The following is a 55883-nucleotide window of genomic DNA, read 5'->3' as shown; positions in this document are numbered from 1 at the left end:
CCCATCCCAACCGAGCTGTGCCCCAGCAACGCCCAGAGCAGAGTGATGCCATCACCAAGCTACCACCAGCATCTGTCACCTCCCCTGTCTTGCAGCCTGGCATGCATCAACTCGAGCCCCAGGCATCAATCAGGGCCGTTGTGAGCACACTGCACTGAGCCACCAGCTGTGCAGCACTGTGACACAGAGTCACACTGCTGGCAGGGCACTTGGCAGCACTGGGGACAGCACTGCATCCTGGTCCCTGCTGGGACCTGCCAAGCAGCTGGAAGGAAGTGGGCAGCTCCAGGAGGGAAGGGGCAGCCCCAACCCAAGCAAAGGTCACGGGGGCTTTAATGGCTCCCTCTGTGCAGCCCCCGATCAGCTTTATTGAGCTATTTTCGATGGAGTCGTCTAATTAGTTTTCTATGAAAACTAAGAACTTGGCCTTTGCCCTTTACTCCTGCAGGCGAGAATGTGACTCAGAGGACGTTGTCACGGCAGATCGATGGCCAGTTACACTTGAAAGGCAGCACAGAGGGGGTGAGAGGGTGGACACCCTGCTCTGCACAGGGGGAGCACATGGCTGGGGCCAACTGCACCTGCAGTGCCTGAGCCCCGGTCACCACTACTGGTGCTAGCAATGCCAGCACATCCAGGATGCTGTAAAACACGGGGTTACCAAGGCAGCTGGGTTCACAGCCAGCCTCACTTAGAGTGGGGAAAGTTTTAGGGCTGACTCCAGGCACACAAGGTAAGATGGAGCCATCTGCACCACACCGGGATGGGATCCCAGCTGACCCACCCCCTCTACTAGCAGGCAGAGGGTGGCCCTGCCACCAAGCCCCCCAGGACGTGCCAGGCACCCCTGCTCTCCTCCTGCAGGTCCCCGTGCTGTGAGCAGCACGAGGTGGGAGGCCCTATGGCCCCACTGCGTGCCGGGCAGACGGCAAACAGAGGGTGGAATTTGCACGGCTACAAGTTAAATACAGCGCACACACAGGGTTGGTCAGAGCCCCTGGCACGGCTGCCTTCGCGGGATCCGCTTAACGGGGAAATAAAAGGGCCTGAGAACCCACGCAGCAGTGTGAACAGATGCCCTATAAAAACCAAATACGTGGTAATCAAGGGGACCAAAAGGTACATTTAAAAACAAAAACCCACCCTGGAAACAAAGGAGCCAGGCTTTGTGGCTTTCCTGGGAGGGCTGCGGAATTAATGGGGAAGAGCACATGTGTTTGATAATCTTTATATGGCAAAAGACCCATCTTTCAAATATGTCACAAATTCATATTAATCACCTTCCTATTGCCTTCTGTGGCGCAGCTATTCCAGTCGCCTTGGGCAAAATTGGGAACTGTCTGGTTAAAAAAAATGTTTTACATTATAATTTACAAGAGCCTACAAGTCTAGTTTCTTTTAATGGAAAGAGCGATTAAACAACAAAAAAAAGAGTGGAATATATATACACCCTGGTATATATACACTATATATATATATATTAAAATATATATATATATATATATAAAAGACAGATATTGTAACTCCATCTGGAAAGAGAGAATGTTTGATCTTAACAATGTAACTTCTAGCTTTCAAACAGGCTCAGAAAACAAGAAGTCAGCAGGAGTTCAGATAAAGGAAGCTTAAAAGTCAAATAATTCTGACTCTGAACCCGAGACTTCTTAGACTCAAGGTCTTTTCCTTTACCCATTAATGGGCTGACTTGTGAGCTCGGGAACAAAGTGCTGCAATGTGAGGATTTCTGAGAGTCACTCATTACAGATCACTGAGTGGAGTCTGAGTTGCGGAAATCAAAGGATCCAATCTGGAGTAACTGGCTGAACTTCTGCTTGGAACTAATTTGTTCCGAGTTCGGCTCACCTTTCACCTCCCGAAGGCCCCGAGCACAGTCCCTACTGGGGTCAGCACCAGGGGGATCCCAGCTCGGCTTTAATGGTCAGCGCCGGCACCGCAGCCCCTGGGAGGGGGGATGGCAGCCGTGGAAGGGATGAGGTGGCCATGGCCAGGCAGCACCGTGCAGGGCTTCCTGCTGGCCCCAGCCACTGGGACACCGCTCCTAAGGGGACAAAGTGCCAACAGCACTGCCGCGAGGGAGGGATGGGGCAGCTACTGACAGCCTGGATCTCAGGACTCTGGTGTGCCCTCACCCAGCCCTGCCAACACCTGAAAAGGAATTGAGGCTTGTAGAGCATGATAGGGGAGATGGGGCTTGCTGTCCTGTTCCTTTGCCACTCACTGCCTCCAACATCTGGAGCAAGATACTTCTCTCTGGGGAACCAAAGCTGGCTTCAGGGGAGCAGCTGGCTCAGAACTGAACTAATCCATGCTTAATCCAACACATGGAGTGCCGTGGATGCGCAGCACAAAGGGATTCTCTAACTTGGAGGAATCTATAAGCAGGGAGATTATGCGACTCTCCCCGAGGCAGCTCAGTGGCAAAGCACAGGCTGGACCTCAGCGCCAGGTTGGCATAGCCAGCTTAAACCCCTGCAGCAGCCCTGGCAAAGGGCAGGGCATCACCAACAAACACCCAGGGCCAGGGCTGCAGGAGGGAGGCAGCATCATGCTGCTGAGCAGGCAGGCTGGGAATGCCCTGACACAACACCTGCTCAACAAACAGCTGTCTGCTTGCACTACTGGCATTGCTAACCCAGCACTGTAGCGGGACACACCAGCACGCATCCTGCCAGCATCCTGCCAACTCACAGCAGGTTGTGGGCCATGGGCTGCTGGTCCCCTATACTGCCTGAGCACCCAGAACTGCAGGGAAGGTAGAGGGAAGCATGGTGCCTGAACCTGTCTGTGACACCCCAAACATACCTAAGCCAAGCAGAGGGTGGCACAGTGGTCCCGTTCCCCTCCTCATCCAGATACCCCTCCAGCTGGGAGGTAATTTTTTCCCCCCTCTAAAGGTAGCATAAAATGGTCACAGTGTGAATGTGCTTGACCTTTTGTCTTGGACTAATCTAATTGTGTCGTCTTTGTGTAATCAGCCGGTAAAGGTCAGTGCTGTATTTAACATGGAGGCCCTTTAGGTACTGAATTTGCCTTGCAGTGAATTAACTTGATTATATTTCTTTCAAATATGTCAGAGACGAGGTCAGTTTAACCCTCTCTGTGCTGCCCGGGCCCACCTCTTTGTTTCCATCTCCAAGAGGTGGGGCTGAGGAAGAATGTGGTCAGAAACACGCTTGGGCTCCCTCTCCTGCAGCCACGGCTGCTGCCACCACCACCTTCCCATCAAGCGGTCTCGAGGGAAGGCAGTGTGATGTGAACCAGCGCCGAGCATTCACCAACTGGGATATTCTGGACCGCATCGAAGGGTGAGACTGAATGCAGTGAAAGAAAGATGCAAAAGACTTCTTTGCAAACATGAACCTGTCTCGGTGGAACACTTCCTTATGACTCCATGTTGTCACAACTGAACAGGACATTACTCAAGTCCAGATTAATGCGTCACCTCTGCTGTTGACAGATAAGGTGTTCTGAATATCCTGAAATAATACATTATACATTTTAGAAAATAAAGGTCTGTGACGCTAGCAGGGGCAGTATATCTGAGGCGTCAGGGATGCCACTGCGTGGAGACAGGCAGCTTTTTATCAGACAGTTCAGCTCAGCTGTTCCAGGGGAGCGCACAGAGGGGAAAGCAGTCTTGCCTGACCTCTAAGCACACCACTGCCTCTGGGCTGAGAGCGAGGGGCCGGGCAACTTGCCCTCATGGAGTTAGGAGGAGAGGGCTGCTGATTTACAACCTGCAGATGGACATGCACTGGGTGCTGTTGCAGGGCTCGTGGCAAAGCTTCAGTGGCTTCTAGAACTCCGAGGTCTGGCTTTTCTTCCTCAGCACTGGAAGCAGAGTATAGAAACACTGCTCAGCTCTTCAAATAGCTCTCTCCTTCCCAAGTCTTCTGCCCCAGGCAGGACACCACTCGACTCCAGGGACTTGGGCAGGTCATGGCTCATCGTATCAAGACCGCTTTTCCCGCTTGCTTCCCTCTGCTCAGCAGCCCTTATGTGGCTTGGAGGAAAATGCCTCAGGCCTGCAGCTGTACTGGCATCACTGCCGCTGCCCTGGTGCAAGCTCTCGTCAGGCAAAGCTTCACTGCTTTGGTCCACGATGGCACCCACATCAAGCCATCTGCCTGCATGCAGGATGAAGAAAGACCTGCTGACCCCACCTATAGCACCAAGAACACTGTCCAGCACAGGAGACAAGCCCAGAGAGCACTGGGACTTGGGGGAAAAGGCGTGCTGTGCTCTCTTGGACGCGCACGCCTGGAGGGAGAGCAGGGCAGCATCCCCAGTGCTCGTCACGGCATCTGCGTCGGAGACCTGAGTGCTCCCTGTTCTGCCCCCACAACCTTCCTTCTCACCGAGTTGGGGGTCAGTGGTGCTCCTACTACGTCAATGATCTGGTCCTTGGCATCCCCCTTGCCCTCCTCGATGCCGAGCCCTGTCTGGCCATCTGGATGGGTGCCTTCCACACTGAGGGGGCCGATACTACCAGCTTTGGCCAGGGCCTCATAGCGATGCCGTAACATCTGCAGCTCGTATTCACAGTTGGCAAAGGCTTGCTTCAGCTCATACAGTAGTACCAGGTCGCTCCGCAGCTCGTTGAACATCTGCACAATCTCCTCAGTGGGCATAGGGTTGAGATCTAGGGAGAAAAAGGAGCCCTATTAAACATCCAGAGCTGCAATCCTATGTCTGAAGATCCCTACAGAGGTCCCGTTCCAATGGCAGACCTCCACTGCCCTACACCATTCTGCTGCAGCCAGTCACACACATGGCTCATCACATCAAGATCTCTAGGAACAGCTACATGTTCTGGAAAAGGATGAAGCTCTGCTTTTTGCCCTGTTATTTGCCCTGTTGCAGCATGAGGCCTGCTGTCTGGCCACATGACCCCACCCTGCTAGCACTGTGCTCACCCACACAAAGCCCAGGTGCTTTTCTGTACTCCAATGCACAACATGGCTAGAGCTCCAGAAAGCCCTTGAAATGCATATACTTTGTAAAGCGGGAGTGGGAGGGCAGAAACCCCCTCCTTGCCCTCATGGAAAGTGAGCTCTAAGAGGCACTCAGATCCAGAGCCCCAAGGCTCAGCTGGCACTCTCAGCTCTCAGCCTCAATTCTACCATTCTACTAAATGCTTATATACTGCAATTAATCTCCTTCCATCTATCTCTCCTTTATTGTCATTCAGAAAATATACCTATTTTTTCCCTGGACTGCTCCTAAAAGGGAAGGAGAAAAAAAAAAAAAACAAAACCCAGTGACTCTTCAGTTTTAAAGCAGAAAAGTGAAATCAGCCAGGTTGAGCTGCTTTTATCAGCTGCAGGAGGCTTTCAAAACTGCACACAGTCTCTGAGGCAACATATCAAGCCAAGGACCCATTGGCCCAAAAAAACTAACAGAAGTTCAAAGAAGTCAGGGCTGGGAGCAGGCTCAGTAAGCTTTTGTAAATCACTGATAAGGATTTTTATTTTTCATTCCCCCAGACACAGCAGGGGGGAAAAGGAAAAAGGAGCCATCAGGTATCCAACCAAAGGGCACCGCGTGCTGGGACCTGTAGGACCTGTAGGCCCTGTACCTGCAGCATGGAGGGCAGCAGCTGCACTGCTTCCCCTCCAGCTACGTGCAGGCACTGTACATGGGAAGTGAACCCTTCTTTCTGCTGCTAAGACACTAGAGTTCAAGAGTGAGAGCTGTGTGTTTACTCGCCTTTCAGCAGAGATGCTCCAGATTTTCACACAGCACGCCACCTATAAAGGGGGGATGAAAAGTCCCAGACGCATTTTGGACTTGCCACCATGAGCAGTAAATTAAGAGGAAACGAAGCTTGAAAGCGAGACAGGGCAGCCCTGAACAATGTGTGTGCCATGGTCACTAACGCACTCAGAAGTACCTCTCCCGGCAAGGCTGAGATTTGCCTTCCTAATACTGTGCTGCCTCTCTTGATAGTTAAAAAGACCCAAACAAGAGAGAAACAAAGGGTCTTTTAAAACATTTTTCTACTGGGAGGAAAAAAAAAAAAAAAAGCCCTGTGCATCTTGTTCTGGCTTTTACCCTCTTTCTCTTTTTTTTTTAAACACATAAAATATTTTAAAAACCATTCACATACTGTTATTCAAGAAACTGGCTGTATTACTAGGGGAAAAAATAGCCCATCTCAAGAACAAGGGCTAGCTCTGTGTGTCTCTTTCTCTCTCGCGTGCCCCCTTTACTCACCTACTCCGAGTTCCATCAGCATCTGCTCCAGGGCTTTAATCTTCTTCTGTCCCACCGAGCTTGGCAGTTTCATCTGGAACACAAAGGTAACAGAGCCACACAGCTCAGAGATAGCCCTCACTCACAGCCGTCTAGTTCAAAAGGCAAGAGAGCTTTTCTTTTTATAGTGCAGGGGGAACAAAAAAAGAAAGGGAAAGAAAGGAAAATCAAGTGGTAAGAGAAGGAGACAGGGGCTGAAAGTTTTCAGACTAGGTCCGAGGGCAGGTATTGAAAAGCCCGGTCGCGAAGGCTTTTATTTTCTCTCTCGTGTGTGTGCAAGACACGCTGTTTTACAGTTTCCATGTGTCACTGAATTAACAACAAAAGTTCTTCTTGGCTTCAAACCCTCTCCCGCGGTGCCCAGCCCATCAAAGGGCTCATTTACACAGTGGCTAATGTGCAACGCTGCCCTACTTTATTCGCTTTAGCCGGCCTGATTAGACTCATGCGCTAACAGACTCACTTCTCCTTTTACCTGCTGAGCCCCAGACCTGTGGGATTCATTTACAGAGCGGGCTTTATAACAAAAGGGAGAGACAGAGAGAGCACAGTTACTTGACTGGCGGAAGTGTGAACACACATTTACATCGGAGCTAAGGGGCTAGGTGAGAGAGGCAGCATCAGATGTGAGCTATGAAAGGGAATCGGAGCTGGCCAGGAGAGGAAGAATGCATACACTTAGCAGGGTCCTTCCTCTGCATTCATTTGGGCTCTAGCAGGAGTGCGAGCTGCTCAGACCAAGCGTTTATTAGATGACAAGCTGCACAAACGCAGCTGGCACAATATGGCAGGGACAACAGGGCTCCAAGCCCTGTGGATGCATCTGCTAACGAATGAAAGAACATTCTTTCCTCGACGATGCTAAAAGACAGACCAGGAGAAAGGCAATTCACAGTGCCAAACACCTTATGGGCCATCCAGCTATGGCTGGGTACGTCCTACTGCACCTCACAGCCCCAGCTTTTCCACCCCATCCCTACAGCCAAGGATTAGAGGGCACCTCTGTCCCATTTTTATTCCCTGGGAGTCCTGGGCTCAGTGTCTGGGCCAGCCTGGAGCACCATGCAATGATCCTGAGAGCAAGAGACTTTGGTCCAGTGAACTGTTCTGCCCCATAGGGAACCACCCAAAACTTTTAAGACAAGCAGTGCAGCTCTGCTTGTGCTATCCCTGACTTCTAGGGCGCAAGCCACTAACAGAAAGCCCAGCATCACAAGACCGTTGAAGAGATCCAGACATACAGTACCTGCATGATTTTCAGAGCCCTGAGAGTGTCTTCACTCTTGCCCCCAACACCTACATCGTGGTCTTCCTAGCTAGAGACAGGATGCCCTTTGGTCAAGCACCAGTGACAAAAGCACTCTGGACTTCAAGTCAACTGCAGCAACACAGGACAAGAAATCAGAAAAGTTCACGCCTGGCTAGGCAGACAGACAGCAAGTCTTGGTTTGCTGGTTCGGGGAAGAGCACAAGCTTTTCCCTGAGGAGGCTTTCACTAGCTCAAGGAACTATTAGCAACACAAACGACTGCTCTGGCAAAACCTTCAAGTGTAAGTACTGTGTGACCTGTTCCTGCCCAATGGAGTCTGGTCAACAAACACCAAGCCAAGGCCTTTACTGATGCTCCCAAAGATCAGAGGATGGGAAGGCACAGACAGCACAAGTCAATTTCACTACAAATAATGGAATGCCAGAGATGCTGAAGAGGAATGGGGCTGTTTGTTTAGTTTAAAAATATATCAATTAAACTTCCCTTCAATTCAGGCAGGAGGATCTGTCCTGTGAAGAGGAAGGCTTCATTGGTTTCTCAAAGCAAGAGTATATTTTAATTTTACCATCATTAAGAAAATGTTATGATTTATGTGGCTGCTGTCAGACTAATATCTTTAGAATTTAGCTGGCTAAGCCAATTCATCTCTAAGACTGATGAAGGCTGATTGCTCTCTATGCAAAATGTATTAAAACTAAATGAGCAGTCTATTACTCAAATGCTGCTGATAATCTGTTAGCCAGGGTCCGTTAGCTGGGCTGCCTTGTTGCAGGAGAGAAGTCTTCATGTCCTGTATGGCTCAGAGGCCCAAGCTTACTTCAGCAAGCCTTCTTTGTTCTGATGCCTTCAGCAGCTGCCCAGAGACATGCTGGCATGCTGGGAGTGCTGCATCAGCTGTCCTCGTTTCTGAGGAATGAGGCAGCCCACAGGGACCGCAGGTCACAGCACAGCTCCCTGGCTACTGATGAGCACGCTGGGATAGGTGGTGTCTGAAGGCCTCTCTCTGCATTACCAAAAAGCAACATTCAGGGCAACCTCAGTGCTTACCCCACAGCTCCCAGGATGCTCTTGGCATTGTTGTGGACTGAGCCCTCTGCAGGGGCTAAGGGAAATTATGTTCCTCAGAGAACTCCAGCAAGCAACCACAGCTTCTGAGGTGAATGGCATTTGCCCTTTTCTTTCCTTCCTTATACTAGACTATTACTGTTATTTATTATCTTTAAAGTCCCCGTATAATAATAATACCTGGGAAACAGATTGCTCTAGTCAGAAAACTGATTAGCTGGGATTTTTGAGGTTACTATATTTTGGATGCTCTACTCCTTTGACAGCTTCTCCCTACAGCCCTGTTCACAACTCCAGCCCGCGCTTATAATTACAACAACGTCGCTTTTGATTTAAGGACTGCAATCCTCTGTCCTTGCTATAAACAACCCGCACTAAACACATGAACCACATGTATCAGGAGAAAAATAAATAAAGAGTCACAGAAAATTGCGTGAACCAACAGCACGGGGCCCCAGAGCCTCCCTGCACAGAGGCAAGCCTTGCTGCTCCAGGGAAACTGTGCAGAGCTTCCTAACGATACAGGATTTTCTATGCCTTTATTTAATGCTTGAGACATCCCGCCAACAAAACCTTGCTAATTCACACTAATGACCAGGAGACCTACTGCAAATTAATTGCAAATCGGCAAAACTCATTAAATGAACAAACATGATAAGAAATAACTGAAGATACAACCTCCCCAAACGGACTCGCTTCATTTGTTTCTGTGTGCCACTCAATTTTCATGATTTATGATAATACTTTTAAGCACAGTCATAAATGTATTTGAGTTTATTTTGGAAGAGTAATGAAGGCTGTGTAATTGCAGAGCCTGCAACACAACGCCCTGTTGTGTCCTGCAGCATCACCAGCTGGCAGGTAGCAGTGAGCATGGGATCTGTGCTGGGAATGGGACAGGCCTGCAGGACAGGAATAGATTCAGCTACATACCACTTGTGATTATATTTCTACGACCATCTTAAATGTCCTGCTCTTGTAAATGCTCCAATTTTGGCACTCCCAAAAATCCTGCACTGACGATCAAATTTCTTGTTTGGTCTCTCACCAAAACCCAAGAGTTTTAAATGATTGATCAGTGGTTCTTTGGACATCTCACATGACATTTTGCCCTCCCTGGTGCTGCACTCCATTTTAATTCAAGACAGTCTTTTCCTCGAAGTCATCTTTCCCCAGCCCCCAACAAAACATCCTAAAACTGTTAATCCCAACAACTCCACACTTCTGACCTGTGTATCTGCAGCTATAAAACTGTGGTTTTACGCACCAGGTCCGCTGTTCAGCATTATAATACAGCTCACTGACATTGAAAACCACCTTCTTTGTGGATTTCAGCAGCATTTCAAGAAAACTTTCTCATTAGGCACTTTCTTCGTGGATGTCTTTAGAGTACTGAGTTGTTTAGTGGGTTTCCAGGAAGACAGAGCGCTGAAGTTTCAGATGAATAATGCTGTCTGCATTTTCTGGCTGAAGATGGGGAAAGAAGGTCAACCTTTTCCCTGCTGCATGGCTCTACTCTGCAGGAACACAGAGCCTCCACTTTTGCACGGTTTTAAGACTCAAGGAAGGAAAGAACCATATTACGTATTTTAGCTTTAGAGCTCTGCAATTTAAAAGACCCCAACAGAGAAATTCAATTTCAAGTATGAATGTGCACATTTCTGGAAATTTAAAGTGCTTAACTGCTCAGAACTAAGGCGGTACAATGAGAAGTGGATGGGTAATTACAATGGATATATGCAAAAGTTGGAAAAGTTTGAAATTACACAGATATTCTCTGCCTCAATGAATGTACACACCTTCCTCTGTCCCAGCTTACAGCCACAGACCACATGTCTTACAACAGTGCCTGCTGATCTGCCAGACTGAGATTTAGGAAAGATAACAATTAAAAAAAAAAAACATAGTGCCATGCCATTCCTATGATGCAATCTAACATTAAACACAATGATTCCTTTCAGAAGGTACATGACCATCAACTCACTCCATCAATGAGGCTTAATGCTAAATAAAACAATACTTTAGGAAAACATGTCCACATTAACTTTTGTAAGTGTTATTCCAGGCTTTGTTTTTAGACAGAAGTCAGACATACCTCACAAATTCCCAAATCAATTGTGCAGAAGTACAAACTCCATACTTCAGTCCTCCTAGTAGATGAAACTGGCTTTACATGCTGGAGGACTACACTCCTCTTATTTTAGAAACCCCATTACTGCACCAGAGTGCTCTCTTTGCACCTGAGAGTACAGGAAGGCTCTGGTCCAGATGCACTTGCACAGCACAGAGCTAGATGAAAGCGGTGATGGATGCATTTTTCTTCCAGCAATTTAACATTAATTGCCCTGCAGGTTAGTCAAAAATGTCAGCATTGGAAGCATGTTGGATTCACCTTCACCAGTTCATTCAAGATAGTTCTATAGCTCTCTTTAAAAATAAACACTCCCACATTTTCATCCTATTTGAGTCTTTACAGACATGCATTTAATTAGGAAACGCACCAGCACTCACTTAGCCCTAATTAAAGGGCATGTAATGCAACACGTCCACGGTGATGCCACAACATGAGTTTGATCCAGCCTGCACCATTTGTTCATAACATTTATTCACAGAAATGAGCACGCCATCCTCCTCTCGTGCCTCTGGCAGGCTCCCCATGGACATTGCTCTCTCCCACTTTCTTGCAGAGTGCAAAATTTACAACTTCACTACTGAAAAACTACAGAAGCAACAAGCACAATTCAGCTAACTGATGCATGGGAAGTTCAGATCTGGAAACATATACTTTCCCACCTAATAAGAACGTGCTGACCACCACCAGACTATCCTAGCGAGATGCCTCAGACTGCAATCAATACAAAACAAATAAATTATTAATTGCTCCAAGTAATTAAATTTATCAAATCCAAATAAACTGATATTTTATGGAACTGCTTCCAAAGCTAAGCCTCTGAAGGGACAGTATTGATCACAGGACAGACAGATGTTTCACATGGTCACAGCCGATGAGGTCTGGGTTTGCATTAATGACAGGCAAGGAACAGAGCCAACAGCCCCTGCTACAGAGTAAACAGGCACTGTGCTTGGCCATTTAATTGTGAGTCAGACCAAATAGGGAGGATAAACACACACACAACCCCATCTTCCCTTCAAGTATCATTCATCTCAGTGCTGCAGTAAGCACTCAGTTCATACTCCAAGGAAAAAAAAAAAGGATGGAAAAGAAATCACACGCACATTCCCCCTACAACCACAGTAAATTCTTACTCATTAATCAGTGCTAAAAACAAAATGCTCAGCTGGCTAGTAAATATTTAAAAGCTGTTGAGTGTGAATATTTGAATCAATGGGTACTAAAGCTGTACTTGAAATTTGCCTTCTTCTACTTTTATTAATTGGTTAGAGGGGCAATTTGTCTACAAGATGCTGGTTAGCAGAAGGGGCCTCCCTGCTGGTTGAAAGCCCTTCCTGAGAAGATGGCCAGCTCTGAATGACCAAGCTGCAGTCTTTCCTGTGGGCTGAGATCTCCACAAACTCCTTTTCACCCTCAAGTTCTGTTTTGTTACCACGAGACATCACTCAATAGATTTTCTTACAGTTCCTTTGTTTCCAAAGCCATGACAATAGAGCAAGGACACAGATCAATATTAGAAACAAACAGGAATAGGGACAGATGTCCATCCTTTTGCATCCATCACCTTCCTTCATAAAAGCACCATTGTTGCCATTCAACAGCACGAGCTAACCATAACTTAAAATTTGCAGGCAAAGCTGAGAAAGAAAATGAGCAATTCAAGGTAAAACACCAAAGAGAAGTTAAGCATGCCAAAGTATGCCCTGATCAAAATGCAGCCTAAGGTTAAACTTAAAGCTGAATATGACATGGCACAGAAACAGTGGTGAATTCAAAACAAACCCAGCTCTGCCCTGTAGAAGCAATGCATGGCACAGATCACAGACGTGTGGTTACTGTTGGTTTGGCTGCATCCTGGAAAAGAATCAAGATTAACAGCTCTCATTTTCCTTCCCTTCAGGCAGGCCCTCTGCAAAGCCTTCCTTGTGGCTCCCTGCCTTCCCTTCAGTCTCTTCCTCTCCATTCCCCATACAAATTCCCTACTCATCTCTCATTTCCTCTGGCTCTTTGGCTACCTGCCCTCCCAGCTGAGCAGAGCTGGTATAACAGGAAGCTTTCTAGAAGTAACACTTAGAATTAATAATACATTCCTGGTGTTATTTTCATAACAGCTTTACTAACACCAAAAGCAAAGGTGTAAAATTCCTTTTCAAGGAACTCATGAAAGGCTTTACTCCCTTCCCAAACATCTGCTACCACCTCCTGTTCTCAGTGGCACCAAGGCAATACACTGACTTGAATTAAGATGAAGCTTTTCATAATGCCCAGCTTCCCACTGCCATTAGAGAAACTCACAATCTGTGCTGTCAGGAGGCAGAGGGGAAATCCCATGCAGAGCAAGGGCACAGGGGCTGTGGCCTTCTTTGCCCGTGGCCACAGCCCTATGGAGAACAATAGGAGACTGAAGCCATTGTGATAGAAGGCAGCTTGTCAAACTCACTGGAGAAGATTACACTTCAGCGTCTGCTGAAGGAGAAACTTTCAGTTATGAAGAATAATGGCTGTAAGTGACCATTAATCCTAGAAAAAAAAAAAAAAGTCTTCAAATTCAGCCTGTGCATAAGATATTTGTAAGGTTTAACAACAGGGGGAATTTTAAAAGCCTGAGCTGCCATCATTAAAACTACTAGGATCAAATTAAGTTGAATACAGACCGCTACCTTCTTCTTCAAGGACACATTTCTATATATTAATTTTAACTCAAGTTATCAGACTAATTGTAAATCTTCAGGAAATAAAAGAATCTCTCTAATCAAAGAGTAAGTGCTATTAAGCCTTGGGATGGTGTGATGCATTTCTCACACGTGACAGAGGTTGAGCCCCCATTCTTAGTGCAAAATCTGGCTGCACCTAATCACAAAGGTGTAAAGCATGATGGCAAAGTACAAAATAGAGAGGACAACAGAAGCAGTTACGTGAGGAACACTTTAAGTCTTCAGGCAAAAGAACTGCAGGATATCACAAGCCTTCAGGAATCATTTTCCAGTGTGCTCAGAGCAAAACACCTCACACTGAATGTTGCCAGAGTACAGGTTTCCAGCACAGAACACCACTTCCCCCACTAGCCCTAGCCAGCTCCCACTCTTACCAATCCAACACACCAGTGTGGAGAGGGTTTTTCATGAAAATCCCACAAGTGAAGTATTTGGATTAGCATGGATTGTCAGCTCTACTTTATACCACTCAGCACTTCAGCACCTCTCACCAGTTCACAAGGCCTGTACTGATCTTATGTAATCAGCTCCCCTCATCATCCATATGTGAAGGAAGTCAACCTATTAGGAGGAAGAATTAAATAAAGAACCCAGGCAACTGACTAAAGACTACAAATGAATTCATTTTGCTGGCTGGAAGGGAAGATTCATGTTTCCAAGCAGCAAAGTGCTATTTTTCCATCTAAACCAGTGATTTGCAATCTTTTAAAATTTGCAAACGATTGGTACTTATCATACCAGCATTTACCTCAAAAATTTTAAGCAGAGCATACGAAGCTGCTTTAGGTCATCTCAGGAGATTGGATACTGTAGGCTGAAAGTTGCTGAAGCAGACTGCCATGCCTTAGCTTATCGCTGCATTTTCTAAGCATTAAAGAGAACAGGAAGAAGCCTGTGGCACCTATTTTCACAAAGGATGGGATCTGAATTGTGCTGTTTGGCATACAAAAAGGCTGCTGGCTTTGCCAGATGGTTCTATCACTGACAGGTTATTGCTCAGCTTCCCTTTAAGGGGAAAAAAAATAAGAAAGATCAACCATCACTTACTAGTTTTCAAAATCAAAATCAATCCCCATAAATTACTCTATTTATCTTAGTGCTGGAGAACACATCTGCCATGCTTCCATAAATCTCAGCACATGCACTGCAGTATTGCCCATCACTTGCTGTTTTTTTTTGTTGGTGTTTTTGTTTGGTTTGGTTTGGGTTTTTTGGCAGAGGTTTGGTTTTATTTTGGGTTTTTTTCTTGTTTCTCAAGGCTGCAGCCTCTTTTCACACAGGTAAGGTGGTGGCACTTTGCACTAAAGGGCTCCCCTCCCCAACACTGGCTTTGCACAGGCATGCCACCTTTAACGTGCACATACAGCAGCAAGTTAAAGCAGCATCATCCCCAACATATTTTTATTAACAGTCCCAGGGTATTCCCAACAAGATCTGAAACTATTCTGACACGAAAGCAGCATCCCATAAAATATTCTTTAAAGTGATCTAGAAAGTGGGGGGAAAGGGCAAGAAACCTAATTCTCCACCCTTGCTGCAATAATGCAACCAAGGATTCTTTTATTTGGTTAGAAAAAGAAACCAAATTTGTCCTGGGCAAACAGGATTTTGCTATCAAAACTCCTCTGAAAACATTCAGCCAGGCAGGCAGCTTTACCTGACTTTGTATCCCAAAACGTGTCGCTAAGAGACAGATCTCAAGTTTTGCAGATTAAACAGCAAGAATGTTCTTTTCTCAGAGATATGTGCACAACAGGATGAACAAAAGTGCTTTTCCCACACATATTTTCCAAAGCTAGATACTGGGAATAAAAAGACTAAAAATTGGATGCATTTATGTACCTCTCTCTTTTCAAGCCATAATCTGAAGATCCAGTCCTTAAATGCACCTTCTCACCTACTAACACAGGTGCTTAACATGGCCTGTGACATTTAGCTGCAAGCTGTTTGGATTAGATAGCTCCATTTGGGTCTGCCACGTGTGTCCAACAGCCGAGTGGGCACACCAGTCACAAACATGAGCAAGCTCAGGTGCCCCTGCAAGGCAATGTGCTGGCTTCCACAGAGCCAGCATTCCTAGTTTCTGAGTCTCCACATTTATGGAATTCCTTTCTTATTTTAGAGGCAAGATCTTGACTTTCTTTAGCTATAAAAGGAGAACAGGCAGACTGAAAGATATTAACAGAGGTCCCACAGGACCAGAACAACAGCCTACCCTCTGGCTTCGCAGCGTGACACCTGCAGATTTGAAGTCAGGAAACTTGATGCCAGCAGTCTCAGGAACGGCCTGAAAGAGATCGAAACAGGATGTGTTGATGGAGGAAATAAAAAACACAACATTTGATAGAGACACTATCTGAAGGGGAAACGCTGTTTCCTATGACAGAACCACCTGCCACGGCCACATGTCAGAGCTGGGGGAAGAGGAAAATCCCAAACAAACTCACAGTGAAAAATACTGGGGCTAAAGGTACCTCTGCAGAGCTCAAGCACTTTGTTAGTTTGTTTTAAAAGCACTGCTCTCCACAAAGCCTTACACCCATCTAATGAGCATAAACCCTAACCCTAAATGGTGGTACCACCATATGCATATTTGCACACTATTATCCCTGTCTAACCTGGCCCGTTTCACTGATCAAAATAGCCCAAGACTTCCCAAATCTGCAAATTCTCTAATGTAAGAGCTGAGAAACTTCTGATCTGCACAGATATGAACCCACTAACGAGGATGTGCAGATCATAACGACTGCACCCCTCCAGGGAAGCCTGCTGTTCATACACATTTTTCCATTTGTCCTTTAATTAGACAGTTCTCTTTTTTCCCCACTTCAAATTTTGAGCATAGTAATATGAGAAAGTAAACTTCTAACACAGCTGCTTGACAGCACAGCATACGGCTGCATTTAAGCAAAATGGAAAAAATAAATGTAATCCCATAAACATCTGTGCTGCTGAACACAGGTGAGCATATTTTTAAGTGATTAAACCAGGCTATCAGCAGGACCCTTTGCATAGAATAGGGCCCCCTGGATGGGTCAGTGATACTCATGATTGAATCTAACAATAGCCACAGTCACTGCAAAATGCACGCTCAATCGTATTTTTCCAAAAGGAAAAGTTATCTCAAATCTCCCAATTTCTTTGGAGACAGCATTCACCTTGCTGCTCCATCATTTCTATGTAAGAGGCTCTGCAGCTTGCTCTTTGTTCTTTCCAGATAGGGCTGATACAAATGAGGGCCACCCCAGACCAGAAGATGCTGAAGGACAGCGACTCAATTCTTCAAGTTCCCTGCCACTGACTCCCACTGCTGTATCAGCTACCTATACGTCTTCGTTTGGAGATAACACCTTGCAAATCACTCTGCATGGCCAGGCATTCAAATTTTTGTTGTCTCTGATCACCCCAACCATGAGATGCCCCAGGAAGAATTTTCTAAACATGCCCATGGTGGAAAAAGTTCTCTCTAACTACCAACTTTTAGGGGATCACTTTGAGATTCAGCAGGTTGCAGCCTCTCTCCCTCCATTATTAGGGAGAAAGAAGGCTGCAATCAAAAACCAGTAGTCTCTGCTTCCTGTGGATGAAGGCTGGCTTTCACACGTGCCAAACACTGCTCCCCAGTCTGTTGCTGAACACCCTGACACAAGCACTGAAGGTAAATCAGCATTGTTGGCTTAGCTGAGACAACTCTGACTGCACTCAGAACATAAGCAATTAAATGAGTTCTTTTGCCTTGCGTGCCTGTACATGCTGTAAACGCTTCAACCTCAATTGACTCTTTGGTAAATGATTTTCCTTTGTTGAAATGATGCTGATGCAGCTCCCAATTCAAATTCTTAGTTAAAATGCAATTTTTTTCTTAACGTTTCCCGGCTATGGTTGGTAATTGACTCCTAATGGACTCTGTCATGGTTGAAATGATGCTAGTGCAACAACAGAAACTGCTTCTCTGCCCACCTCGGTGTGCCTATCCAGTACGTGACTGCAGACAGGCACCAGCCCCACATGCATTTAGTGCTAGATTCCCTCGTCTTGGCATCCACAGCATCCTTCCAGTCCTATTCTCCACCATCACCTTTTTGTCATTACCACTAATGATGAGCTACTTTATTCAGAGGAAGACAAGTGGGTAAGCTTTAACAGATCAGCCCTCAAGGGAATTCAGCACACAATGTCCCCAGCACTACTGTAGTCATTATGTTGGCTTGGGTGTTGGGGGACAGTTTTAAGGTAGCAGTGGCTATTAGGCACGCTTCACTGGGCAATAACTCTCTAGCATTCACTTCTTCTCTCCCCTCTCTGCACAGAACCTTTTGGAGGATGATGACAAGTGTTCCGTGATCACAATGTGGATGGACAAGAGTTACTAGTGATTAGATGGAAATATCTGAAATGTAACAGCCCCTTCCTATCAAAGGTGCTGATTTTAGTTCAGTTCACACTGCCCTCTTTCCAGAAAATGAAATCAAGGTAACATCAAATGTGAATCAAAATCTGTGTTCTGGGCTTCTTAGACTTTACCTTGGCTCAGAAAGAAACAAGACACGATAGCTTCCATAATACAGGAGTATCACAGAATGGCTGGAAGGGATCTCTGGAGGTCATTGATTAAGCAGAGACACCCAGAGCAGGTTGTTCAGGCCCGTGTACAGGCAGCTTTTGAAGATCTCCAAGGAGGGAGACTTCACAACCTTTTTGGGTAACTTGTTCCAGCACTCTATCACCCTCACAGTAAAGAAGTGCTTCCTGATGTTATTCAGAACCTGCTGTGTTGCAGTTTGTGCCCATTACCTCTTGTCCTGGCACTGGGCACCACTGACAACAGCCTAGCTTTGCCCTCTGTGCACCTTCCCAACAGGTATTTATGGACACTGACAAGACCCACCATCTTTCCTCCTGTCCCAAGCTTCCTTTCTTCCCAGCTGAACAGAACCAGCTTCCTCAGCCTCTCCTCATAGCAGAGATGCTCTGCTCCATTTATCATCTCGGCAGCTCTCTGTTGGACCCTTTCTAGTGTGTCCATGTCTCTCTCCATGGACACAGCATCTCAGCAAGACCGCTCTGATCACAGCTGAGGCTCAGGAGAGAGACATGGAATGAGCTTGAGAAAATGTTCCTGAGAATCAGGAGCATGGAGGGGATGAAAAACCTGGACCAGGAAAAGAAGGCAGGCGAAAGATAATGGGTCTGTGTGACAACTCTGCACAGCAGTAGCAGAACACCCTTAGGAGAGTAGAGACAGATGTTTTTCTCTCTGCCATGAGACATGAATGGTTGGCTGACACCATTTCATCCTGTTTCTCAGGTAGGGAAAGGAAAACATTATTTAAACCAGCACTTTTCAAATGGAAGACAGCATACTAGAGTTCTCTGCAAATGGCTGACTTCCAAAATTCATCCAAAGAATATCTACCAGAATGCAGCCATCAGCCACTCTCCCCTAAAATGCTGAAAGCCTGATCCCGGTAGAATTGTTGAAGCAACACATGTTACCCAGCCAGATCACAAAGAAGGGGAAAAAAAGATAAATGTTTACAGGCTTCTCTGTCTCTTTCTTCTGCGGCAGCTTCTTCTTGGGAGCCTTGCGTTCAGCGCGTCTCTGTTCAGTGGTGGTGTCAGCAGCTGTGATGAGTTTCTGCAGATCTTGTGTTCTCTTCTCTCTCTCCTTCTTTCTGGTTTCAATTTTGCGGAGCTCCTGAATGAGATATTCTTCTTCTGCCACCTGCAGACCAGAGCACAGAAAGGCAATCTGAGTAGTAGAGGAGGCCTGGCAAGACAAGGGGGCCATCTACTGATAACAACCATGCTCTGGATCAGCTGACTTTAAGTTCCTCTGCCTAAGCAGAGAGCTCAGATTTATAGAGCACATTACGCTCTGCAGAGCACAGTAAGACAGTTTACAACCTAGCAGGTACTGTATGGCAACACTCACGGTCCACCCTTCAGCAGCAATCATGAGTGATCAGTCTCCCCTTCAGACAAGAAGAACGAGCACAGACAAAATGGGTAAAAAAGCTCAAATATGCTATAGCCGCAAATGCAGTGCTATGAAAAGCTGACTCCCCCCAGGCATGTAATTACATTACATCTAATATCAGCACACCAATATATCTGGGAAAGACAAGCAGAGTCATTACACACACAAACTTATCACTAGTTTGAGCACCTAACAGAAAAGGAGCTTCCCAAACTTTGGGGAACACGCAGCTCCTTAATCTCTAAATCCCAAAACCATTATGCCACTTCAACAGAGAGGAAAACTAAGCATGACAATTCATAGCCTTTGATCAACTCTGGCAAGATTTATACTCCAAAGGAAACAATTCTCTCCCTCTTGGGACTCAGGACCTTTGTTAGACCTGTAGATGGTATATGCTCACCGTGAGCCTATGGGAACCAGAATGAATCCAGATATTATGAAATATCACAGAATTGTAGGGGTTGGAAGGGACCTCTGGAGACTAGTCCAACCTCCTGCACATTCTCAAGAGTAGATTACACAGGAAAGCATCCAGGTGGGTTTTAAATATCTCCAGAGAAACAGACTCCACAACCTCTCTGAGGAGCTTGTTTCAGTGCTCTGTAACCCTCAAAATAAAGAAGTTTTTTTTATACATGCTGCTGATATCTAAGGACACTGATCTGAGAACTTGGTTCTATTCAGAGGACTGGAGCAGTTAAGTGTCACAATGAAAGTACTAGCAGTTACCAGAGAACATAACTCTGCCTATCCAGCTCTCTTACCTGTACAGTCAGACTCCTTAGTAATTGTCCCTTTGTATCCTTTAAAAATGAGAACCCCCCCAAAAAAAAAGCAGTGCATAGGTGTTGCTGTTTTATTGTTCCGTCTTTTTTTTCCTTTCCCTATTTTCAGCCTATTTTACCCACCCACTGACTTAAGCCTGGCATAAAAATTTTGGGGGCAGCAATACTCTCTTCTCCATTACCTGTTCTGGTGTCCTATTGTACAGCCTTTCCAGTTGTTCCTTCCTCCTCCTCTCATGGCCAGCATCAAAAACTGGGATTTTCAGGTCTGTGCCTGGAGCTGCACGAATATTAGCCAGCTTGGCACAAATGTGGTAATACCGTTCCTTCAGGTCTTCCACAGATCTTTTCTGAGGAAGATATCAAAAGAGACTATATTATGAAAGAACCAAGCAAAACATTGCACAATAGCCAGATAAGGACACAGTAGCTGAAGTATGTGAGGTGGGGTGTAAGAGAACACCTCGGATGAGGATTACCAGGAAACTGACAAACATACCAGAGGCCTCCTCTGAGCTGCTGTCATAGCAGCAGTCATAGCCAAGAAGGCATGAGCTGTAACAATTTATTGCCCAACATTACATGGAACCTAAACCATGTTCTATCACAAGCAATAAAGGTGTTTGGGCTGCCCAACTGGGCAGACTCTTGTTATTTCACTTTGTTACATGCTCTTCACCCAAGCATTTCAGAAGGCAACAAAAGCCTCCAGCTCTTGAAAGCTCTCTGTGGGAATCACATCACTGCCAAGTCACCAAGAGGTTAGAAGAGATTTAGGATTGCATCTTCAGACCACTGATGGTCAATACTTCACCAAAGAGATGACAGAAGCCTGCACCCAGATCAAACCTCAAGTCAGAAGTAGCACAAGAGAAAAATCTCAGTCTTCCAAGGGAACATGAGAAGATTCTTCTCCCAGGGCTGTTACAACAACAGAGGACACCTATCCTGCTCAGTTAAACAAACTCCCCAGCTGCCTCATCTTCAGGGAATGATGAGTTGTTCTCCTGGCAGGGACAAACCTAACTTTCTAATAAAATGCAACAGGGAATGAGCACAAGTCATGGTGGATTTAATTACAAACAAAACAAGCAGCAATGCCCTGTGCAGGAAATTCAATATTCCCTGCTGCCAATAATTCATTATTTTCCCCTAATTAAGTTGATATAAAGGGTAATTTGCTCTTTGCAGTACAGCAAGCCCTACATGTGCTGTAACAGCAAGCTGCCAGCAACACCTTGGCCCTTGGGACTCACCTTAAACTGCTGGTGATCATAGCGGTCATGAATCACCACGAAGCGCAAGTCAAAACGCCGAGCCAAATCGAAGAGGTGGTCTGTCTCTGCTTTGGTCCACGCATCATCATGGAGATACATCTGGTACTCCTGCTCTGAGTAGACAGGTACCTGCACTGTCTAAGCAGGGAAAAGAAAAACATGGCAGCTCTCTTACAACACTACCTTTCTCACATAGCCAGCTGATAGGAGCTAAAATTCTGGAGCCAAGAGCAAGAGCAGCAGGCTGACAGGAGGGATGAAGGGTCAGGGAGGCACTGTGAGAATCCTGAGCAATGTGCCCTGCTAGAAAGTGTAAAGTAAGCAGAGGAAATTATAAGGAGCAACATGGGATCTCAGCACCACAAACACAACATTCAGGAACTACTGCCTGGTAGGCTGAAGCCTACTTCAAGTGGTAGACATAGGCAGAGTCACCAGCCCACATCCCGAAAATAGGTTGCAAAACTGCCACATAAACATGAGATTGAAATCAAGGCTGGGCCAGCTTCCCTCCCTTCCTCTCACACAGCAGCACCAATACTTTAGCATCAGCTGCTCTGACAGTTGATTCTAATTGAGCTGGGACATGCCTGCTGCATGGAAGCAATGGGATAGACAAGAAGGGGGTCCTATTCCTCAGTATACTTCCTGCTTTGATACAAAACCCACTTCTTTCAGAGCACAATTCACACCGAGTATGAAGATCTGAAAGACCAGGTGCAGTACAATGGAGACCTGTAAGCCTGGCAAACAACTCTGCCTTTCCTTCCTCATCTACCCTCAGAGATGCTACAAAGTTCCATTCCAGGTGCCTAAAAGGTCAAATCCACACCACATTCTCCTGCTTAAAAATGCTCTGCAGAGGCTCTGTCCAGAACACAAGTGTCACACAGTGCTCCCTCAGATTACTAAAGGAACAATAAAAATACTTAAAGTCACTCCCTCCCTTACCACTCCTGCAGTGGAATTTTGCTCTGCATGATGAAGTCTTGCAAGAAAAACAAGAAAACATCACATGCATGTAAGCAGCACACACGCTTCAAAACCTCCATGCCCTCCTGAGTCCTACAGCAGAAAACTCATCATCATGAACTCCACACAGCCTCTTTAGATCTCTCCTGCCTTTCTTCCAGCACTTAGGCACGGAAGCATAAAGGTGAAGAATGCCTCTTGGAGACACACTGCACACATCTCAGCCTTCAAGCACTATTTCTATCAAAAGAAAAGCCATCCTACTGGACACCATAAGGATGTCCTATATACTTCTTCAGAAAAATTTTCTTTTTTAAGAGTAGCATACATACATGAAAAGAGCACAGCCCTGTGCAGTGGATGGCAGGGAAGGTGGCAGATCCCTGGTCCTAGAAGAGAATGAGACAAACAAAGAGCAGTCCCCAGACACCTTCTCAGCTTCTCTCTCAGTGGCTCACAGGCTTCTCCAGCTATGACAGTCTACACAATGGGGACTCCTTCAAAGTGATAACTTACAAGAGTTACTTTGGTTGCTTGTATAAGTCACTTAAGGTTTTAGCACCTTGTGGCCACACAACTCAGTATTTGAATTTGCAGTGAAACAACTCGAAGCTGGATCAGCAGAAATGGGAAGAGACTTCTGAGTACAAGGAACGCAGTTAAGCACTGCAGCGCTGGAAGCAAGTCTCCTGTAAGAAGACAAGCTCTCATGAGATGGGAAGCCTGAACATCAGATCACCATCAGTTCAAATGCAATATAGCCATGAAAATGCAAGCAAGAGTCTCCAAGGGGATTTCCAGAAGAAACTGAAAGGGCTTCAGTTGCATAACAAGACCTTGTCTGGAATACCAACTGCAACTCAACTGACCAATGCTCAGAAAAGATGAACTGAAATGGGAACAAGTAAAGAGAGGAGCAACGAGGATGAGTAATAGGGTGGGGAGCTTGTCCTCTCTCCACAGACTGGATGAGAAAGGAGCCTAATAAAAGAAGCCTGAAAGAGATCTGACTGCAGGCTTTAAGTATGCTGGATGGAATGCAAAGAATACTCACAGGATGGAAAAAAAAAAAAAAAAAAAAGAAAGAAAAAAAGAAAAACAGATACAGACAAAGAAATTGGCTCACAAGGAAAAAAAAATTGTCCATTTAACACGGAGAATTCAACCTGGAAATGAGAAATGGAGCAGAAAGTGACTGGAACAGCTTCCCAAGCAAGCACAAGGGCAGGGAAATCCAACAAATGGAACTTGATCAGTTTATGAAACGGACTGGATGGTGCAGGGGCTGAAAGAGACGAGACAAGGATTCAATGGCCCAGAAAACCCCTCTCAGTCCTACATTTCACACTATAAACTCACACAATGATGGGCTTTAAATTAGCTGCAACTGCTCAGGAAAGATCCTGGAGCCATGAGACAGTTCTAAGCTTTTCACAGTGCTAAGCAGCAGTGAAAAGACAAACTGAACAGTAATAATGATTAGAAAAAAAGAAACACGGCCTAAGCGCAAACCCACCATACCTCCAGAACAGCAACATGCACTCACAGTCTACCCATTTCTAAAGAAAGGATATTTCAGAACAGAGGGCAGATGCAAGTCAAAGCATGGAAAACACTGTACACAGCAAGGACAGTTTACTGTTTTGTAACTCAAGAGCTCAAAGGCATCAAATGAAATACACAGATAACAGTTATGAACAACACGGAAGCACCTCTTTGCACTACACAAAATTAACCTGCAGAACTCACTGCTGCAGAACATTCACAAAGCAGATTTCTGCCCTGAATGCACCCACTATTAAAAACAAGTTCCAAGTTAAGAAATCCCCAAGTGAAACACCAGCAGAAGCTAGCAACAAATGCTCTATATTTGCCCCCTTCTCATACTCTTTCTCCAAGCCTTTATGAACAGAAGTCAGAAAGAGAATTTTGGCCAAGACAAGCCTTTTAAGCCTTTGCTCTGACACCAGTGAAGCTGTTTCTATGTTCTCATTTCACAATGGATCGTAGGGAAAACTGGAAGCACAGAGAAAAGGCAAAGCAACTGAGCAGTGGTGCAGGAATGGGTTTGAGTGACCAACAGGAAGGTCTGCACAAGAATGTGGGCTCATTAACAGGAGTGAGAAACACAGGCAGAGGTATCATGTATGCAAAAAGGATCCAGGAGAAAAGTAGGGAAATAAATAAATTTCTATGATGTAGCAAATATCTGTAGAGCTCCACATGAGTGCCTTCTACCCTCCCAACCACAGATCCACAGCAAGTGTAACAACTTGCCCCTAATATTACATAGGTGTGTGGGTCCACACAGATGGCAGAGGTCTGTACCACTAATCTGTAGGTTGCAGCCTTGCTGAAGACTCTTCTGTCTGTCAATTCACAGTACATGATAAAGTTGAGGAAACAAGAATCATATAATTACAACACCCAAGCATGGTCCCCTCTGATAAACTTGTCTGAACTCAGCCAAAAACTGTTAGAGAGGTAGAGTCTTGGAGATAATTATATTGCCGAAGTTTCATGCAGACAGCTAGGTAGGTGCCTTGACTAAGTGAGTCCAGTTTCAGACTTCCACCCTAGACATCAGAGAAGAGATACCACAGGAGGCTCTTACCAGCGTCCCAACAAAAGAGAAAGCAGCAGTCAGAGTATGAGCCTTCTAATATACAAGGTCAACCAACCACTTAACTCTGCAGGAAGCCAGGCTTTGTTAGTGCTGATGCTCTACGGGTTGCAAACTTAAAATGTTGCATACAGTTATATACAAGCAGAGCTTCTGCAGAATCATGTGATCACATGCTTTTTTTTTTTTCCTTCCTCCTTGAGGTCTGCATCATAAAGGGGGTTAAATGACATAATGGAGGCATACTAAGTCTCCTCCATCCTAACTTTTGAGGTCCTGACTTTGAAATATAAATCTTGCTGTAGCTTCGTTTCTGTACGCACATGAAAGCATTAACCACTCAAAGCAGATACATCTGGGACAAAAGACAGCAGGAGATTATAACAACACATTGTGATAATTTAATATAAGATGCAAAGAACAGGGTACTGCACTACACTGATACCATGGGAGCAATTTCAGAGGAATGCGATATAATTCAGTATCTGTGTTGGAATCCGGCCAAAAGGCTGTAAGCCAGCATTTTGGCCAAGCAGCTACAAGTGAATTTTTTCATACTGGGCAAGATAACAAGACTTATGACTTCAATGCCTCACTCAGAATAGAGCATTTACTACCCACAGCCTGTAATCAGAGAGAAGACATTGGTTAAGAAGCTAATTAGATGGTGCAGTGACTCCTTACCAAATTGGTGACTGCACCCCCGAAACACAGAAATACTCTGGCAAGCTCTGACCACATACTGAGCCCACTTAGCTTGAAGGATTTGGAGACTTCACAGTCTGAGGTTACAAGGCTGCATGCAGATCATGCTGCAATTTAAAATGCAACTGTCAAATCTATTTCAGCCTTCAGACATTGAAAGAACCAGCTTCCTGTCTGGATACTCAAAAAGCTGATGAAAGGATAGTTTGCAGCTGCTATTTACTCACTTCTATTTGAAACTGACCCCACTTACTTTATTGAACCTGGCAAACGGGTAGTCCTTTCCCTCCTCTGCTGCTCTCCTCCAGTGGTAGAACATAGCTCCATCTTTTCTTGCTGGGTTGGTGAAGGGCATCCACTTCCAAGGCCGGACTTTCTTCGACCCCAGCTTTGCTTTGACTGTTCGATAACCCTGAGTTGTATCACTTGGCAGCAGTGGAGGTGCATCCCTGTGGTGGAGACAAGCACCAGCTGAAGAGAAGCAGGAAGAAGCCCAGAACAACCCAGAGCTCAGACTCAGAGTGGGAATTCCCACAATGTCTAGGGTGGGACAACCTGAATTTCAATTTTATTCCAGAATTTGCACTTCCCAAACTGCAATGCTAATATGCTCAGCTCTTCCATGATGCTTCAGTGCTGGTTATACAACAGCACCTAACTCTAAATTTCTCTAAGCCAACTCTAGATTAGTGCTGACATAAGCTAAAGCACAGCTCAAAACTTCTAAGGTAAAAAAGATGCGGAGATGATTACATACTGTCAGAGAAATAATTTTCATTGCATAAGTTGAAAGTTGCATGCATCAGAGAACAGAATGCACTGCATGGATAATTGTGAACACAATCACCTGGAAAGCAAACTATGTAAGAACCCTCCGGCACAAGGGCACAACCCAGAGCAAGCCAAATACAGGATGCAGCAGTACTCTGCAAAAGTAAAAGCAGGTGCTATTCCCAGCCACAAATAGAAGAGCATTAGATAAAGAGAGGTAATAACACTGCACTGACTGCACTGGCCTATTGCACGTGGACTTAATTCACTTCATACACAAAGTAAACCCCTCAAATTTAGAAGAGAGGCAAGGCACTGCCCACGGAAATCCAAGAGAGGGGCATGCAAGTGGGCCAAGCACAATGGGCATCGACAGTGGAAGGCAAGACTGTGGATGCACGCAGATACTGCCCAGCTACAACCTGTACAGACGAACTCAAGCTCTTACTTTTTGTCAGAGTAGAGGAGTGCATAAACTTCTCTGTGCATTCCTTCTGGCCTCTTAAACGTCAACGTCTCTGAAGATTTCTTGGATTTTTTCTGAAACAAAATATTTGAATTTTAGTTTCAGACATGGCAATCTCCAAAGGAACATATACAACTACAAGAGCTGGTGCTCTGTTACATTCTTCATTTCTGAAACCTTGAGTTTCTCCAGAAAACTGCCAGCTCCTGTGGAAAACATTGACAACAAAGCACGCCTGCTTTCAGTGATAGCACTCGCTACTACTCAGACACCTGTTTCTGAAAATACTTTGATCTGCTGACCTTACAGCAGCCCCACGTTAAAACTAACAGAAGAATCACTTATCCAGGTAAACCTTCACTCCTGTCTCAAGTGTCATATTCACACAGTAAAGCTTCTGTTTGCTTTTTGTTTTTTACCCCACGTACTATCCTTATATTGAGAATTCAGGACAGACAATTCAATCTAGCCTTTACAAAGTTTGTCAGAGCTGACGGTTTCTAAGACATAATCCATCTTCTATTACCTACACAATTTTATAAAGAAGTAACATTAACTACTGCATTATCAAGGTACACTTTGAGTGAGCCAAGTTTACTGAGTAGTCCAAAGCATTTGGTCTTTCTAACTACTTACCATGTCACTATTTTAATACACTTGCTTACCATAGCACTACCTCTTTTAAATATTTTGTGACAGTAAAAGTAACTCCGTAACATAAACTGTATTGAACAGACACAGTCAATTCTAATAAGAAAATTCAAAATCCCATTTAAAAAAAAAAAGCTATTATATTGAACTACAACTCCTATCCATACAACTTCATAACACACATTCATTATATTAGTACATTTTTACTCCTAATCAAATACCTTTTTCTGAGCTTGTCAATCACTTTGCATAGGAGCAATGTAAGGCCAACCAGGGCAGTTATCCATATGACCAGTTTGAATATTGGCTTCTAAAATTCCCCCAGCGTTTCCAGATTTATTAAAAGTTAATGTCAGCAAGTCAGAGATCACCTCAGCCAGCTCTTTTAGGACCTGAGAACAAATTACCTGCTTCTGTTGATTTAAATGTTTTTTATGCCCAGTAATTTCTTTAAAGCATTCTCAGTCACTAATGGACTGGAAAGTACTTCATCGTTCTCCTGTTATTTAAAGACATCAATCTGATTCTTTTCTAGTTGAGAACAGAACTATTTCCTGAGCAAGTGCTGCACCGTTATTACTGATGCTTATCTCTCTTTGTGATAATGAATTATGCCCTTGGTATGATTTCATTTCTGTACTGTGCAGAAATTCCAAATGCTTCACTCACAGCTGCACACAGCCTCCACCACTCCTTCCAAAACCTCCCACTTTCCTTCCCTTTCCTCTCTCTTTCCATTAGACAGCCAAATTTGACAAGAACCCCATTTTGTCTTCCACTTCAAAAGAGAGAGATATTCTCAGTACTCCTTCAACTCTCTGCTAGCCAAAAAACAAGTGCATCTCAACCAAAGAACTCACAACTCTGTGCACTCAGCAGCACAACATCACAGGCTGAATCCAATCAGTGAACTGCTTGCTGGACACACTTTACCATAACACTTGATAATTGGTGATTGTAACACTTCAACCTTCTAATTAGTGAGTATAATCAGTTTTCCATTACCCCAGTTATAAACTACGTGCTCTATTCCCAGCAAGGCAGTCACAAAACCTCTACAGCTCTCTTCAGAGCCAAACATTCCAGTGGAAGCAAGCAAAGGCGTTAAGGAAGGGAGACGGTGGCGTTTCTCATTTTGTTGTGGCTGTTCTTTTCAGACAGTATACAGGCTTTACTTCAAATGAAGCCATCTCTGCTACAGACAAATCCCTGGGGATTTCATCTACCCTGCACCATTTTCCAAGCACCTCCACATCCCATTATTATCTGTGAATTGATCTTCCCAACACCTTGCAAAGCACGGAACAGTAAGATCTTGCCTGAATTTAGAACACAGAAGGCAACAGCACCCAGTAGTATATTACCACAGAGAATGCAGCATACTTTCTTAACTACTTCCCAACTTGCCCACATTCCCACAGGCAACACTTCCCAGTTGTCCCAAAGACAAGGCACACAGCTTGCCCACATGGGGCCTGCTTGTTCAGTTTGAGAGGATTTAACATTTAAACAGGTCAGACAACATCTTTGTCTTCTCAAGCAGAGCTGCTTTGTATTACTTACATATGCTTGGGGGCAAGACACTAAACACCTTTTTCTCTTACCCCCACAAGAGGAGAATTTTGGAGACAGTTGAAAACATTCTAGGGCCAGGCCTGGCTCACAAGAACACTATATGCACAGCTACAGCTTAAATACTGCCCCAAATGCTACAGCACCAGTAACTAAGAACTACAGGAACCCAGGAACAGAGCCCTGCAGGCATGTCTAGGTACACCACAGGAACCTGGAAATAAACACTATGACAGGAACATGCTTTATTCCATCTTTTCTCAAACATCCACTCCAGACACCATAGAAAACAAGCAGCAGCCGTCTGGCTGTGGTGGTTCACCTTATCTGAGTTGATGATATCCTTCTTATTGATGGTGCCCGTGTTCTCAGACTCCACACCCCCCAGCTCCAGGATGTCCCGCACATCTGCACCCGTGGCCATCTCGCTGCCTGCCTGCTGCCTTTGCCCGCCACCGTCCTGTCCAGCTCCGGGGAAAGGGAGAGCAAAGAGCTGGAGTCAGTGTGCAGCTCCTGGTGGCGGCACATCCACTGAAAAACACACATGTGCATATATGTACTGAGCTGCACAGATGCAAGTACACGTATATAGATACATACACCCTCATATAGGTACACAGACATGCAAACATATACGCACACGCATTTAAACATATGTACACACATATATACACACATCTGTACATACACACAGACCTAAGTGCATGCACACACACCTACACACACGTATGGAACACAGACACACTCATATAGATACATGCACATGCAAACATACACATATACCCACACACAAACCCAAGTGCACGCACACACGCGCCTATACACACGTACCCACACACACTACACTCACACATACCCCCCCCCAAAGCCGCCTCCCGCCCCTTAGGCCCAACACCGGACCCTCGCACCCCACCACCCCCGAGACCCACGCACACCATCCCCGCGCCGGCTGAGGGCACAGCGGGCTGCCGGGGCCGCGGAGAGCCGCGGAGGTCCCACTTAGCCCCGCTTCTCGGCCCCCTCCCGCCCTCACCCGCTCCAGCTCCGCGGCCACCGGGACGGTGCGAGCAGCACACGGGCCCGGGCAGCGCCACTTCCGGTCCCGCCACGCCGCGACCGGAAGTACCCGGAGCCTTTTGTGAACGCACCGCGAGGTTGAGGGAGGGAGGAGGAGGGCGGTGGGAGGAAGTATTGTGATCGCGTGTTCGAGCCCCGCTCCCGCCAGGTGGCGTTCCCGGCTCGGATCTGCGGGCAGCGAGCAGTGCGGCGGGATCCGCGGCCGCTCGACGAGCTCCTTCCCTGTGGAACACCCAGGAACGGGTGCTCAAAGCCAAGTATTCCTTCCCGGGCTCTTAACAGCTCCGGGGCTTGCCTGGGTACACCTTTCCTCCAGCCGTGCTGCCAAACTCGTGCTGCCAGGGCCGGTCCTACGAGGTGCTGCCAACGTGTCCCACTGCGTTTGTCCTGGGTTGTCACACCGTCCTTCCTCATTTCTAGCATCCTGAGGGACACGGTTAGCAGGCACAATGGGAGTGGGTTGGCGTTTGGACTGGATGACCTCAGTGGTCTTTTCCATCCTCAATAATTCTATGATCCTTCCTCATCCTTTGGCTGTCTTTGGCCCAGAGATGGTTTCCACTATTCCCCTGTTACAGAGAGAAACGAGGCTTTCCCAGCACTTTGTGCAGAGGAAGGCAGGCCCTGCCTCCACCCTGCTTTCCCTGAAGAACCTGGCACACAGAATCACACACAGAATGGCCAGGGTTGGAAGGGACCTCAAGGATCATGAATCTCCAACCCCCCTGCCACATGCAGGGCCACCAACCTCCCCATTTAATGCTAGACCGGGCTGCCCAGGGCCCCGTCCTATTTAGCCTTGAACACCTCCAGGGATGGACGGGGCATCCACAACCTCTCTGGGCAACCTGTTCCAGCACCTCACCACTCTCTGTAAAGAACTTTCCCCAAACATCCAACCTAAATCTTCCCTCCCTCAACTTAAAACCATTTCCCCTCGTCCTGCAGTTATTAACCCTTTCAAAGAGTTGATTCCCCTCCTGTTTGTAGGCTCCCTTTAGGTACTGAAAGGCTGCAATGAGGTCACCCTGCAGCCTTCTTTTCTCCAGGCTGAACAAGCCCAGCTCCCTCAGCCTGTCTTCATAGGGGAGGTGCTCCAGTCCCCTGATCACCTTCATGGCCCTCCTCTGGACCCTCTCCAACAGCTCTGTCTTTCTTGTACTGGGGGCTCCAGACCTGGACACAGTATTTCAGATGGGGCCTCACAAGAGCAGGGTAGAGGGGGACAATCACCAGTGGCTGCAGTGCAGCCTCAGGGAGCTCCTCACCATGAAGAGCAAAAAGCTCTTCTGGTGGCAAAAAGCCACCAGAGAAGGAGCACCTCTCTTTTAGCACCTCGCTCACAGGTCGTCCATGCTTTGTTCATGAAGCTGTACAACAGCACTTCTAGAAAACACAACAAATTTTGATCTGCCCAGAGGCAGATGGCCATTTAGTATCCTTGAGCTATGATTTTAGCACCTGCTTTTCTGAGCAGGGGATTTCTGTGGTTTCTGAGGGGCAATGCTGCATCCAGGAGCTTTCACAGCTAGCAAAGAGGCTCAGCTGGAGATGTCAGTCACCTGAGCACGCCTGGTCCGAGGGCAGGATGCTCTGCCCACAGATGGCCACGAGGCAGGGCCATGACGGCCCCATGCCAGAGGTGTGCGTGTCCCCCAGGCTGGCACCTGCGGAGGAGGACAAGTGCAAACACTGCGGCCATGGGGTGGGAGGAGGTTATCTGGGGCCCAACAGTGGAAAAACTCTCGGTGTGTGACTAAGACACGATAGCGCCAGGTGTGGGTCCAGGCATGGTGAGCGAGCTGGGGAATTATCGCTTCCCCATGGATTCAGGTGCCTGAAGCCAAATGTTTCCTAAGGGTGCGGTGACAGCCACAGCCCCGCTATCACGGCGCCTGGCCCACCCCATGGCCAAGCAGCAGGGATGTGGGGGCTGACTGCTGGATTTTCCCAGGTGCTTGGGATGGGACACAGCCCAGCACCCTACAGGGAGGGTCAGACAACAGTCCTGAGTACATCCCTCAGTGGAATCACCATGTTCACGTTCCCAGGGAGGCAAAATCCAACAGCACCTTCCTGCCTCCAAAACCCCAATCCCAGAGCACCTGAGTAGCATTCCACCCCCATCCCCATCCTAGCTCTGTCTCCTGCCATCTCCAAACCTACCACTCTCACCATGAAAGAGACCCCAGCTCCAACCCTGCCCCCCCCCAGGGCCCCAGTCCTGCTGGCAGGTGCCTGCAAAGGGCCGGCCCCGCTGCAGCCATGACTCACCTCGCTGCTGGGACCTGTTGTTCCATGCCTTGCTGCTTCCCTCCCTGCTGCCTCAGCTGCACTCCAAGTCTGTGGGTCTGCACCGTGAGAACTGGAGGGGTCCCACCTGCTTTGCTGGAGCATTTTGGGTCCCTGTATGCCTTGCCAGGACACAGCAAAGCACTTTCTGGCTGGCCTTTGGCACGGATTGTTCTCTTTCCTAGTGCTCATCTGGCATGGAGTGTTTCTCAGTGTTTCCAAGGGTGTTTTCTCACTGCCTTCACAGCTTTGCAGGGCAAACTTACCCAGGCAGGGACCAGGCACCCTTCTCCAGCAATCAGCACACCTTGGCGCAGGCCATGGGGAGAGGCTGAGTCTCATTAACAACAAATTAGGGGCAATTGCCATTTTCACTACAGCTACTTCTGACCCTGGTGAGGATCCTGGCCATGCCTGGGGTAGTTCTGCCTGGGATGGAATCCTCTGCCCTCAGCTCAATGCCAAGCAGCACACACAGAGCTAGGCCCTGCTCCCGCCCTGATGATGAAAGGTGAAGAAGAACAGGTTTGTGCTCTGATCTCACAGCCCAGCCTCAAAACAGCCGCGGACCGTCACCGCGGCTCCCAAGATGCTCGGGGAGAGGACAGCAGAGCCAGCCTTTCCAGTGAGACGGGATGGTTGGAGAAATTCATCGTTCCCCTGGAAATAAAAATAATAATCATAATAAAAACACAAAGCCAGAGATTACTTATACGCACACAAACACAGAGGCACGCACTCTCTCCCCATCTGGCTTTGCCAGCCTGACTCATCGCTAATTCAAACAGCCCACACCTTTCCCTCTCCCTCCATGTGACATTTCGAACGAGTGAAGGGGAAGAGGCAGCAGTCCCAGAACTTTGCTGGAGCCATCCTGCTGGTGTCAGACCCCTGGCTTTTGGTACAGGGTCCCAGAATTGAAGCACCCCAGGAGCCCGTCACAGCTCCCCTATGTCCCAGTGCAGTCACCCCACAAACACACCCCTCCGAAACTGGGGCAAGCCAAGTGCGGAGGCAGCTGCAGAAAGGACAAGTGACAACTCAATGGGTTAGTAACACCTGCTGATGGAGTCCCATGTGCACAGGCAGGATGCGAAGTCCCAGGCTGGCTGCCACCCTCCTGCCCAGGGCAGACCCAAGGGCTGCAAGCTGGATACTGGCCCCAGGACAGCCATTCCCTGCTCTACCATTCCCAACTTTCCTCCAGCTGAGCTCATCACAGCAGGAAATGGGAAGGAGCAGGCTCAGCCCAATCCCTCTCACAGCAGAACTCCATCCAATTTCCAGCTGCAGGACATCAGAAGTCACCACTACATGCAGGGCAATACTGGGGGCCGGGCACCACGTGCTCCCAGCGCAGCATCAGGCCTGGACAAGCCCCAGCTTTTGGAGGGCTGCATGCATGACGGGTAATCAGCCGTGGGAGGGAGGGATGGAGCCAGACCTGCTCGCTGAGCTTGGGACCTGCCAGCATGCTGCTGCTGAGTCACCCCATTAATGCAGGGAAACCTCAGCACCTGAACCCAACGCACACGGGGACAGGCGGCCACACGCAGCTCCTGGGGTGAGGACACAGCCAGCGCCACGCTCCTGCTGCAGGGGACAGCGGGACGGAGCACTCAGGGAAGGCAATAGGGCTGACAAAGCTGCCAGGAGGGTTTCTGCTGCCGTTCCCCTCAGCTGTGACTCACCATAGGACCGGTCACACCATCCCTGAGCCACAATTGCCCCATCTGCAGATTAGGGAAACTGAGGCACGGGGAAGTGGGGTGACTCAAGAGCTGTTGCACAGGAGATGCCGCTCGGATGCCGAGGGTTGGGCGTTCCCCATCGATCCTCCGCAGCTAACTTAAGCAGAAATGAACATCGATGTAAATATTTACTGACAAGCAGCCCAGCCTCACCCACTCCTCTCAGAAGACAGCTTTAAAGTAAACTCTCCTGGCTCTTTCATGTTTACATCTTGTTTATTTATTATACAGCAGATCACAATATTTCAACAGTTTGCATATAAAGAAAAGTAACATTTCAGAGTGCGAGAGACCTAACGTGCCCAAGCAGAGAAATGTTAATTAACAATATACACAGACAGGAACAGTGCACTTCCCAAAGCTGAGACTCATCTGTGTTCCCAGCTGGAAGAAAAAAATATATTAAAAAACAGAAACATTATATATTACTGCTTTGTTTAATTTACATCTTGCTTTGCAGAAGCTGCACATAAAAAGATTCATTTTCTTTTTGAGTTTTCTCTTTTTCCCTCTAAGAAAGTTTCAAGTATAGCAGAGACCTGGGCGTTCAGAGCTGGACTCACTGTCCTTTACATACTAAGTTTTTAAAAAGCAGCATGGGGAAGGCAGCCGCAGCAGTACCTGGTGTCATCCTGAGGGGAAGAACAGAAACTAAAGCAGACCATTGGTGAGAACCATTTGGGCTCCCAAGCGGAGAACTGTGGGCATAGGATCGGACCACCCAGGGGGTCCCAGGCTGGTTCTGAGGACACCCAGCTCCCTGTGTGATGCAACACTGCACTGCCGACCCCCGCAAACCCTTTATACCCATGATCAAGTCCCACTCCAACCCCATACTCCCCGGGATTCTGGGCCAGGACGTTTGTTCTGACAGCCGCAACTAAGAAGAGCAGAACCAGAGTTGTGGGACATGGATCTCCAGCAGGAGCTTGGCCAGAATCAGCCACCACCATCCCCAGAGCTGCAGGGTGCCAGATCAGGGAGAAGGTTTTGAAGCCAATGCCAAATACAAGCGAGGAGCTCTGGGGACAGATCCCTGCTGCACCAGCCCTCCAGCAACAGGAGCAGGCTGAGGGACTTCGCATAGCCCTGCTCCTCACCTTCACCCCAGCACGCAGCCGAGTCCTGCTCTCACAGCAGAGGCAGGAGGAGAAAATAGTTATCAGCTACAAGCAAGAAGGGCCGGGCTGCTCCCCAACGCTATTTACAGCAGGAGCTGCTCTGGGGAGTCGCTCGGCAGAGGGGATGCCGAGCACTCCTGCAGCCCCCGCTCACATGTGCCGCTTCATGTGCAGGGCCAGGTGGTCAGAGCGGGAGAAGGCCCGCTCGCAGAGGTGGCACTGGAAGGGCCGGTGCCCGGTGTGCTTGCGGTAGTGGCGGGTCAGCTCATCGGAGCGGGCGAACTTCCAGCCGCAGCCTTCCCAGGTGCAGTGGTACGGCTTCTCACCTGTGGGGAGAGGGGCAGTCAGTGGGCACAGCGATCCATGTGCCTTCACCCCTCCCCCCCCCCCTTCCCAGCCCTCCTGGGTCCCTGCCCACTACTCCTATGCTCCTTCATAGAGAAGAGATTGACTGCGTGCCACTGCCTGACCCACCTTTCTTTCACCCTGATCTTCCCGTCCTTCCTGCACATTGCCTCCCCGCTTGCCTCAGCACGAGGCCCACCTCTGCCCCACTGCAAGAACCCTTCCACGTGCCTCTGCCCCCTCACCCGTCCCTGCCAAGGAACCTCACTCACCACGTGCCACATCGCAGCTCTGCTACGGGGCTACATCAGAACACTTCCACCATGGGGACCCCACTCCCTTCCTCCTCAGCCCAGCTGTGGGATGTGTCCATCCAGGCACCTATGTGCCACAGCTCACATCTCAGGGTCCTGAGCACACCCGGCCCCACACAGGGCCACCCCTGCCTCTCACGGCCCACCCCAGCCCGGCCCCACCGCGTGAATCCTCCACGTACTCCACGGCTGGGGCTATTACCGTGGATCGACGGCAGAGCATCCCCTTCCTGCGCCCCTATCCGACCCCGCTGCGGGGACCGCGCGAGTAACCCCGTGCGTCCTGACCCATGCCTGCTTCCTTGGGGCTTCCTTACCCGTGTGCGTCCTCATGTGCGCCTTGAGGTGGGAGCTCTTGGTGTACGTCTTGCCGCAGCCCGGGTATTCACAGTTGTGCGTCGCCGTCCGCTTGCGCGCCCACGAGCGGCGGCCGCGTTTGGGCTTGCAGTCCTCGGGGGGGCCCCCGGCCGGGAAATACTCCAGCACCGGGGAGTTGGGCGGTGTGACCAGCAGCCCGGGCAGCCCTGCCGGGCCCGGCCCCGGCCCCTTTAGGGGCTCCCTGAAAACACTGAAGTGTCCATGAAACTGAGGGGGTGGCGGCTGGGGGGCGAAGTGGGGCGCGTAGCGATGCGGGGCCACGGCGTAGTGTGGCGGCAGGTCGGCCAGCAGGTGCGGATCGGCACCGGGCAGCGGCTCCTCGGGGGGGCCCAAGCGGCCGTGGGCGAAACCAGGGTACGGCAGCGGTGGCCCCGACACCGGGCCCGGCGCCATGCGGGGGGGCTTGTGTTCACCACCTCCCGGTCCCAGGTACTCGCCGCCAGGCAACCCCAGCATGCAGGCGCGCTCCTCTGGCTGCTCTTTCTTGATGCGAGGCCCGAAAGGCTGCGACGGGTCCAGGGGCAGCGGGCGGGACAGGGCCGGGTGCAGGGCCGAGTGGTGGTGGTGCGGGTGGTGGGGGCCGCCGGGCACCCGCAGCTCCGTGTACTCCCTCCGCTGCAGGTCGCAGTGCGTGGGCAGGTCCGGAGTGAGAAGCTCAGCCACGTAGCTGTGGCTCTGGCCGTCGGGATACGGCGCCGGGAACTTGCCCGGCGTGGGGTAGGAGCCGTCGCTGTCGTACGTGGTGCCGCAGCTCTCGGGGGTCTCAGGCAGAGGGTAATTGGGGCCGGGCGGTCCCTGCCCGCCGCTGCTGGTGTGCGCCAGGATGAAGTCCAAATCCACGAATTTACCCAAGTCGTCCTCCTCTCGCTTCACGGCAGCGGCGGCGCCGTCCTGTTGCAGCATCTTCTGCGGGAACAGCGGCGTCAGGAACGGGACAGCGGGGCACAGCTCCCCCACCCGTACCCTCAGCCCGGGGCGGCGGCTCTCCCAACCCACCCGACGGCTCTGCACCGCTCCGGCACAGCTCCAGCAGCGCCCTCCGACGGCGAAGGGACCGAGCACCGGACCCAGCACCGCCGACCCCAACTCCCCCCTCCCTCGGCACTCCGTCCCCAGCGCCCGCTGCTTACGTGCAGCATGTCGGCGGGCCGCTCCTCCAGCGGCAGCAGGTTGGTGAAGGTGGAGATGGAGGGCAGCGCGCTCTCGTCCACGGCCGCCGCCATGGCGGGCCGGGACCGGGCACGGGGCTGGGGGGAGCGCGGCGCGCGGGGCCCGGCTCCGCTCCGCTCCCCGCGGCGGCGGCAGCGCTGCTCTGCGCCGCCCCGCGCCCCTAAGCTGTTAACAGCATGGCTGCGTTCCTATTGGCCCGACTCACATTGATGTTGGCCGCCGCCGCTTTCTATTGGGCACTGAAGTTGTTAAGCCCCGCCCCCCTGCTCTCAGGCCACGCCCTCCTCCTTGGGGCTGTCTCGACGGGTCCAGGCGGGGGGCGGCCGATGAGCCCCGACCCGGAGTGTGGGGTTCGGCGTGGGTCGCGGAGCCGAGTCCTCCGCTCTGCAACACCGTCAGTGTCACGGCACAGCTGGGTCTGTCCGTGCCCTACCCCACAGAGCGAGTGGAGAGGGTGCCAGCGTGGATCATAGAGCCCAGCATAGAGAGTGCCTGATCTACGCTGGTGTCCGCGGACACGAGTGGGAGAGAGCAGGGCCAGCACAGAGGTGTGCTGCAAGCCGCTGCCCCCACACCGCCACCTCTTGTAATGGTGAATGTGAGGCTGCATCCCCTGTGCAGTGCAATCAGCAGCCCAGAGTGCAGAGCTGCCATCAGGCCGAGCACAGGGTACGTGTGCGAGCAGAGATAAGCACACCAGGGGCTGGCAGCCTGCTTGCCTCTCTTCATCGCACCCTACAGTCCCACTGGACGTTTGCCTGCCCTCATGGGGACCAGCACTATGGCAAGACCTCTAGCCACCCCACCACAGAGGGTGTAAGTCTACCGTGCTGCTCTGCTCGCCCCACAGAGCCCCAGCACAGTGCCATCCCCACGAGAGCTCCCTGCAGCAGCAAGCAGGCTGTGACATCCCCATTTGCAGCATGCCCCTGCTCCGTGCCACCAAGTGGGGATGTGGCACAGAGATGCGGGGCTCTGGGTGGCCACCCAGGGGCTCTGAGCCTCGGTATGTATCCCACTGTGAGAGCACTCCGCTTGGCCTCCCTCCAGGCAGTACCAGGAATGGCCCGGTTTCTGTTGCGCTTGTCAAGGAGCCATAGTCCTTATCTCTCCCAGCTTGTCTCCCTGCTTTCTGGGGCTTTCCATCTCAAGATACCTTTCTAAGAACTCGGGCTGCTGCCGTCCTGCTCAGAAGCGAGGAGTCAATTTGAAAAAAAACACACATAAACACCCGAGGTGCGCACACACACGCACCGCCGCTGCTGGATCCAAAGCCACCCTACCAGTTGCTTTCATCACCGTGCTTTAATTATAAGGGTGGAGCGTTGCAATAAATTATTTCGGTAATCCCGTGGAACAACAACGATTCAGATCTTCCCCTTTTACCAAGAATCCCTGTCCTCGTTTCCAGAGCACGCGCTGAGGCTCTGCCTGGCACTGCATGACCGCCACCAGTGGCTGAGGCAGTGCCACCCGACGGGTTGAAGTGTATGGGTGCCATGTCCTTCCCCTGATAAAGTCACCTCTGAGTGGGGAAAGGCTCAAGGTGTGTGGGCACCCCGCTGGCCTGGCCCCCAGAGTGCCTTGTTGAAGTCACTGGCTAATCCCATTATTTGTTTCTTGTCCAAATAATAATTAATAGCAAGGCAGTTCCTGCCCAAAACTTTTATAGATAAGTGAGAGCAGATGCCACAGGAGATAAGTGCTCATCCTACTTGGCTTTCTCCTTTTCCAGGCACTTTTCACGGCTTATTGCAGGAGAGGCATCACCAGTAGATTGGAGTCCTTTTTACAGCCAGTGTTTCTTGCAGATGTGGGGAAATCCTAATGCTTCCTAATTGCTTATAGAGGGGCAGCATGGAGGGGCAGCACTATGCCCAGCACTACGTGGGGAGCATGGCAGAGCTTGGTGCACCGGGAGCCCCAGTAGATGTGAATGGGCTCAGCCAGAGGCAGACAGCACGCATGCAGCCTGCTGTTGACAGAAGCCCATTTAGGAAACACGAATTATCTCCCGCTCCGCTGCAGCAGACTGTAAAGTAGATGGCATCAGACAAGATCAAACAGCAGCTCAGCAGGAGAGCAAACAGTGGGAGGGAAGGGCTGTGCGCCACGGCAGTGGCCCAAGAGGAAAGGGTTAATGGTTATCCTGCATGTTTGTAGGTGCTGGGGTGTGCACTAGTATGGGTGGCATTGGTTCTCTATGTCCCCTCTCCTCTGGGCAACTTCAGAGTCCCTATAGCATTGGCCATATCATCACAGCCCAGAGAGCTTCGGCTGCAGTGGGTGACACAGCTGGAGCCCCAGGGGGGTCCGGCAGGGTGGCGCCATGGGAACGCACCACAGGCTACAGGGACACCTGGGGGCATGGAGTGGGGTGCCACTGCCAGTCCCCCTCTGCCTGGAGCTGGCCCATGTGGGGAAGGGTCCAGGAGACCGCAGACCTCCCTCCATCTCCCCCAAGCCCCTTCCCCTCCTGGAAAGAAAAGAGGAACTGAAAATGAAATTAAAGCATAATTCAATCCGGAGCGGGTCCAGAATAAAGTCATCTGCTCTTATCGTGCACTGGCAGGCTCTTCCCGCTCAGCAACAAACACAATGTTATCAGGGCACAGAGGGCAGATTCGTTTGCACCGGCCGAGCGAGCTGCTGTGTCCGCCCTGCCTGCCCCGAGCCCGGGGAACACCGGGATACACGGATGGGGCTGAGGGCTGCAGAGGGCAGCAGCACCCTGACACAATCGCTGCGGGTCCCCTTGGATGGGGCCGCTGGCTCAGATCCCTCCTAGTGGATATCCAGCGCTGCAGAGGGACGGCAGTCAGGAGTGATGTTGGATGATAAGGACGCACATGTCCCTGTCTCCCGTGAGTGTTCCCAGGTGCCAGTGCACCCCGAGGAGTGGCACAGCCACCTGTCCTGTGCTTTGCCATGTCACACAGAGCAGGCAGAGCTGGGTGTCCCATGCTCTCAGCATACACTTCACCATGGACCACATCCCACATCCCGCATCCCGCATCCCGCATCCCGCATCCCGCTTTGATCTCCGCCCGAGCCCTGGCTGTGCCCTCGCTGCTGGGGCTGCCGGCTGGGCTGTTATGGGGCCAGCACAGACTTCTTTCTTTATATACCCCTGTTATTTTTAACTCTGCCTACGCAAATCCCAAATCCGGAATGAGCAGCGGCCTGGGGCCAAGGGGAAATGGACATGGTGCAAATTTCCTGCCCTTTTTACCTCTCTTCCTCTATAACACACAGCAACGTTTTTCCTCTACTGCTTAACTTTCACTGGTACAGGAAAGCTGAAAGCACCAGGCTCTGTGTGGAGCTGCTGGGGTGAGCATTGGGATGGATGGGGTCTTCCCCCATTGGGTACACGTTGCACCTGGAGATGTTGGGAGGTGCCCCAAGTCACAGCACACCACAGCCCTCATGGGTGATGCCACAAGCTGGAGATGTCCCTCAAAGAATCCAATCTCAGCCGTTCTCCCATGAGCAGCCTCCATCCTTCATCTCTTGTCAGTGCTATAAGGGATTCAGCCTCCAATTAATTCCATCTCACAGTGGGTGGGTACAACTCCCTTTCCCATACACACATTAAACCAGGGAAAGTACCAGAGCCCATCCCTGTGCTCATCCACCCTCCTCCACATGGGGACATGGTGTTTCCCAGCCCAGCTCCACACAGGTGTGGCTGTGCTGCACGGGGCACATCAGTGGCAGTGGGAAGGAATGGCAGGTGCTGAGTGGAAGGAGCCCCCTGTTACTATGTAGCATTGCAGTGCACAACAAAAGGATGGATTTTTTACCTTGTCCCAGCCCATGTACTGCACTGCTGAGCCCAGCCCCTGGGAATGCTCTCTTGTTGGAAATATCCAAATGGGAATACAAGCTGCCTGAGCCCAAGCCCAATTCCTCCCTTTGTTCTGGGGCTCTGGCAGTGAAGGGGTTAGCAGCGGGGCGACAGGAACTCGCCTTCTCTTTAATTGACCTCCGATGATGAAACAATCAAGCAAACAATTTAGAAATGTGCATCCAGTGAGATCATCGGGAAAACTTCTCCGGGAAGGAGCCCGGGGAAAGGAACGTGGCGGTAATCCACCTGCTCCTGGCAGGGTGCGCTGGGCAGGGGCGAGTGCAGGTGGTACCGCTGCCTGTCACCTTGTTCTGGCTGTCCCCACGGCTTCTGGGCCCAAAGCCAGGCTTGTTCCTGCCCCCTCCCATTGTGCACCCATCCTCCACAACCCCAAGTCCCCCCACGCTGCTCGGGGCTCGTTTTTTTCCCCTGCCAGCACCAAGCACCCCCGCAGCACCATTCTCAGAGCGGGCTGGAGGTGGTGCAGCCACCACAGTGGGCACTTCTAGGACGGGACCCCTCAGAGGGAATCCTCCCACGGGGTGGGAGATTCCCATATGCCCTCCCCCCACCCCAGGCCCAGGGCTGGCACTGCTCCCTGCCTGGCCCCAGTTTCCCTAACCCTGGCTCAGGAGAAGGCTCTGGCTTTGCACACAGCAGGGGCTAATGCTGGCCCCAAGGGTTTCCCTTCAGCACGCTCTGCCACCAGGGTGGTTTTGAAGACAATCTTAGCCAGAGCCTTCCTTCCTCGGCCGCCAGTGATCTGGTGCCGGGCTGCTGTGTTTGTGTTGTGTGTGCGTGTGTGTATCTCCAAACCGCAACAAATATTTCGTACTCGTTTTCTTTCTTTCTTTTTTTTTTTTTTTCCTCCCTCAGTGCCTTTTGGCTGTGGTATTTAAATAGTAGGTGTGGTCCCGGCGCTGCGTGCCAAAACCAACACGAGTTGTGGAGCAGATAACCCTGCGAGCAAACGCGGCAGCAGCAAAACCACGCCAGGGCAGGCAGCGGTGCTGGGGCAGACACGGAGCACGGGGCAAGCAGCATAGGGACAGCAGCCACTCATAGCACCCCTGTCCTCTGCCCCAACGCCTGGCCAATGGGGTTTGAGAATCCCTTCCAGTGTTGGAAGAGAGGCTCACAAAGAAAGTTTCTTTCTCGCAGATGGAAAGCCCTGAGATACAGTGAGCCAAAAGCCCTGACATACGCCTCGTGTCATGCTTCACAGCGTGAGTCACCCAAAGCACAGCCTGCTGCTGCCCTGCCCTGCTCGTGCTGACTGTGCTGGTATGAACAGGGGACGGAGGGGACTCCAGTGCTCTTGGTCCAAAGATAGGCAGAGAGAAATCTGGGGAAAAAGGGCATGAAGAAGAGGGGTTTCTGTGCAGCCCGCCTGCAGGTAGCCCGGCCACAACGTATGCAAGGGAAGCATGAGATCCCTATGCTCTGCGCAAGATCTGAGCATTGTGTGTAGGGATGGAGAGAGATTGCTTCAAAGTGCTCATCAATCTTCAAAGCTTCCAGACACAAAGTCCCCAGGAAGCCCTGGAGCTCACCCACACTTGTGCCAGGTCCCACGTTGCCCACGTTGGTTACTGGCATCTCTGGGCAGCGTTCACAGCCAAAAAGATGGAGGGAGATCATTATCTCAACCTTCAATCCCAGAGCTTCCTCTGGGGCTGGAGAGTGGCAGGGTTCCTCCAGGAGAAGCTCTCGCAAGGCTTTCCTCTGAGGGGGACCCACCTGCCAGCACTTGCAGTTCAGTGTGAGCAGGCCGCCCATGTGGGGGAGGGTTAGGGGAAAGCCGGTGCTTTCCCACCCCCAGCTCACACTCTCAGCTCTCCTCCTCGCTCTGTGTGTGGCCCAGGTGGAGGAACACCCACTTTCTCCTGCCTTAACCTCACACCCCATGGGAAGCAGGCAGTGGGGAACCGCCATCCTTCCAGTGTGGTCCCAAAGCAGACAGCCACTCCAGGGCCAGGGGTTAACCCTACAACTGGGGGCAATGCCAGGATACAGGGGTTCTCCTCCCCATCCCGTTCCAAATGGGACAGCCAGGTGTGTGCAACACTCCCCATGGGACTGTAACCCCAAAGGGGCTGAGGGTACTATGGAGGACATGAACCCTCCTTGCTCCCCAGGATGCCATGCCCTGGGGCTGCCTGTGGGATGCACCTTGCCATGGAGCACCATCCCCTGATCTCAGCGTGTGTTCAGGCTACAGGCAAACAGCTCCAAACCCAAATATTGCCTTCAGCCCCATCCATTTTTCCCAGCCCTGCTCTCCCTAATGCCTCCCATATACCAATGAGGGGCTTGGCATAGCCGCTGCATCCCATGGCTTCTCCAGGCCCCTGGAACCTCTTGGTGCCACTGGCACATGTCCCAGCTTGGAAAGGAAAATAAGGTTCGGATGTTACCTCCCTGATCAGGAGAGGAAAATTCTTTCCAGCAAAACATGCTTTTAGTCCCTCACTGAGTGTGGCTGACATTGGGTTCCCCAGATTTCCAGCCAAACAGGGAATTTTCCACCGACATCAAAGCACAACAAAGCGGTTTTGTGGGGATGGACAGTGTGGCTGTGTGCTGGCACACCTGCCCATGTGCCTCGTTGTGTTGGAAAGTGGCCATGACTATGAGCAACTGCATGGGACACAGAGGTCTCCCACTCCCCTCCTGCCTTCCCTGCAATGAAGGGTGCATCTAGGGGGCTTTTTACAAGCCTCCCTTCCAGAGATATCAGAAGGATGAGATCTGACTGAGCTCATGACAACATGAAGCGGGACGTGGCCAAGTCTGGAGGTGGAGAAGAGGGGTTCTCAGGGAGATCTGGGTGCTTTGAACAGGCAAGGTTACGCTGTCCCCGCCTCCGCCCCCATACACAGCCCCACATCTCTTCATCCATCCTACGGCTAGGGACTGGTGCAGCTGGGGCCACGTGGCAGCACGGGGTTCCCAAATCAGCAGGGCAGCAACATCACGCCAAGCTGTCAGGATTTAGGGAGCCCGATTTCTCCTCCAGTGGCTCAAATTTGGGTTTGACCTGCACCATCTCTTCCTGTGCAAAGGGGGCCACAGCAGACGTGGGGACTTGGGGATACGCTGAGACTGGGGTGGTAGTGGGGGGCTCTGACCACTGTCCGGCCTTAGGAAGGCAATTTCTCCCCGAGATCCTCCGGGAGAGGCTTTTGTGGATGCGCCTCCCCGTTAGCGCAATCTGATGCACTTCAAAGTCGCCTACCCTGGGGACATTAGCGTAAGGATGGGGGACGTGGGGGCAGCCCAGCCGGGGACAGCGCTGGGGATGGCAGGAGTCACCTCCGGGAATCGGCACTTTCAGCAAATGGGTTCATTTGCGGGAACGCAGCGGCTGCTGGCGCATCAATGGGCAGATTAAGGGGCCGCTCCAGCCGCCCGGGAACCTTTTGGTCTGCGGCCAGGTCTCCTTCCACCGAGGCTGATTTGGGGATTCTCTTCCCTCCGAGTCCACAATTGCAGGATCATTTGCATGTAAAATGCGAGCTGGGCCCTTTAGCAGCTCGTCTGCGCCTGATAGCGGGGCCGGGGGAGCAGCGGACACTAAACTCGCTAATGCAATCAGATACCTCTGCACATCAAAGCTCCCGGGCCCTTATAGCAGCAAAGCTCCCCTCGGCCGCCTTTCATCAGTGCCCGGGTGGCTGTCACCCGCATCTCAGGCATCCTGCAGGTGAGGGTCCTGCCCCATAGATGCCCTCAAACCCCTAACTCCAACCCATGCTCACCTGGGCATAGTGCAGGAAAGGTGCACACACACACATATACACTGCAATTAGCTTGCAGGACTAATAACCACATCCGAAAGGAAACTGGCTGGGGCAGCACTGGACCACATTCCTCGTGCTAGGGAGCGGCACTGTCCTCACCACCTCTGCGAGGTGTCCCTAGGGAAAGGACCGGTGCCCTAGTGCCACATTCCGACAGAGACAACCGCCTAACGGGGTGTCAAGCTGGACTGGATGGATGGTTGGCATGACGGGATGGCCAGTTTGCGGCTGCTGCATCCCTGAGGCATGCCCATGGAGCTGCCAGCATCTCCTCCTCCTGGAAAAGTGCTTTTCTCCTTGCTCACCACTCCTGCATCCCACCGAGCACTTTCCCCAGGCATAGGTAGGACGGTCCCAGATTACACTGCACTATTCCCATGAGCAGCACAGAGCTGAGCCATGCCCACATCCAAAGCCGGGTGCTCACACTGCAGGCTGGTGGCCCTACAGACCCTATATCCTTGCTGGGTCACTCTATAACCCTTACCATAGGCAGTGGCTGGAGACCAGACCCTGGGATGATCTCCTGATGCCCACCTGCAAATGTGACCCAGCTCAGTGTGCAGGGGAGCACCTACGGGTGGCACGTGGGTGCTGGCTGCTGTGCCTCGGCGCCGTCTGGGCGCTGTCCTGTGGTTCCTGATCACCAGTCGCCTCTCATGGCAAACACAGCTGCTGCTCTATCCTTCCCCATGGTGCCCGTGGCTGTTGTATGGTGCTGACGTGTATGCAGCATGCAGGTAAGCACAGCAATCCTGGAACACTCATATCAGAAGGATCCAGCACCCCACGGCCTACAAGGAGCAGGAGGCAGAAGCTGGGTGCACTATGCTGCCTGCTCTCTGCATAATGGGGAGCCCTCGGGGATGGGATTTTGCCATGTCTGTGGCTTCTAGGTGCTGGTCAAATCGCAGGTCCTACCCCAGCAGGGAAAGCTGGTGGTGACTCACTGTCCTCATTGCCCCTGCCCACAGGTCTCTCCATCCTTCTCCTCCTACCAGCGCACCCCAGAGGAGATGAGCATCTGTGGGACAGTGGGATTCTGTTCATGGCTGCTCCTGTCCCCAGAGCAGTGCCTGGAGCTGAGCTGCTATTGATATGGTGATGGGACATGTCCCTAATAGGGTGCTCCCTCGGTCCTGTCATATCCTTGTATTCAGCCTGCAATGGGATGGGCATCACACCTTCTGGTGTAGTGTGAATGTCTGCTCTGGGTGGGTTCCCACAATGGAGGCATTTCCAGGGGATTACTCACATGGAGGGGGGATGTGGGGCTGCCAACACTGCAGGGTGGCTGCAGAAATCCCAAAAGCAAATACAACTGAGGAGCAAGCAGCCATGAAGAGCAGGGAACACCCCCAGCAGCAGGTTTGGGGCTAGAGGAGCTCAGCTCCCACGGGTGGCATCAATCAATGTTTGCATCTGAGGAACCCAAAAGCTGGGATCCAGCAAGTTGGGCTGGGTGTCAGGCTCAGGGATGTTTGCTATCTGCTTGCATTTTGGGGGGCTTCCCTGCAGCCCTCCTAGGGGCTGAATAAAACAAGGGGCAGAGCAGAGGGATCAAAGGGGAGGGCTGAAAGGAGCTCCTCGTGAGCTGTGGGTCATTATCTGTTATTAACATCTGTAATCTCCCGGAGAGCAAACTGAGATTTACAGCCTGTTATTAGGCTGTTACTCAACCTGTTGTGCAATAGCTCCATTTGAAGAAAAAAAAAAAAAAAAAAAGGAAAGAAAAGAAAAAAAAGAATGTGATTAATAGCCCGCTAATAAGGGGGAAATCTCTCCTGTTTCATTCAAACAGACTCTAAGAAGATTCCAAGAAGGCATGAGCTCTCAGCCCAGGTTCCCAGGTTGGATGCTGGACCCCCTCCCCCTCCTGGCACCTGATGCCTTGCAGACAGCACTGGATGGGAGGCATGGGCAGCAGTAGGCACAGATCACACCTCTAAGCTCCTGGGGCTCAGAGACTTCAGAGTGTTGCTGCTGCCCCTTCCAGCTCCAGTTCCAGGTCCAGCAGCCCCTTGCCATCCCCATGGTCACTATCTGGAAGATGTGGAAACTCTGAGTCACCCCCCTTTCTTATCCCAGCGTCTCACCTTTTGTTTCGCAGTGACTCCTACCTGACTCATTTTGACCCCGTAACTTCCTGCACTCCGGGCTTTCGCTGCTCATGGACACCCAGATCCCTACTACAGTTTCACCTCATGCTTCTCACCCTGATTTCCAGGCACCTGAACTGGGAGGTAACCCAGGGCTCCACCACATGGTGCCCCGCTGCTGTGGCGCTGAGGATGCTCTCAGCTCCATGCTGTCTAAGTCCCTCTTCCCCCGGGCTCTTCACCTCCCCAAATCATCCTTTGGTAGAACGGGGTCAAGCAAGTGAACGTCTCACAATCATTTCTCCCAAGATTTCATAGAATCATTAGAGTTGGACAAGACTGCTAAGATCAAATTGTCCAACCCCAACCCATCACCACTGTGCCCACTAAACATGTCCATCACCGCCCTCTGGACCCCCAGGATGTGGTTCCAATCCAGGAGGCAGCCTTCGGCACAGACACATGAGAAAGGGAAGATGCCAATAAACTCCTAGTGTTTCACAGCCTGAATTTGGCCTCTGCCTCTGATTGCATTGATGGCCTTGAGCAGCCCGATTTTAACCTGATGACTGCACAGTGTGGTTAATTGGATTGCAGCTGCCCTACTGCTGTCTCTGCTGCCAGCCCAGGTCCTGCCCCACGCTCCTGGGATGTTCCAGGAAAGACGCACCCACCTCTCTGCAGCCTTTTTCTCTCTGTGGAGCGTTAAATCCCCTGGTTGTTTCCTCCCGGACCCTGCCCAGAGGGACTCACACAGGTGCACTTTTGAAGGGCAGGGCTCCACGGTGTTGCTGCGCTCTGCTCCTTGGGGTATTTTCCATCCCTGGCTGGAGGCACCATCACATGTCAGTACTGGTGCTCCAGGGCTTTCTGCTGGTCTCGAGGGCTGTCCCATGCCCATCCTGCTGTGCTCTGTGCAGGCTGGAAGCTGGGAAGCTGTGTCATCTCCAAATGGACATACTGGGAGGATTGGGCCCTTCATGCTCCCAGCAGCATGAGGTGTGCTTGGGTAAAAAGTGGCTGGAGAGGGTGGGAACAGGATCTGGAGCCTGGTGGGGCCGTGGGCACCAGGGCAGGGGCATGTTCTGAAGCTGGTGTCCTCCCTCCCCACACCTCACCACCCTACAAGCCCAGAGGCTTCGGTTCAGCCACCGGGGACCACCAACAGAGCTGCCACCGCCACCCTGTCCCCTAACAGCCGGCGTGGGCGGCCACTCTGTGCCATGCGGTTGCTCAATGCAGCAGAGGAGGGTGAGCTCAACCCATCCCAGCGACCCACGCACATAATGAGGCCCAGTGCCGCCTCGTCAGCAGAGCACTCACAGCCCACTGAGCATGGCTGCATGGCCTGGCGCACGCGGCACAGCAGCCACACCGCGCTGGCAGGCCCGGCCCTGCCTGCTGCTCACGTGGCCCGGTGGCCCGGCTGCATTTTCCACATTCCTCCCACCTCTGAGTCACTGAGATGGCCCTTGCCAAAGCCTTTGCCCAGCCTTGGCCATGCCAGCAGCCCCATGTGGCTCCACGCCTTGGGTCAGGGAAGGGATCCTGCTACCCCATGGAATAGACCTGCTCCCCACAGCCATGCATGCCAAGAGCCTTGCGGGGAACAAGGGAGATCCCTTAGCCCTGAGCAGCCTGGGGATGGGGTTTGCACCCTCTGCCATCCTTGCTGCCGCTTTCTGCCTTGGCTCACAGCACCTGACTCTTTCGAAGAGCACGGTGGTGCTGCCAGCAACCTCACCCTGCTGGGAGCCAGCCCGGCCCTGCTCGGGGCCACCTGCATCCTTAATTCATTCCCACAGGGCATGCTGCAGGCTCAGCACTAGGGCTGGATGAGTGCTTGCGGTCATGCATGAAGTGCACGAATGGTGGCCTCAGAGAGGAGGTGCGGAGAGAGGAGATGCCTGGAAGGGGTCACAAGGGAGCTGGGAATGTTCTCTGCCCTGCTTTGATGCCCCAGCACTCCCTTATGCCCTGACAGAGGGCTGGGGGATCTCCCTCAAGCCAGTATGGTGCCCGGGGCACTCTATTACATGCTCCTCCATATCGCTTGTCCAAATCTGCCCTGCAAACCTACACAGTCATTGCTGAGGTCTGGCACGGCACTGGGACCCCCCAAGCATGAAAGCAACTCCCACCTGACTGCCCTGTATTGAGCACGATGGGGGGAAGAGGTGCAAAAGGGACATGTGGGAGCACAGGGGTGTCCATGGGGTGTGCACTGCAGGGGTGCAGCATCCATGTGTGTAGTATGTCCAAACCTGAGCAAGGGGTGTGCAGGTATGTGTGCACACATGGGGGGCATGTGCTGGGATGTATGGATGTGCAGTGTGCTAGAGATGTGCAGGTAAGCGTGGAGGGAACACGTGGATGTGTGCACACGTGTGCACAGGGGTGCTCAGTGCAAAGAGCTGTCAGTGCACTCCCATGTGCTCTGGGTAAACGCAGGGGCAAATGTCACTTGTGGCTGCTCTTGGTGCACAGTGTTTGCTCTGCAGCAGCTCGCGGGCTCTCGTGCAAGCGGGTGACTTGGGTGCACCCCGAGTTGTTCCTGGTGCCTCTCCCAGGAGAGGTGGCTCCAAGCCGTGACACACAGGCTGTCATTTTTCCGGCAGTTTCCCAGCCTGTCAGGCCAGTCGTGTTGGGTCTTGCTGTGATTTCCCGGATGGCTGCTTGGCACCTGCTTCTTCCCCATCCGGATGGGCCAGTTCCTGGAGCAACACATCTCTTTGGCCCCTGCCCCTCTCCCTGGCTGTGTACCATGCTCTAGTATCCCATCTTAGTGCCCGTGTTGCCCAGCATGATGCCACAGCTGGAGGATGCTGGGGAGGCAGTAGGGGAATGGGTCCATGAGCACAGGCTCCAGGCAAGTAGTGAGTCACAGGAGGTGCAGGGAGAAACCCGCTGCTGCTCCAAGGGGTGGTTGGGGCAGCCAGACAGGCTCAGCGAGTCAGGCCCAGGCGGGCAGCGCGGGTGCCGTTTACTTGCCACTGCAGCTGGAAGACGTGCTGGGAGAATCTGTGCTGTTGTGGAATGGGCATTGCCTGGTGCTGGAGCACAGGAGAGAAGCTTATCAGGAAGACAGGGGCTGGGAGCTTGGTTGGGATGGATGCAGGTGAGCTGCCCTGCACAAAGATGCTCATCCTCTGGACTTTTGGCCAAATTCTTTCCCTGGCCAGTGCTACCCCCCTGCATCACACAAGAAGTGTCCTCAGTAGCCAAGGTGGCTGTCCTGGGAATGTCCCCTCCCAGGCTGTGCCAAGCTTTACCTTGGGATCTTCTTCCTGAGCAAGTGAAGACGGACCCTATCTGTTAGAGGAGGGATAGAGCCCTGTGGTGCCTGGAGTCTGAACCCAGGTGAGCTCAGCTCTCAGTTCCAAATACAGTCTCTTCCCATACCTGTCATTCTGTGGGGATAATGAGCCTCAGCTCCTGCTGGGAAGGCCCTTGGAACTACATCTCACTGCAGCCATAAACCCTCCTTGCCCAGCCCCCCACAGCCTGCCTGGCACCTCTTCCTTGCCAGCATCAAGATGGTGAGGATGCAATTAGGGACCAAGATTTTGGGGCTACTGGTGAGCCTGGATGCGCTGGCAGAGTCAGGATGGGACAGAGCCAGACCAGCACAGAGCACAAGGGCCCCAACAAGCCTACATCTGCTATCCCACGTTGTCCCACTACGGCCCTCACCTTAATAACTGAAGCTTGCCTGGAGCCAGCCAGGAAGAGCGGCCCCCCACCCCAACCTGTCATTTGGGCTCTAATGGGATCCCCCGCTGCTCCCCTTCAGCAGGGCTGAATGAGAGTGGCCAGCTGTGTGATTAGCAGGGCAGGGGTCTGGCTCTGGGCACAGGTAATGATAGGTTTATGTCCTCTGGGCTCCTGACCCCAGCAAAGGCAGGTGAATGAGGATGCCCCAGGCAAAGAGTGGGTACCAAAGAGCAGAACTCAGCATGTCACGCAGTTCCCAGCCCCCTGTGGTGCCATGCTAAGCACTGCTGGAGCCTGGGCCAGGACTGAGGACATCACACAGCCCTGTCCCCAGCATGTCCATCCATCCTCCTCCACAGGTCCTCATGTCACCTCGTCGTCCTGCCCCACACAAACATTCCCTCACTCCCGTCCATGGTAAATATTGTTGCAGGGCAAACAGTGAATCAGCCCCCTTTGTTCAAGTGCTGCTGGCAGCCCCATCTTGTTCAACTGCTGTTTAATGACCCTCCAGTTGTGTACCCTGCAGCTACTCATTAACCCCGGGCTGCAGATGGTGAGGAAGACAGCAGTGAGCCAGCCGGCAACAGTTTGCCAGTGCCAAGGACTGGCTACAAGCAAATTCTGGTGAACTTTTACCGGGTGCTGACGTGCCAGCAGTTTTCCTTCACACCTCTGCAAGTGCAGCCAAGTGTGCCTGTCATGTCCCATTGCCACCCCATGGCATGGCACAGAGGGTGTTGCTCGAGGCTGCATCCCCATCAGAGCTTCCCCTATGGCTCTCATGAAAGGATGCTCAGGCAGAGGGTTTGGAGAAGGGCTGCACTAGGATCTGGGTGATGGAGAGCTGTGGCAGGTCAGCCACCACCATGGTAGTGGCACAAGTCCCCAGGGATGGCTGTGCTAGGTGGTCCCTGGGGCCAGGCAGAGCCCTGGACCAGCCACAGCAAGTTCCAGGGTGACAATTCCACAGTGAGCAGCACAGGGCTCAAGGCCATCTCTGCTCCCTGCTGCCATATAGCCAGAGTCAGCATCTCCTGACCTTCCCCTTGAGGGTCTGGTGGGATCAGGGCAGGGCCATGGCAAGGGGCAGGACCCTGTCCTTGGGTTCTCATCAGGTTCAACAGGATCTGGCCATGTGCTGGCAGAGGGGGTAGCCTGGGGAAGACCATGGTGACAGCACAGGATGCCCGGCACGCTGGATGGAGAGAGGCTGCCAGGAAGGCCCCGATAAACATCTAGGCTTTGTGTTTATTTACAGTTGAGGATATTTATACCGCAGAGTCCTTTAAATTTAGCAGGGGACACACCCAGCACCATCCAGAGTTGGCGGCTGGGCTCCTGGCACAGCCTGTGTCAGCCTGGACACTGGGCATACAGCAGTTGTGTTCTGGGATTGGCACACAACATAGGGTGCAAGGTGTGGGTATGGGGACAGTGGCACTTCTAGAGGAGGGCAGGATGAGTCTGGCATCGTGTACGGGCACGGCTGCTCGTGCAGAGGGGACAGGGGTGCCAGCAGGGGAGGGGACTTCAGATCTGCATCTATCTTGACCCCAAATCACCTCTAGATAAGCTTTGCATCCCTTTCAACTGCTCGTCCTGCTTTCAGCTGCTTAGAGAGAACCGATCGGAGCCAAGCCGAGCCGAGCTGAGCCGAGCCGAGCCGCCAGGAGCATCCCCGCCCGGTGTCTGTCCCCCTCTGCTGGTCGCAGAACCGGGTGCAGCCCCGGCTCCACGGCCGTGCCGCCGCCCCAGCATCCCGCCGAGACACCTCCCGGTGCCTCCACCAAACGGGCTCCTCGTCCACAAACGGACCCCGTAGCTTTGGACAGGCAACGTCTGGTTGCCACGAGGCAATCCCACAACCCCTGCCTCCTTCACCAAATCCCCCCCAAAATGCCGCTTTCTCAGCTCAAGACTAGACCACCCTACAGGGCTCTGCATGTTCACTCCACAGGGACCATGCACACGGGGTGCTCCCACAGGGCCATCCCTCCCAGCCCTGCTGTCCCCTCTGTTCCCCGTTTGCTTACTGCTGCCAAGTCACATCAGGAGCTGTGAAGCCGATCGGCTGGGCTGGCCGGAGGGACACAGAGATCAGAGCCTGGCCGTGCGCCGCAGGATGCTTGTCCTTGGGCACAAGGCAAAGGCACTTGTTTTCATGCTTGTGGACATCCAGCAGCATAAAGTGGGGCCATTTGGATTTTATCTGCTGTGACCAGCCCTGAAGGGAGAAAAAAATGGATGCAGTGAGCAGAAGCTGTCCGCAGAGGGAGCTCGGCTGCTGCGCTGCCCTCCGGCGCCGGGAGCACCGGTCACCCGGCCCTACTCCGGGAGGATCACGGACCCCAGTCCTCCTATGGGATCAGGCTGGCACATCCCCGCTGCAGCCCCACAGCCCCTCCGGACCTGGGCTTTTGGTCACTTCAGCTGTTGCAGAATTTTCTTAGAAGAAATAAATAACAACTCGGTTCATCACTTATACCGAAGGGAAGAATGTTCATGCAGAACTGTTCAGAGGAAGGCACACACGTGCAGGCGCTGAGAGGGAGCTCAAGGCATGCTCTCGTTCCCATTACGTGGCCCAGCCTATCCCATAGCCAGGGGAAACCCACAGCATGGGTCTGAGCCTGCCCAGGGCAACTGGTACACAGGTCACTGACTCCTGGAATGAAGATCTCCTGGGCAGGACCATGCCAGCACACGCTCTGGAGCAGGGTGTCAGAACCACTGGAAGTTAAACTACTTCCCAGCCCTCCCTTAGTGTCGCTGCATCCCCCCTGCTCTGTACCATGCTCCAGCCCCAGGCACTCTTGGCCGAATTCTCCACAGGGAATTTCAGCACAGGTCAGAGGCATGACATGGCAGAGAGGGCTGCGTGAGTATCTGCTCTGTATCTGTGTCCCATGGGGAAGTGAAAGCCCTCTATCATGCAGAATGAAGCACCATGGGAGGAGCATTCCTCCTCACTGCCTCGAGGATGAAGAGGAGACGGGCATCATCAGAGACCTGCACCGCTGTACAACCTCCATGGCTGCATCTTTGCCAGGCATTCACGCACCCTCCTGGACAGAGCACCCATGGGTGCACTGGGGCAGAGCTTTGCTTGGTGCTCAGTCCTCAGGGCAATGCTCATCCATCCCACCCTGGGGTGCCCCACAGCCAGCAGTGGGGTGATGAGCTGAGTGCAGCAGCGGGGCAGCAGCCGTCTCCAGCTGCTCCAGGTCCGCAGGGCGCTGTCTTGGGAGAGCTGCCAGCGGCCAGGCAGCAGGGGGAGAGGGGACAGCTATTTTGGGCAGCCCAAGGCACCCCAGCTGTCGTGCTTGCTTCAATGCAGAGATCGGGCGGCAGCAGGGACAGGGCTGCTTCACTGGGTTGTGGGGTCCCCAGCACCCTGCACCCAGCAAACAGCCATGTCCCAAGTATAAGGCAGCTTGCTGCGGCTGGTGTGGGTGATGCTCAGCTCTGTCCTTCCCAGCTGGGTAGCAGGAGGAACAACGGCTGTGGGACCCACAGCCAAACTTCAGCTCCCAGCAATGCAGCCCTTGTCTGCACTTGGGGCAGTCCCGCAGGGTGCACATGTCTGCAGGGTGAAACACAAGCTGAGTGTTGCGTGTTGCCAAGGTGGGGAGGGCAGCACGGGGCAGCACAGTGGGACGGCTCCTTCTTTCATCACCATCAAACCCGGAGTGTCACGGGGGGTTGTTCAAGCACCTCCCTGCTTGTTGGAGCAGGCTGGACGTTCTGCGAGGGTTTTTTCCATGCCATCGGCAGACACCGAGTGGAAAGTCCCCAGGAGCCGTGGCTGCGCTGCTGGGGACACCAACGGCGTCAGGGTGCCCGTGGTGCTTCCTCCCAGCCCCGCGGCACTCGCCTGCCCTGGCACTTGCCCAGACCGCAGCACTTGGCTGAATCGAGCAGCCCGGGGGGTGAGCTGCTGGCACAGCCCGAGGCAGGGTGAGGCGAGGCAGGGGAGCAAAACACAGTGTAACACAGTGAGGACATGGAGCTGAGGTGTGAGGTGGCGGCAGCTCAGGGTGATGGCATTGCCCCCCATGCCAGTTCCTTTAGGGGAGTGTTCCCACCAAGTGGCAGATCAGGGATGGTTCGGGTGCTCTCTGGCAGCTCCGATCCCATCTCTGGAGCCGTGTGACCATGCTGTCACAAACCAGTGCCTTTTTTTCGTGTGCTGGGCAGGATGAGGACATGTAGAGCGGAAATAAAAGATGAGAAGAAAGAAATGAGGAGGAGGGTCTTCCCTGGGGCTTCCCCTTTCTCCCTAGCTGGGTCCTTCCTGATGATGCTGAGTGGGCTTTGTCATCATCAGAGAGGATGCATCCAGTTGCAGAGCTGTGTCAGCTGCTGCCGCAGCCTTGTATGGGATCTGCACACCCTGGGGGCTGGGGGTGTCTCCCATCCCAACGACACTGCATTCCTTGACTGTCCAGTCCCTCTTCAGGGTCCATCAGGGAGTTGGGGGACCAGGATGACAGACTGTGGTCACCAGCCTGCAGCCAGGGCAGCTGGCAGCCCCTTCCAAGGCTTGGTTGAAAAGAAATGGAGTTGGGTTTGGTGATGGACCATCATGGCAGTGCTGGGGGAGTGTGTTGTGATGCAGCTCCAGTTATGCACAGTCCATCTCTGTCTGAGCACACAGGGGTTGTGCTTTGTCCCATTGCATGTGTGGCATGCAAAAACT

General features: G+C 51.4%; 2 protein-coding genes across 4 annotated transcripts; both read right to left on the bottom strand.

The window, feature by feature from the left end:
* Positions 1-1499: 1499 nt before the first annotated feature.
* On the bottom strand, positions 1500-30395 carry DMAP1 (DNA methyltransferase 1 associated protein 1). Of its 2 annotated transcripts, none has more exons than XM_031601116.2 (10): positions 30298-30395; positions 29587-29795; positions 27024-27115; positions 26058-26253; positions 21484-21642; positions 20410-20577; positions 18999-19184; positions 15675-15746; positions 6238-6310; positions 1500-4663 (listed from the first exon to the last, which is right to left on the bottom strand). In XM_031601116.2, the coding sequence occupies exons 2-10, from the start codon at positions 29686-29688 to the stop codon at positions 4317-4319; spliced, it is 1395 nt and encodes a 464-aa protein (XP_031456976.1). In that variant the 5' UTR covers positions 29689-29795; positions 30298-30395; the 3' UTR covers positions 1500-4316. The 2 variants fall into 2 exon arrangements, with proteins under 2 accessions (XP_031456976.1, XP_090002692.1); XM_090146566.1 differs by lacking the exon at positions 30298-30395 and adding an exon at positions 30198-30269.
* A 4165-nt stretch (positions 30396-34560) lies between these two features.
* KLF17 (KLF transcription factor 17) lies at positions 34561-37836 on the bottom strand. Of its 2 annotated transcripts, none has more exons than XM_031601096.2 (3): positions 37673-37836; positions 36482-37448; positions 34561-35831 (listed from the first exon to the last, which is right to left on the bottom strand). In XM_031601096.2, the coding sequence occupies exons 1-3, from the start codon at positions 37763-37765 to the stop codon at positions 35656-35658; spliced, it is 1236 nt and encodes a 411-aa protein (XP_031456956.2). In that variant the 5' UTR covers positions 37766-37836; the 3' UTR covers positions 34561-35655. The 2 variants fall into 2 exon arrangements, with proteins under 2 accessions (XP_031456956.2, XP_031456963.2); XM_031601103.2 differs by having other exon boundaries at positions 36482-37445.
* Between the last annotated feature and the right edge of the window lie 18047 nt (positions 37837-55883).

The sequence above is a fragment of the Phasianus colchicus genome, chromosome 9 (assembly GCF_987193195.1).
Source record: "Phasianus colchicus chromosome 9, bPhaCol1.hap1.1, whole genome shotgun sequence".
Lineage (NCBI taxonomy): Eukaryota > Metazoa > Chordata > Aves > Galliformes > Phasianidae > Phasianus > Phasianus colchicus.
The sequence above is the reverse complement of the archived record's forward strand: the minus strand, read 5'-3'. Positions and strand labels throughout refer to the sequence as shown.

Bases quoted from the DNA above. Each gene is read 5' to 3' on its own strand.
- KLF17 (XM_031601096.2), bottom strand. From the start codon at position 37,765: ATGGCGGCGGCCGTGGACGAGAGCGCGCTGCCCTCCATCTCCACCTTC. The intron at 37,449-37,672 runs GTAAGCAGCGGG...CTGTTCCCGCAG, and splicing joins GGCCCGCCGACATGCTGCAC to AAGATGCTGCAACAGGACGG. The intron at 35,832-36,481 runs GTAAGGAAGCCC...CTCTCCCCACAG, and splicing joins GCACATGAGGACGCACACGG to GTGAGAAGCCGTACCACTGC.
- DMAP1 (XM_031601116.2), bottom strand. From the start codon at position 29,688: ATGGCCACGGGTGCAGATGTGCGGGACATCCTGGAGCTGGGGGGTGTG. The intron at 6,311-15,674 runs GTAGGCTGTTGT...TTTGTGTTCCAG, and splicing joins TCACGCTGCGAAGCCAGAGG to ATGAAACTGCCAAGCTCGGT. The intron at 4,664-6,237 runs GTGAGTAAAGGG...TTTTCTCCCTAG, and splicing joins GCTGATGGAACTCGGAGTAG to ATCTCAACCCTATGCCCACT.